At 39.9% G+C, this 72089-nt stretch overlaps 4 protein-coding genes across 4 annotated transcripts in view; 2 read left to right on the forward strand and 2 right to left on the reverse strand.

Moving 5' to 3' along the window:
- Positions 1 to 15696: 15696 nt before the first annotated feature.
- On the forward strand, positions 15697 to 23364 carry LOC310943632 (aspartate aminotransferase, cytoplasmic-like). Its single transcript, XM_083909260.1, has 9 exons — positions 15697 to 15920; positions 18278 to 18459; positions 18548 to 18671; positions 19429 to 19541; positions 19716 to 19820; positions 20326 to 20476; positions 20559 to 20724; positions 20825 to 20967; positions 22248 to 23364. Exons 1-9 carry the CDS (start codon positions 15812 to 15814, stop codon positions 22385 to 22387), a joined length of 1233 nt encoding a protein of 410 aa, XP_083765386.1. The 5' UTR covers positions 15697 to 15811; the 3' UTR covers positions 22388 to 23364.
- Positions 23365 to 26221: 2857 nt separating this feature from the next.
- On the reverse strand, positions 26222 to 35439 carry LOC310943629 (metal transporter CNNM1-like; the record flags this gene model as incomplete). The annotated part of the gene is made up of 10 exons (XM_083909257.1): positions 33944 to 35439; positions 32226 to 32369; positions 30539 to 30679; positions 30289 to 30458; positions 30118 to 30208; positions 29238 to 29383; positions 28778 to 29069; positions 27587 to 27691; positions 26791 to 26895; positions 26222 to 26301 (listed from the first exon to the last, which is right to left on the reverse strand). The coding sequence occupies exons 1-10, from the start codon at positions 35385 to 35387 to the stop codon at positions 26222 to 26224; spliced, it is 2718 nt and encodes a 905-aa protein (XP_083765383.1). The 5' UTR covers positions 35388 to 35439.
- A 1220-nt stretch (positions 35440 to 36659) lies between these two features.
- hoga1 (4-hydroxy-2-oxoglutarate aldolase 1) lies at positions 36660 to 51879 on the forward strand. The gene is made up of 8 exons (XM_083909262.1): positions 36660 to 36754; positions 36864 to 37226; positions 38241 to 38369; positions 39810 to 39937; positions 41813 to 41947; positions 45335 to 45431; positions 49524 to 49657; positions 51178 to 51879. The coding sequence occupies exons 2-8, from the start codon at positions 37025 to 37027 to the stop codon at positions 51325 to 51327; spliced, it is 975 nt and encodes a 324-aa protein (XP_083765388.1). The 5' UTR covers positions 36660 to 36754; positions 36864 to 37024; the 3' UTR covers positions 51328 to 51879.
- A 16887-nt stretch (positions 51880 to 68766) lies between these two features.
- LOC310943636 (uncharacterized protein) overlaps positions 68767 to 72089 on the reverse strand; it is a gene marked incomplete at both ends in the record, with an annotated part of 10675 nt that continues 7352 nt past the window's right edge. The window contains 2 exons of the mRNA XM_083909264.1: positions 68767 to 68930; positions 70907 to 71016. Of these exons, the coding sequence (XP_083765390.1) occupies positions 68767 to 68930; positions 70907 to 71016 (274 nt within the window). The remainder of the gene's footprint in view (positions 68931 to 70906; positions 71017 to 72089) is intronic.

Consider the following 72089-nt stretch of genomic DNA (forward strand, 5'->3'; position numbering starts at 1 on the left):
TATTCCATGTAGCATTAGCAGGTCTATAATCAGCAGAATATCCTCATATTTGATGATGTAACTGCTTTAACTCCACTTTTCATGTTCCAGTGAAATGTCAGTGTTTCTGTTAAGAGTGAGAAAAGTCAAGAAAAGAAGATTATATTGAGATTTGTTTCTATTGTTGTTCAGGTTGTTCAGATGTTAGAGAACATGACGCACTGATGCTATCTGTGTGCGCGTGTGCGTGTGTGCGTGTGCGTGCGTGTGTGCGTGCGTGTGCATGTGTGATGGTGAAGGTAACAATAGGAAACGCTACACCTCTCGTCTGCTGTCATTTGCGGCCCAGCGGAGGCGCCAGGCGGCTCTGGATGAGTGTGTGTGTGTGTGTGTGTGTGTGTGTGTCAGGTCTATTCAGCCTTTATAACACACTCATAACCCAGTGAGGGAATAAATAATAATAATAATAATAATAATAATAATAATAAAACTGCTCAATAAATAAAAAGCTCCCAAAAGGCAAAAAATATAAATAATTTATCTTTGATTGAAAAAAAAAAAAATTGTGATCCATAAATGTCACATGACGACTTGTATCTACACAATCTATTAACCTTTACTAGGTAAAATAAAAATAAAATATATTTAAAAAAATTGTTTACAGGAACAATTAGAATACATTACAAAAATAATGATTTATTTTCGTCTTTACATATTTTGTCTGATGGTGTGTGTGTGTGTTTTAAATCACGTTAATTATAACAAAAATTAATTGATATCGTGGATCGTCTAATATTATAATGTTTCCTAGAATCTTGAGATAACGTCTGTTGTTAAAAATGATTTTATTTAAATTTGGGCCTGAAAAAAAATCCTAATTTGTGTTGTTTTTAATTTGTAAGTTTTGACAAAATTTAAATGTTGTCCACGATTTGTGCCACATTGAACAGAAATGTTATGATGCACAGTTATATATTTACTGTGTTTAAATATTTGAATTATACTGTTTAATTAAAAAAAAAATCATATTTAGTTATTCTTAACATAACCTTTATTATAGACATACATGTGTGTGTATTTGAAGGCCCAGCGCGTCCGTGCGTAAAAGTTCGCGCGTCGCGGCGCCTGCGGCTTAAAGGCTACTCGTGCGCGCGTGTGCCCGCGCGTGCCCGCGTGTGTTTAGATAGCAGAGGCCTGTAGCCAGTAATAGCTCCATTAGGGCGAGTGAGAAGACACTATCTCAGTGATCCGTAACGTCTACGTCCGCCCGCCACACACACACACACACACACACACACACACACACACACACACACACACACACACACACACACACACACACACACACACACACACACACACACACACACACACACACACACACACACACACACACACAGGAGAAAAGAAAAACGTGTTAATTTTCATAATTAATCATTCTATTTGTTTCTATTCGTCCTGAAAACAGAGGAACACTAACTGACCAACATCTGTGCGTAAAAACATCTGTGCGTAAAAACATCTGTGCGTAAAATCATATGTGCGAAAAAACATCTGTGCGTAAAAACATCTGTGCGTAAAAACATCTTTGCAAAAAAACATCTGTGCGTTAAAACACCTGTGCGTAAAAACATATGTGCGAAAAAGCATATGTGCGAAAAAACATCTGTGCGTAAAAACATATGTGCGTAAAAACATATGTGCAAAACAACTGTGCGTAAAAACATATGTGCGTAAAAACATATGTGCGAAAAAACATATGTGCGTAAAAACATCTGTGCGTAAAAACATATGTGCGAAAAAACATCTGTGCGTAAAAACATCTGTGCGTAAAAACATCTGTGCGTAAAAACATATGTGCAAAACAACTGTGCGTAAAAACATATGTGCGAAAAAACATATGTGCCTAAAAACATCTGTGTGTAAAAACATATGTGCGTTAAAACATCTGTGCGTAAAAACAGGAAAAAAAGGATTTGCGTAAATGAAGTCACTGATGTAAGATTGTCATTGACATGTGTGAGGTGTTAAAGGTGTGTAAAAGGTGCCGATGATTGGTTAACCTCGTGGTTTACCTCATACCTCGCGGTTTACCTCGTGGTTTACCCTCGCGGGACTTCTGTTTCTCGTTTCCTGTCACGCGTGCCGCCAGCGCGCGCTGACAAACGAGCGACTTTTCCCGGCAGAGGAATTCCTGATTAATGTGGGAAATGAGAGGAGAGTGAAACTGGATTGTTTCTCTTTTTCATAAAGTCAGTGATCTCCACTTTCCTCTCTCTCTCTCTCTGTGATGGATGAGTGTTTTTTCATTTTATTCACTTCTCATATTGAGGAATAAACCTGAGCTGGAGGAGATGAGGAGATGAGGAGATGAGGAGGCAGGAGATGAGGAGATGAGGAGGGAAACGTGGACCCTAAAGCCTAAAGCCTCCACTTCCATTGTTATTACTGCAGAGGAAACAAGTCGTTAGAGCCTCTGCGCTGATTTATCACCCTGTTGTTTCGCCTCCAGACGATTGTTTGCGTCTCATTTGTTGAGCAGAAAACTGTGCAGATGCATCAGGTGTTGGATTTATTCACCTCTGTAAGACTCTTACATGAGGGTCACGTGTTCTTTATGAAGAATCATTCTGTCCGAGAGAAACTGGAGCGATGTCCTGGTTCCTGAGGAGAAGTCTGTCTGTCTGTGTATAAACTGGAGGGTATTAGTGCCTCAGAGGGAGGGAGGGGGGAGGGGGGGGGGGGCAGACCACTCCATCACGGCGCAGACACTGCGGATTCCCCCTCTCCTGCGCCATTAGAGCCCATTTTCTCCTCCTTTATCAGCTCTCTATCTCCCAAACAGCGTCCAGGCTGACGCTAAACAACCTGCCAGAGATTGAGCGATCAGTCAGAGAGAGAGAGCCCGGGGGCCAAGACCAGGTCTCCCCGTCACTGAGCTCACTGTGCTGCCCGCGGATCAGGCTCATGCTCTGGGTCGCGTGAGCAGGAAAAACCGCGAGTTTTTCTTCTAGATACCAGAAAAGAAAAGAAAACGATTCCTGTGCGTAAAATGGAAGAGAATGTTTGTGGAAAAGCACAGAATGACAAACAATCGTCGTAATGCACGACATTAAACCACAGCAGCTTATATTTCGACAAACTCAGTCAATGATTTCCTTAAATAAATAATAATAAAAACAAAAATCTGTTAAATCCTGGTGTAAAGATATGAAACTTTTACTGATTTAAATGTAAAGAATCTTTCACTCTCAGTAGTTCACACGTGGGTCTTTTTCATTCCTCACATTATCTGGTCATTTATGCTCCAGTCTTTTATGAAACATGAGCTGATATTGAAAGAGGAGAAAATGAACTTTAAAGAGGAAACAACCTGAAGATGTTTATGGTTAAATATTTGATCCATTAACCATCAAAAGCTTTTAAACTCCTCACTCTTGGATTTATTTATTTATTAAACTGTTTCTGTTTGTTCTGCTTCTGTCTCTGTTGTCGTTTAAAGATCCATGAGACATTAAACTCTGAGCTCTCAGTCAAATCTGCTGCACGAACTCATTCGTTCATTAAACACAGAGAAAGTTCTCATTCACGACCTCTGACTGACGGAGGCAGCAGATACTGTTATTTTATTTTAAAGAACACATTATTAATGTATAGTCCTTAGTCATTTATTTTTAAATAAATTCGAAATAAATATATATATATATTTACAAATAAATTCAACTTCAACTTAAAAATAAAAGTTCACCTGCTGCCTTAAAATGTGAGACTGACAATTCATAAATAAGTTGTTTAACTTTAAATATCCTTAATACAAAGAATACAAATACAATACAAACAACATTTTTTTTATGTCAACTCATTTTAAGTCAAGTGTTAAGTCAAGTGTAAAATGTAACAACAATTATCTCATTTGTTAAAGACAATATATTTATTTTTTTACATTTCACAACTTGTTCAATTTGTCCATTAATATCTATTAATATTACTATATATTATATATATTAGTTTATATGTTTTATGAGACACGTGTCCACTCTGCAACTTTACATTTTACTCGTGGAGTCTCGTGCGCACATAATCCGACATACAGTGACAATGGATTATGATAATTATAACATATATTATATTATTATAATATAAAAATGAGCAGCACTGTGTATTTTTGAAGACTGTGTATAATATACACAGTCTATTATTTTCGCTTCACCTCCACGCGCTTTGGTGACTTTTACGCACGGCTGGCACAGTTTATGGCACGGTTTATGGCGCGTTGACCTGCCAGTTCCCCCCGCACCTCACACCTCAGCCATAGGACGCAGAGCCCGGGCCGTCTCCGCTCCCTCCGCGGCTCTGCGGTGCAGTGTTTAGGCGGAGGAAGAGTCTGTTTCCTGGATCAGGCTAAACACGGGCCTCCGGAGCGCCGCGCTCAGCCGGGACCAGGCGGGACCAGGCGGGACCAGGCGGGACCTGGCCGCCTCTGACCGGATGGACACGGGGCAATACATCACTTTCGAGGCCCCCACAGCTGTGGAGGCTCCGGACCAGAAGCCAAGGGCCCACTGCACCGCTGCTGCTCGGCTGTTTGTCATGCGTACGCCCGCGGGATGACAGCAGCAGCAGCAGCAGCAGCAGCAGCAGCATAAGCAGCAGCAGCAGCAGCAGGGTGGAGGGTGGAGGATGTTTACAGCTGCGTCTATAGCGAAGTTTCCTGCCATTAACTTTCACTTTCAGTGCAGGTCAGACATTAACGAGACCTCCGTCTGTGAACTGAAGCCTCAGCATCAGCATCAGCTCACAGACGGACACGTGGACTCTGATTTTCATGAGAAAGCATTTTATTTTTTAATTTATATATATTTTATGATCCTGAGACGTGATTTTATCTTTATTTCGCCTCAGATACTGAATTCAGATTCAGTTTAAATCTCACACGAGCTTCTTTCAGCTGAATTTAACCCGTTAGACTTAGTTTGAGATTTATTTATTTATCATTTTTATTTTACTACTTTGATTTAGCCTTGATGATTTTATTTAACAGTACACAGTGAGGGACCAAATGAACAAAACAAAGACAAACATAATAATAATAATAATAATATCAATCATTTTAATATTTGCAAATTTAAAAATATGACTTCAATTAAATGAAGTTTGTTCAGACTAATGACAAATACATGAATTCACTATGAAATATTTCTGACAGTCATTTGTACTTTAATATAAACTGATGATCATTAGTATACATTTGATATTTGTTCATATAATAAACATGTAAAAATACTGCACTGAAATAATAGAAGAGTAAAATTATTATTTAGTTCTTAAAAGTGAACAAATGTGAGTCTTTAAAAGTGTTTCAGTAAAGTGAAGGAACTCGTGACACAGGTCGTGTTTGTGTTTGTTTTCACGCTGTTTATTGTGTTGATGGTGAAGCCTCAGGATTATCCCTGTGTGTGTGTGTGTGTGTGTGCATGTGTGTGTGTGTGCACATGTGTGTGTGTTAGGTGTTTACTTTAATATGTAAAACAGCACCTCAGGTTGTGTGTGAAGGGTGTTTTTAAGGCTGTTCTTTCTTGTATTTGTTGCCTCTTTATGACATTTCTCTGTCATAAACACTGACCTTGTCAGGACCAGAGTCCTCATGGAGACCAAAACCTGGTCCTAATGAGGCCAAACATCATAATCCGAGGAACTGGAGAAGAAAAGTTTAGAGATTATGGGAAAAGATCATTCTGTCTAAATGAACGGACGTGAGTGCAGTTGAGAAGAATATCTGTGTGTGTGTGTGTGTCAGGAGTGTGTGTGTGTCAGTCAGGTGTGTGTGTGTGTGTGTGTGTGTGTGTGTGTGTGTGTGTGTGTGTGTGTGTGTGTGTGTGTGTGTCAGGTGTTGTGCGATTGAGTTTCCTCTGAAGTGAACTTGATGCTGTAACTCAGTCCAATAATGAGTCTGTAGAACATAATAATTAGCTGTAGAGTCGTGTAATGATGATGATGATGTGTGTGTGTGTGTGTGTGTGTGTGTGTGTGTCTCATGTAAGTACAGTATTGTGTTGTCCTTCCTGTTGTTGTAGAGTCTAGTAAAATATAAGTGATATTATTTTCATTTGGCAGAAATTGAAGATAAATGATTTGTATGGTGATTAAATCACATGATTATATTTATATTTTATTTTCCACTGTCACAGGTGAATGTTATGCTCTCGCTCACATGTGCAGAACAAAGTCCCTCAGAATCAGAATCTGTTGTGGAGCTTTTCCATCACGATGTCAGTCTTTGTCACATTTAATCAACAGATTATGAATGAAACTTCACTTTTACAGAGAGTGGAAAGAGAAGAACATTTAGAAAAGTATTATCAAACTTATTATAAATGACAGTTATCATCATCATCTTCTTGTCCAGGGTGTGACATCATCTGGGATTGATTCCAGCTCTGCATGTGACTCTCAGAAAAATACAAGCCGTAGATGTTGGCAGTAAGATATTGTGTAATATATAATACATAATATATAGTAATAGTTACAGTTGTAGTATTGTAGTATTGTGAAATAAGAACAAAGAGGAGCTGATCATTGACTTCTTATGTCGTCTTTTTAGGGTTGAAAAAACAAACTGTATTATAATATTTATTTATTTTTGTGGGTCCTTGTCTTACAGAGACATCTACATATATATACATATATATACATATATTAATGCACATGTAACAACAGCCTCAAGTTAGCAAATGAGTGATTTGCCCATAAATTAGCAGAGAAAATGCAGCTTTAATTCACTCTTCACTGTATTATGGAGCTTTTCCATGATTCAATTTCTGGCTCATGTTGACTCTGCTTTTCCATCAGTTCCTGTTACCTGGTGGTGTTTTTGGTACCTGCTCTGGTGAGGATACAACACACACACACACACACACACACACACACACACACACAAGCACACACACACAATCTAAAGGTCAGAGAGAGGTCGCTGCTGTCACCAGGACAGAGATGGGAAACTATTATCGGAACAATTGTGAAGTGACTATAACTCATGTGAAAGGAAGTTGTCTTGTTGTGCGTGCGTGTGTGTGTGTGCGTGTGCGTGTGTCCTAATGACTGTAGGTCTACACACAGATCTATGTATAGATGATTTACTTTAAAACTCCCACACATGCATCCTCTCTGTCCTGAAGTACACGCAATAATGAGCCGAGACAAGAAATGATGATTGATCACTGATAGATTCTCTTTTCCCAAGCCCGTAAACACACACACACACACACACACACACACAGAGTGTGTACGTGTGTGTCCCTGTGCTCTGATGTGACCTCACAGACAGTAAACAGTGTTTCTCAGCGATGGATTCAGGCTGTTTTCTCTCTCTCCGTTTCCCTGTGGCGTCGTCGTCAAAGTGACAGTGTGTTATTGGACAGACTGTGAGGCTCCTCCATCACACGCCAACGCTGTAAATACAACGCTGGGCCACAGTCGCTGCTGTTTGTGCCTAAGAAACGGTCTCTTCCTCTAAAATGTTTGTGGACAGTAAACTCTGCACATTTAAAAGAAGAGGGGGGGGGGGGTTCAGGGTCACACACACACACATGTGCAGCTGCACTCCTGTCAGATGTTCAGCAGACTCAGGGGCGCAGCTTGCGAACAGGCAGGGCAGGCAACTGCTTGGGGCCCCCGAGCCGATAGGGGGGCCCCCCCGACACTCGGAGCCTTGCAGAACGATAACTTCACACAGGTTAACGTGAGGTGAGGCCCCTTTAGGGAGGTTTCCTCCTGAGATGTCGTTGCACATCGCCCATTGTTTTTTAACGACGGGAATGCGCCACATTTAGGCTTTTGTTAAATGGCCTAAACGTGGTTTATATCTCACACTTGAAGCCACCATTTATGTCGTCGTGATCAGAAAAAGCCTTAACCCGAGAACACCGTCGATCAAATTCAAAAACAGCATCACTAACGCCGGGCGAGATAATAAATACACCCAATAAAAAGTCATCAAAATATATCAAAACATGACATATTTGAAACTGTGTCATGTCTAACAAAATGAAAGAAAAGCATCACGAGCGGACGAATGTAAAAATGCTCCAAAATTACTGGAAAATAAGGAATTTGGGAACAAAAAAAATTAAAAAAAAAGATGAAAATTTGGTTTTCATGAAAATCACATAAATGTATTTGCTGGGGTGCGCTGGGTCGTCAGTTTCAGGTTTGACCAGAGGCGCAGTCGATAGGGGCCCCCCCGACACTCAGAGCCTGAGGGCTGTTTTTACGCCTCCCCGTCCCCCTTAAACAACAATGACATCTCAGTAGTAAACCCCCCTAAAGGGGCCCCACCTCACTTTAACCTGTGTGAAGTTATCGTTCTGCAAGAGGATTATTTACAGTGTAATGCATATCTTTTTTACTCACTTAATATATCTTTATTTTTCAGTTATTTACAGTATTTTATTGTTCTATATATTTATAATGTTTTATAATGTGGGCTCTTTACAGTATAATGTATTTTTTTACTACGTTTATATCGTTTTTTAAAAGCTATTTACAGTATTTTATTGTTCTTTACATTTATATTTTCACATACTTTTTAATTACAAGGTTTTTCCCAAAAAAATATTTTGAACTCATACATTTTTCGTTGGTGTCAGATTATTTATAACATAATGGTGATGAACGCTGGTTGGAAGGAAGGGCCCCCTGGGAATGTTTGCTTAGGGCCCCTACAGACTCTAGAACCGCCTCTGAGCAGACTTCAAGGCCTCATGATGCTGGTTCTGGTCCTAGTGCACGGTTCTCATGCTCTATAACGTCTCACTTTCTCATCTTTGGACCATTTCATCACAGAGGAATAGTTTGCATATCCACTGAAATTCACAGTATTTATTATTTCACATTTCTTATAATAACTTACATCATAACCCTTTATGTCTTGGTGTGTTTCTGTGTTTCCACGTCCAGGCTGTTGATCTAAAATGTGAAACGCACATTCTGGCTGGTTTTTATAGAAACTTTAGTTTAATCTTTAGTCTCTGAGGTTATTAAAGGTGCATTATGTAATAAATGATAAAATCCTCCTAATATGTCACAGAGACTCAGGAATAATGTTCATATAACAAACTGAACTCACCAACAACAACAGTACATTAAGTACATTAAGTAGCCTTTAAGTAAAGGTTATTCGGTTATACGTTCACTCGTGTACAGTATATACATTAATTGACTCCTTTCTGCTGACTTTCTGCAGTGATCATGTGACGTAGTGATGGAGGCTCATTTGTCCTGGTGAAGGCCTCGTGCCTGTGTCAGTTCCTCTACGGTGGCCCTGAAGGCTCAAAAATAGATAACAATGAGGCCATCAGTCAGTCGGGCACACGAGGACATGGTCAGGGATAAAGACTGAGAGGAAGTCATTTTATTTCCCCCTGATGTTAAAGTCCTCAATTCAAGATGGATGTTCCAGGCGTCACTGTTCTCTTTCCTTCTGAATATCACACAGAGAATAAAGATGGACGTAGTGACGCGTTATATCATCTATTTTCCTCTGAATGGAAACAAAATGTTTTATGGACGAGGAGCTGCAAATAGAGATTGAGCTCCATTCTATCAATCTGAGTTGATCTTGCAACCAGCAGAGTCGCCCCCTGGTGTCCAAGTTCCAATTCGCGCTATTTTTTAGTGTGTATCTGCGTCATCACCTTGTTTACGAAGCCCTGAAGGTTCAAAACAAACAGTTCAGTCACTGCTGAGAACGCTGTGTTTTATTGTAATCTCGTTTCTCAGCGAGATCTCTGAAAAAACCCGGTCCGGTTACGTAAACACTGGTTCTCCTGAACAGCAGATCCTCCTGCTCCGGGCACTAGTCCGGGCACATCCGGTTGCGTACATTGAACCGCAGAAGAAGAATAACGTCCGTTGTGGAGGTGTTTCACGAGCGACAGTGTCTTCTGACTCTGGGTCTGACTCCGGGTCAAAGGTCGTCAAAGGGACTGAGGCGGGGAGTCGTGAAGAAGCTATTTTTAAACACTGTTAAAACAATGTTTTGATAATGAGGAGCAGTGCATCCACCGCTCCAGAGGGGGGAGCTGTGCTTCTGAGAGCAGGTGTGCTGAATATGTCACTTCCGGGTATTGGAAGTGACATATTCTGTCTTCTGGGGGTGAGATTTATGTCTGAAATATCGTGGCTGAGGAGAGCTTCAGTGAGGAGAGATTTCTATCGGCTCGTTTACAGCAACTAGGAGGTTTTTGAGCATAAAACCAAGTTAATGTATGTAAGTAGACCTCCATAACTAACATATATGTGCAACAGGACCACTCTATGTGACCTTTAACAGTAAATGACAGTTTCCTATATCAGTGCTTCTGCACTATGACTTTACTGGATTAAGGTGAAGCTGCAGAAGGAGAACACACACACACACTGAGTATCATAGCGTTACCATAGTAACCCGTGCAGACGTCTGGACGCACAAATCACCTGCAGTCACAACAACAGCAGCAGCAGACGATGATCTGCCCGGAAACGTTTGATTTAATGTCAGAGTAAACATGGCGTCTGTGTGGGGGGCGTGGCTTGGCCTGCATTGGTGGTTAATGGGGCGTGGCTTGTAAGACAGACATCTGTCTCATTTCCTGCTCTGTCACATAATAATGTGTGCGCACAACAACTTGTCAACACGGTAATTTACACTGCACACTGTGTGTGTGTGTGTGTGTGTGTGTGTGTGTGTGTGTGTGTGTGTGTGTGTCTGGCTGATCTCTGACAGGAAGTGATCCGTGTTACTGCGAACACATCAACAAACACGAGCAGGGTCTGTGAGGAGGAGGAGGAGGATGATGATGATGGTGAAGGTGCCTGTGCAGGGGTCAGGGGGGTCAAAGTGGGCGGAGCCTGTTGAGTGACAGCCTGTAGCAGCAGCAGTGTGTCTGCTGTTTGTTTAACCGTGAGGGCTGAGGACAGAGATGTGATGTTAGGATGTTAGAGCTTAAAGCTGCTGTAGGTAACACATGTTTGTGTAGCTGTTAGTCAATAATGATCAATAAAAGTGAGAGAGAATCTTAAAGCAGTAACTGGAATAAACTTTGATCATCAGTACAGTGTGTGTGTGTGTGTGTGTGTGTGTGTTCTTGTACTTGCAGCATACTGAGGACCAGTGAGGGTTTTTAACCAACAAAGTGAGGTCATTTTTACAGAGTGAGGACATTTTGACCGGTCCTCACTTTTTTTGTCAAACTTTGGACCAAAAATTTCACTCAATTTTTTTTTTAAATTTTGGTCGACATAGTATAGTATGACGTTTTTGTAAATTTTGGACAAAAAAATTTGGGTAAAATGTTTATTTCAAATTTTGTACGACAGTATAAATATGATGTTTTTGTCATATCTTGAACCAAAATGTTTTGTCAAATTTTGGACCAAATTTTTTGTTTTGTCAAATTTTGGACCAAAATTTTTTTGTCAAACTTTGGACCAAAATTTTTTTGTCAAATTTTGGACCAAATTTTTTTTGTCAAATTTTGGACCAAAAATTTGAGCGAAAATTTTAGAATGACGATTTTGTAAAATTTTGGACCAAAAATTACAACAACAACAAAAAAAAATCGCAAAAGTTTGCCAGCCCTTTTTGCTCTGGGGCTTCACCTGCAGACATTTTATGGTACTGCAACCAGTAGTTCTTTATAGATGTCATTCATGAAGTAGATATTTGTAATTGTGTTGATTTATAAAGTGGAAATGCTGGTCCTCAGTATGCAGCAAGTACAAGAATGTGTGTGTGTGTGTCAGCACGTTGACATGTTGGTGTGTGGATGCATTCTTCAGGGTTTCTTCATATGTGTGTGTGTGTGTGTGTCAGAGCAGGCAGAATCTCCCACTAAGCAGCTGTCAGAGCGAGCGCTGGCTATCGTCTTCCCTGGGGGGGGGGGGGGGTTGTCCTGTCAACTCGTCCCTCTGACGACTCTCTCTTCTCTCGGCCTAGCATCGGCTAGCCCCCGGCGTGTGTGTGTGTGTGTGTGTCAGAGTGTGTGTGTGTGTGTCCTGCTCTCTCTGGGGCTCTGGTAAATCTGATAATTGCTGACCTGACAATGAAACCCCCTGACCCCACCTGCAAACACCCCCCATCACTTAGACCTCCCCTACAGTGGCTGACGTACAGTGGCTCTCTCTCTCACACACACACACACGCACACACACACACACACACACACACACACACACACACACACACACACACACACACACACACACACACACACACACACACACACACACACACACACAAAGCATAATCCCTAACCATAACCAGTTAATCTCTAACCCTAAACTGAACCTAAACACAATAATTCACATTTTAGCCCCAAACTTAATCCATGTTCCTCAGAACTGAGGTTCTGCTTCATCAGGACCAGGTTTTAGTCTCTATGATTATGGGAGATAATGTTTTTTTTATATAATTATACTGTGGGAAATGGTTTTAACCCTCTAAGGTGCGCACCAAGAAAAAAATAAAAGCATTTATTTTAATGTATTTACTTATGATAACAATAACGAGAAATTAGACCTTACAGTATTTCAGATACAGGCCTCTACCAAACGGTGGAGACGTCTGTTCATAATAAACCTGGTTTGCATAATTCATAAATGTACAACATTGAGAACAAGTCACATTAACCCGTATTGAAAAATACAAAAACTATTTCAGGAATTACATTTAAAAAAATAAAAACAATTTTTTGGAAACCATCGGGATAACATGATGATTTACCACATTTAGATTAGATAAGTTTAAAACAACAAACTCACATGAGCGCTAGTGAAAATAACACAAGGTCCACAGTGTATTGAGGTCATAGTAATATTTTATTTTTGTTTGTTTCAAATAAACCAATGTAATCTAATAATCAAATATTCACGTCCATCACTGAACTCAACACCACTGCTATATAATAATGTGCAGCTGCACAAGAGGCAGGTTTGTGTCTGATGGTCATTCAATATATATATGTATATACAGAGAAAAACACTTTAAAAGTGTCTGATATTTCTGACAAAGTACAGTTTCTGACACAGTCGACCATTAGCAGACGTTGATGAACTACCCTTTGACTCTAAAAACCTGATTTTCAGACTCTTTATGTGCAGCAGGTCGTTCTCCTCTGCTGCTCACAGACAGCTGAACACATCACAACACTGAAAAAGTCAAAGAAAAAGAAAAAGCAAAGAGCGTCTGAAGTGTGAAAGGCCTCTGTCAGGCCTGTGGGCTGCAGTCAGAGCAGCAGAGCAGCAGATCAGGAGATCAGGAGCTGAGGCCACCAAACGTCCATCATGTCGACAAATTGACTCAATCGACTCCGAGCAGCAGAGCATTAGCTTTGAAATTCAACACTGTTGATGGTTCAGCAGAGTGTTTGTGGAGAGGGAAAGGGAAGAGAGCGTGTGTGTGTGTGTGTGGGGGGGGGGGGGGTGTGTGTGTGTGTGTGTTCTTGTAGCATACTGAGGACCAGTGAGGGTTTTTAACCAACAAAGTGAGGTAATTTTTACGGAGTGAGGACATTTTGGCCGGTCCTCACTTTGTTTTCATTGAAATCACTTCCTTAGGTTGCTATAACATGCTATACTCAATTTGTCAAAAAATTTAATTTTGGACGACTTTTTCTCAAATTTTGGACGATAATTTTTAAAAAAAATTTTGGACCAAATTTTTTTTTTTAATTTTGTACCAAATTTTTTTTTTAAATTTTGTACCAAATTTTTTTTTAAAATTTTGTACCAAATTTTTTTTTTTAAATTTTGGACCAAATTTTTTTGCATCAAATTTTGGGTAAATTTTTTTGCATCAAATTTTGGGTAAATTTTTTTGCATCAAATTTTGGGTAAATTTTTTTACACCAAATTTTGGACGACATAGTATAGAATGACGTTTTTGTCAAATTTTGGACCAAAAATTTTGTTTACATTTTTTTTTCAAATGTTGGGTCAAATTTTTTTCAAAATATGGGTCAACATTTTTGTTCAAATTTTGGGTCGAATGTTTTTTTTTAATTTTGGGTCAAATGTTTTTTTGTAATTTTGGGTCAAATTTTTTTTTCAAATTTTGGAAGACATAGTATAGTATGAAGTTTTTGTCAAATTTTGGACCAACATTTTTTTGTCAAATTCTCTTTTAAATTTTGGTCGACATAGTATAGTATGACGTTTTTGTAAAATGTTGGACCAAAAATTTAAAAAATAAAATAAAATCGAAAAAGTTTTCCAGCCCTTTTTGCTCTGGGGCTCCACCTGCAGACATTTTATGGTACTGCAACCAGTAGTTCTTTGTAGATGTCATTCATGAAGTAGATATTTGTAATTGTGTTGATTTATAAAGTGGAAATGCTGGTCCTCAGTATGCAGCAAGTACAAGAATGTGTGTGTGTGTGTGTGTGTGTGTGTGTGTGTGTGTGTGTGTGTGTGTGTGTGTGTGTGTGTGTGTGTGTGTGTGTGTGTGTGTGTGTGTGTGTGTGTGTGTCACACTTCACTGACATAGAAACATGCTGCTCCACAGAGACGTGAAGCTGAGGCTGTTCATCAAACCAGACAGAGAGAAACATCTGTACATTCAGTAAAGTGAAGGAAGTGAAAGGTAAAGCACAGCACAACACTAATGTATGGGTGTGTTTTGTATCACAAAGTTAAAGACTAAGATTTGAATGGTATAGTTGAAGGTTTCGGGTCCAAATCAATGGAACTTTCAAACGTCAGCCAGTGTTAAACTGTGAAATCATGAAAGTCATCCTGACAAAGGAGAAACAAAGCACTAAACACTGACTTCATCACCTGTTCAATTAAATATCTAATTATCCAATCACAGAGCAGCAGCTCGTGATCAAAACAGGACTAGTTTGAGATAAAAAAAAAAGGCAAATAAGCAGTGGTCACTTTATTAGGCACACATGATTCTCAACGTTTGGCTGTTGTGACTCTGCACATTTGTCTGTGTGCTCACACTGACCTCTAGTGGCGGGAAACTGGTGGTGCTTCGACTTGATGGCGTTGATATTGATTAGGGCTGAACAATTAATCGAATTTTAATCAAAATCGCAATATGGCCTACTACAATTTTCAAATAGCGGGAGGCGCAATATTTGTTAAAGCCAAAATGTGTGTCAAAATATAATTTTAGATGAATAATGTTCTTGATATAAACACATCACATTCTTCAGACTGCAGGGGACGTCTTTGTTTCTCACAGATCTGCACAAATATCACACAGTAAATCATTTTAAATATGTTTTTCGAATGAGAATCATGATATCAAGACTTCCATTCCCTCTGATATCGCGAATCATATCGCTAAAATTGCAATTCCTGTTTAAATAATGGCAATTAGATATTTATTCAAAATGGTTCAGCCCTAATACTGATGATAAAACGTTTTAAAACCTCTGATTTAAGTCTAAGACATAAACAAATAATACAAACGTATACATTTAACTCCCAAACCTCAACAGAAAAACAGTAAAAAGAATACAGCACACAACACATTTACATTTACATATAATAAAATATTAGCTGTAATATAAAAATATAATATAATAATAAATAAAATGTTACAAAATAAATGAACAAAAGGTAATAATAGACTACTCTAAGAATATTTAAATATATTGTGCCACGTCACGTGTACGTGTCCTCCTATTGGTCGGATTGCTGCATGTACTTCCTGTTTTCCCGGAAGCACCGGTGTGAAGGTGAAGTCTTCTCCCTCTCCTCCCTCTCCTTCTGCCCGTTACTTGGCTCACCGTTCCCCGCACCCTCTTCTTCTTTTAAACCGCTCCGTCACTCCGCCAGAACCATGTCCGTGTTCGGCGACGTCCCACAGGCTCCTCCCGTAGCCGTGTTCAAACTGACCGCGGACTTCAGGGAGGACAGCCACCCGCAGAAGGTCAATCTGGGAGTCGGGGGTAAGAGATCGCAGCTAATGCTAATGCTAACTCTACTGTTATGACCGCGCTGTCGTGCTTCAGTGAGTCAGTGAGTCAGCCCAGTGACGCTGTAGCTGCTGCTCGTCTCTGCTTTGAAAAGCAAGTCTCACACGTGTGTTGTGTACGTGGTGTTTTTACACCATAAATAAACAGTAGCTCTTCGGTTTGACCTTCGCTACGAGCTAGCTGTGACGCCAGGGAGCGCTAGCTGAAGTTAGCTTCAGGTTTGACAGCTACACGTTTTTAATGTGTGTTTGTTTCTTGTTTCTGTGACACTTAATGGAACCAGAGTTACGTGTTTAGTCTGTGTTTTGTCCGTGTTCTTGTGTCAATAGTTTAACTGATAAATGGAGACTGTTATGTCATGATATTGTGCTATCATCGTGTCATTGAACGCACCACTCTGAGCCATGGTAACATCCCTCACTGGCTCATGTCAAGTATCTGGTCTACCTCTATTTATATACATTGAATCATTATTTTTAATGATATTTAAGAAAATGATATCACATATTCTTGAACTATTTCCCATCCTTGAGTTATTTGTGTAACTAATGTAACTGGATTTAGCTTTTGATCGTGTTATCAAAACACACACCTGATGTGGATCAAACCAGTTTGGACTGGAAATAATCAGCTGTCCTGTTTTAGAGACATTCCCACATGACATGTTGTCAAGCTGAGGATTAACTTTACAATGCTCCGTGACTGAGCTGCATTAACTTGTGACGTGGAACTGAGAAAGGAACAAGGATAATTCAACTATCGGTGCCCAACACCAGACGGAATAAAGGCTTCACAAATCAGAGACTGTGTTTATATGAATCTTCAAGGTCTGTAGGATAATCTAGTCCAGATTTGATAAGTCTAGGTACAGTGGTTTTGGATCAGGACCTGATCCAAAGTTGTCTGTATGCAGAAAAAACGCTGAAATGTGTCTTTATTGCATTTTCACAAATGGAATAAAGGTTTCACAAATCAGAGGGTGTGTTTTTATGAATCTCCAGGGTCTGTAGATTTATCTAGTCCATATTTCAGAAGTGGTTTCCTTTTCTAATGAGGTCTGGGTATAAAAGAAAAATGGTGTTTTCACAAATAAAATAAAAGTTTCACAAACACAACAGTGGATGTCATGCAAGATTAATGTCTTACCTACATGTTTTCACATCAATAAGTGACACAAAAAAACAGACATCCAGTGTACAATCAGTCGCACTGCGCATCGAGTTAATGTCCCCTTAACTTTCCCCTTAAGTGCAGAATCTGAGGCTGACTTCAGCGTTGTACAGCGAGGTCAGGAAAAAGAAACATCAGCGTCTCTTTGCCACTGTACATTTACTCCTGTACATTTATTGTTTTGACCTCACAGTAATGTCCACCCTTTTATCCGGGCGAACGGTCTTGATACTTGATACTGATGCAGCTCTGCAGTGCACAGGCTTCAGAGCTCACTGCTGCACCAGCGAGCACAGATTCTTAAGGAGTCAGATATGTGCAGAGCATATTCTCATTTAGTTCACTGTGGTTATTCAGGGTGACATTAAGAGAGCGTGTGACATCATGACACGTGACTTAAATGATGTTTTTGTCTCTGGCTTTTCCTCATTGTATGTCTGTGGTGTCATTGTTGCCAGGGTTATCAATTCTACATTCTGGCATCGCTTTTGAATATAAGAGATTAAAAACACATTTTGTCCCCTTGAATTAAAGGTCATGGGTCTAAAAACATGCATTTATTGAATAGCTTACACACATAACTAATCTGCATTATGGATATCCTAGTTAATTGTGTTTTTAAACACAGAGAAACACATCTAAGATGAAACATTCAATGTGATCGTATGAAAGCGTGTTTGCACAAAGTGAATAACTGCTAGGGATGTGAATCTTTTGGGTGGCTCACGATTCGATTCCGATTCTTAAATTGATTTAATGCATAGTTTGTTAAGGCAAATTATGGCATCAAAACAATCCAGTTTGTATAAGATAATGTGTTAATGTGATCACACAGAGGCAAACTTAGGATAAAAGTTAACATTTATTCATTCAAAACAAATAAAAACTTACTTCCTGTACAACAAAAACAACTTGCATAAATAAAAGCTCTTTTTCTCCCAGAAGTAACAAAATTTAACTGTACACAAATAACACAAACTGGTGTTTTGTGTGGTTTTTCAAAATAGAAACTTAAAAAATAGATTTTTGAAGTTTATGAATCGATTCAGAATCATGGATGATTACCCCCCCTCACCCCTAATGATTGCTATCATTTCTGTGTGGTGAGAAATCCCTGTAGCTTAGATGGTGGTTTGTTAATCTGCTTTGTGTCCCTCCAGCTTACCGTACCGACGACAGCCAGCCCTGGGTGCTGCCCGTGGTGAAGAAGGTGGAGCGGATGATCGTGGAGGACGGCAGCCTGAACCACGAGTACCTGCCCATCCTCGGCCTGCCTGAGTTCCGCTCTGCGTCCTCAAAGGTCGCTCTGGGAGAAGACAGCGCTGCCATCCAGGAGAACAGGGTGAGACGGTCGTCTCGTTATTGACCGATCACTAGATTATTATTATTTATTTGGTTCAGTTTTTCCACTGAGCTCCTTTCTCTCACAGGTTGGTGGAGTCCAGTGTCTGGGCGGCACCGGAGCGTTGAGGATTGGGGCAGAATATTTGCGCCGCTGGTACAACGGCACCAACAACACAGCGACACCGGTCTATGTGTCGGCACCGACCTGGGGTGAGTGGACACCTGTAGACTCATGGTAACACCGTACTTACCTTAGATTTAAAGCGGAACTAGACGGGAAGTTCCTATTAACGCTGTTTTTTTGGTATGTATCTGCGTCATTACCTTGTTTACGAAGCCCTGAAGGTTCTAAACAAACAGTTCAGCCACTGCTGAGAACGTTGTGTTTTATTGTAATCTCGGGCTCAAGCGAGATCTCTGAAAATCCCGTAATAGTTACGTAAACAGCGGTTCTCCTGAACAGCAGATCCTCCGGCATTAGTCCGGGCACATCAGGTTGCGTACATTGAACCGCAGAAGAAGAATAACGTCCGTTGTGGAGGTGTTTCACGAGCGACAGTGTCTTCTGACTCCGGGTCAAAGGTCGTCAAAGGGACTGCGGCGGGGAGTCGTGAAGAAGCTATTTTTAAACACTGTTAAAACAATGTTTTGATAATGAGGAGCAGTGCATCCACCGTTCCAGAGGGGGGCGCTGCGCTTCTGAGAGCGGGTGTGCTGGATAGTACTGGCCAATCACAAGACTCTGTATTCTGGGGGTGAAAGTTGTCTCTGAAATCTCACAGCAGAAAAACAGCGTCAGAAAAGAGGATTTCTATCGGCTCGTTTACAGAAACTAGGAGGTTTTTGAGCATAAAAACAAGTTAATGTATGTAAGTAGACCTCCATAACTAACATATATGAGCAACAGGACCACTCTATGTGAGCTTTAAGGTTGTAAGCGTTTGCTTTGTGTTTTCTTTCCTCGTAGAGAACCACAACGCCGTGTTTAGTGATGCTGGCTTTAAAGACATCAGGCCTTATCACTACTGGGATGCTGCTAACAGAGGCCTGGACCTCGCTGGACTCCTGGACGACCTGGAGGTGAGGAGAGAGCACAAGTTTAACATGTTTACACCTCACTAAAACTCTTGTAGTGTGTCTAATTAATGCAGATGTGACCATTTTAGATTAAAGCCACCATCAGTGAAGTCCTCTGCTTTAAATCTGTGTTGCATATTCTGTGATGTATTTCTTCTTGTTTTCCCTTGTGAACAGAAAGCTCCAGAACACTCCATCTTTGTCCTCCACGCCTGTGCTCACAACCCCACCGGCACTGACCCAACACAAGAGGAGTGGAAGAAGATCGCAGAGATTATGAAGGTTTGTCCTTTTGTCAGATTATCTGATATCTGCCCCTCTAACACGACAATGTGTGTTTTAAGTCCAAATGCTAATGATTTTATTTCTTGTCAAAAACAAATACTCACAGTTCTTTTATTGCACATACTTATGCAGGTGTTATTATTTCTATATCTAACTCATGTATTAATAGCATCACATTTAAAGCTAAGTTTGTGGCCTGATGTTCTGCAGAATCACCAGCTGTTTTTTTTACTTCATAAACCTTTAGTACCTTCCAGTTAGAACAGTTTTTTAGCCTATTAGCCTTTTAGCATGTTTACAGTCTTTTATATGTATATGTAGCCCAGATAAACATCAGTCAATGTCATCTTATTTGGTTAAAGGCGATTGACGAGGCAAAAAAAAGTGTTTCAGAAACAAATCACAGACCTAAGCTTTGAGGAAATACAGGGAAAGTGATTTATTCTCACTCTGGCTCCTGATATTCCTCTGTAATGTTGTTTAAACGTCTTTTCTTCCACAGAGGAGGAATCTGTTTGTGTTCTTTGACTCGGCCTATCAGGGCTTTGCCTCTGGCAGTCTGGAGAAAGACGCCTGGGCCATCCGCTACTTTGTCTCCGAGGGCTTTGAGCTCTTTGTTGCTCAGTCCTTCTCCAAAAACTTTGGCCTGTACAGTGAGTTCACACACACTTTCACACACACACTTCACACATTAAAAGCAGCCTCTGTGATAATCCGTCCTGCTGCTGTTGTCAGATGAGAGAGTGGGGAACCTGACGGTGGTTTCTCAGGACAGCGAGACTCTGAGCCGCATCCTCTCTCAGATGGAGAAGATTGTGAGGACGACCTGGTCCAACCCTCCGTCTCAGGGAGCGCGCATCGTCAGCAAGACCCTCAACTGCCCTGAACTCTTCGCCGAGTGGTAAATGAGCTCGTTGGCGTCGGTTTCGCTCACCTCTGGATTAGCAGATGATTCACGTTGTTGTTGTTGTTGTTGTTGTTGTTGTTGTTGTTGTCTGTAGGAAGGCCAACGTGAAGACCATGGCAGACCGGGTTCTGCTGATGAGGGGCGAGCTCAAGTCAAAGCTGCAGGCTCTGGGGACCCCGGGGACCTGGGACCACATCACGCAACAGATCGGCATGTTTAGCTTCACTGGACTGAACCGTGAGTACATTATGGGATGGTTTTGAAGTGGGGTTTATGGAGTGCTCTCTGTGCTCTCTGGTCCTCAAACTGAAGCAGTGAAATATGACTTTAGTTGCCTAATAAAATCTACTCAAGCTTAAGGTTATTTTGAGAATAAGTTGATATTGCTGTTGGGTCAGAGTAAAGGAAACGCCCACTGTTCTGCACCAAAGTCCAGATCTAGAATCAGCGATTGTCAGATACAGGAGCAGCTGCTTTACTGAAGAATGTTTTTCTTATTGAGTATTTAGTAAATTTGCAAATCATTTTCAAACACCAGTGTCACAAAATAACATATTTGAACTAGTGCTGGACGGTATACCGGTTCACACCGAATACCGCTTTATATTTTCGTTATGATATGAATTTTTAATATACCGCCGTACCGGTGTATTTGATTATACAACGTTCAGAACACTGTTCCGAGCGACGCTGTTTCAGACTGAGCCCTTTTCAATGTTGCATCTACATGGTGAGACTGAGAGGTTTGAGGTTTAAAGTTTAAAGCAGGGGTTCTCAAAGTTTTGATACCTGAGGGCTAATTTAGGAACCCAACATTGGACTGAGGGCCGTCAAAGGAAAACAAAACAGAAAAAAAAAGAAAGAAATCCCATTTGTAATAATTGTAATGACCAGATTGCAGTTGTACAGTTGGGTTAGGGTTAGGGTTAGGGTTAGGGTTAGCCCTAACCCTAACCCTAACCCTTGTACAGTTTACACTTATTGGTCTGTATCCAGTAATGTCCATATTAAATATTTAACAAGTTTAGTCGCTCCTGGATTAAAACTATCAACTGTAATTCATTGCGGGGCCGCCAGAAATGTTTCTGGCGTATGATATGAAGTTAAGGTCGGCACAAAGCAAAAGAAAAGTCGAGCCAAAGTAAGAAAAATAGCATGATATATATCTTTGGTCATACCACCCAAGACTAATTTGAACTTATAGTAGATCAACGATTCCTGTCTGGACAAATTCAAACTGAAGTTTCTGGACAGAGGAGGCAGCAAACGTACTTAAGGAATGATAGAGCTTATTGTTCAGTGGCTGTAGTTATTTCCTTGTATGTCACTTTAAGTTCTTATATCTGAGTGTTTAACGAGCCTTAATAATCTCCAGTTTCCTGTCAGAAAATGCATGCTGTCAAATGGCAAAAATGAACCATTGATCATTTCAGCAGACAACGTATCGTGTAGCGTGTAGCGTGTTGCGTGTAGCATGTGCACCTGTGCAGCAGAGTGACGTGTGTTGTGTCCTGCAGCCAAACAGGTGGAGCACATGATCAAAGAGAGGCACGTGTACCTGATGGCCAGCGGTCGCATCAACATGTGCGGCCTGACCACCAAGAACATCGACTATGTCGCTCAGTCCATCCACGAGACCGTCACCAAGGTCCAGTAAGGACCGCTGTCTCTGCCCCCCCCCCCCTCCCCCCTCACCCTGTAACCCCCCCTCCCTTCTTCACCTCTCCTCTGATTGGATGAACTGCAGCAGCGTTCTGTGCAGTTGAACCAATGAGAGCACAGATGTGTTTATGTTAAAAAGCTGTAAACCCTTGGGAGGTGCAATGACTTTAGGGAAACACTTGAAGAGTCACAGTTCGCTGTCAACAGAAACAGAAAGAATGACAATTATTAGCACTGTAGATGATTAATATATGTTAAATCTGTTTTACTGCACAAGTAGAGAGTAAGACACAGTCTGTGCTTTCTCACCTGGGACTGATGCTTCGTACGATAATAGTTCAAATCTTCAGTCAAGTCACACAAATAACTCCAGAGAAAACATCAGGACGTGATGCTGCGTCGCACAAACACTTTGTCTCGACGGATGCTAATTTCACACAAATGTTCTGATCTGAAACTAATGACGTGAATCTCACGGTTCATATTTGCGCGATTAGCGTCGTCTGATGCTAAAGCTCGTGTCCCGTTTGGTGTGAATGAACCCGTGAATGAACCCGTGGTCCTGCTCATTTCCTGCTCATTTCCTGCTCATTTCCTGCTCATTTCCTGCAGAAGCTCAGACACCAAGGAAACCTTCACACCTTCATGTCACAGACACCTGTAACAGTAGGTTCAATGAATCCGTGGCTGTTTTGTCCACTTTTAGATTTCTATCATTTCAAATCAGTCGTTTGTTTTTAAACGGTTATTATCGTCTCTGTCGTGTGACTTTTCAGAGTCACATCAACCTCGTTGAAGCTGGAAATATGACTTTGATTTCTTCATCAGTGATTACAGTCTGTTACTGTGTGTGTGTGTGTTTGTCTGTGCACTCTGCAGTGTCCTTATCATGTTACTCAAAGCTGTTGTAAAACCTACGAACCACGTGTGTGTGTGTGTGTGTTCATCCTGAAATAAATAATAAACCACACGAATCAACAAACTTTTTCTGCTCTGATTTTTTTAAGAACACTTTGTACAAAAAAACCCAATCACAGTTAACTCTTGTAATGTGTTCATATTTGTGTCACTGTGGACCAACGCTGTACTTTTGTGTTAACCCTTTAAGTTACTACTCAACCATGTGGTCGACCACACTTCAGTGTCTTTATCTCATTGAAAAATGCATAAAGCTGAACTCACTAACACTAAATGAATGTGACTTGTTCTGAATGTTGTACTTTATGAATTATGCAAACAAGGTTTATTATGAACAGACATCTCAACCGTTTGGTAGAGGCCTGTATCTGAAATACTGTAGGGTCCAATAATAATAAAATATATATATATATATATATATATATTGATATATTGATATATTGATATATTGATATACCAACAGAGGTTTAATTCAGCCCAAATATAATCAAAATAAACGGCATATATGGTCAATATTTGCCCTTTACCTTTGTTACATCACATTTATGAATAAAAGTGCTACTAGTATTATTATTATTATGTATTTATTTATGTATTTTATTATTTATTTATTTTAAGAAGCTGTAAACATGATTTAGTAGTTGACTTATAATGTATTGATTGAAGTTGGTTAAAGAGATAGTAATGGTTTTATTGAATTTGGCAGTGAGATATCCAAAGACTATTAAAAATCCTGAACTGTTCCTTTAAATCACACACACACAAACTCATAAATTCAGTTATCAGTGTTTGTTTGTAAATAAACTGGAAACATTTATCTCAAATGAAGACGTAGACGTTTAGTACTATATTTATATTTCAGAATATTTTGATGCAAAACAGCGTGACATAGTTTCATTATACTCTTATTTCACGTGTATAAAAATGACTTCTAATAATATTATATATATATATACAGTACAGACCAAAAGTTTGGACACACTTCCTCATTCAAGTAAATGGAAAGGTGTGTCCAAACTTTTGGTCTGTACTGTATATATATATAAAATATATATGTATATAATATAGTATCATTTTCATTCACAGAAGCAGAACATGTTTCCTCTCAGCGTTAATCTGATGCAGAGGAAACAAACAACAACAACTTCCTGCAGCAGCAGAGTGAGTCATCATCTTTCTTGATGCTGATTGGCTGAAGTCTCTGCTCCACTGCAGCAAAGTGACTCAGCAGTTTTTCATCTGATTCTTACCCTCAGACGCTTCCTCTGTCTCTGCTCTGTGTGTCAGCCAATGACGGGGCTCACAGAGCACCACTCCCATCACTGTGTGTGTGTGTGTGTGTGTGTGTGTGTGTGTCACCATGTGTGGGGGTGTGTGTGTGTGTGAAAATGACAAATCTGAACCACAAAACTCTTTGATATCTCATAAATTACAGAATTAAAATGCTGTAAAAATGTAAACAAAAGCTAAAAAAACCAAATCATGTTTATTTATTATTAATGGGAGCAGAATATTTTATTACTCTGCTCTAAAACAACGTTCAGCCTCTGAGATCTAATATCTTATCACACTTTAGTTTCCTCGACCATGTAAAAATCAAACAAATTACATGTGAACGTTTTAAACATTTAGTCAAACAGCAAATGATTATTGGCGTAGATCCATAAATGATAGAATATTGAACTTGTTCATTACATTTTACACCAACATCAAATTTCATCTCTGATTTGTTTCTTTATTTAATCTAGAATATGATTTGACCTTGTGTGACCCTCGACCCTCAACAGTTTTTTAATTTTAACCCCTGCTGTGATTGAGTTTGACAGCGTGGCTTTAAAAGATCTGAATTATATATATATATTTATGTATTTATACACACTGAAGGATGTGATATCACTGTTGGACGTGAGAGAGTGGTGTCGAGTCGTCTCTTATTGTCTTTCCTTCTGCTCACACTAAGTCTGAGCTGAAGCAGCATCTCCTCCTCCTCCTCCTCCTCTTCCTCTTCCTCCTCCTCCTCTTCCTCTTCCTCAGTGCTGCAGTATGTGACGGTGCAAACTGAGTCAGATGGAGGCCACGCCCCCTCTGTCCTCTCTGCACCAACACAACTGTTCTCCATCAGGAACATTTTCACAACAGGAGAAACAAAGTGAGGACAGAGTTTCAGCTGCAGCAGCTTTAACCACCTATGATTCATTAGAAGACAAAGGTCAATTCAGCGTCAACAAAAAGGCTCCAAACACCATTTTCATATAAATATAGTGTCGTGTAGAGTATGAATATGAATCCTGTGCAGAAATGAATCAGTCTGAGTTCAGTTTCCTCTTTCAGTTTATTCTGTACACTGACTTTGACAAAATGTCTCTGACTTTAAAAAGGAATTTCTAGAAAATCACTATTATATATATATATATAATAATAATTCATTAATTCTTGATTCTGGAGGTCCATTTACATCAATAACGTTGCATTAAGTCTTTTCAGTATTGCTCTCATACAAGAAAAACTCCTTTAGTTATGGCTTCAAAAGTCTTTAAAGTGTCTTCTTTAAATCTTTACATTCGTCTTTAATGGCCGCCAGCAAAGAAAATATATAATGTATATATATATATATATATATATATGTTGACATTCTTCTTAAACTCTGTAATCTTTGAAGAAAAAAGGCATAAACATAAAGAAACAAAGCACATCTTCATCCTTCTGTTTGTCAGTAAATGATTCAACTCTCACTTTGGTTCAGAACGACCTGAACGAGTACAAACTTTAAAACTCTCAGAAAACCTCGGTCTTTTATGTACAAATGTGACGACGACACTTTGTCCTCAGATAAAACTCTGAGATCTTCCTCCTCCTCTTCATCATGGTCTTCACAAACAAACATGAAGAACATCAGAGTCATGATCTTCTGTTAGGTTTGAACCAGCAGCTGCTCTGAAACGTCCTCTGGTGTTTTGTCTCCTTCACGAGACTTTTTCCTCTTCCTGTGACCTGAGGAGACGACAGTGATGCAAACGCTGTTCATTGTGTTCCTCGTAAAACTTTACGCTTCATTCATTTATTCATTCATTTTGAGTGGATTGCTGTTGTGTTTTGTTGATTTAAACCAGAAAAACTCAGCATAAAAGCCAGAATTTTGGTTACAAATGATCATTTGCAAACCAAGACCTTATACTTGAAGAATATACTTTTGTTTAGCTCCTAAATCCACATACAACAAATATGTAGAAAGGTTTTTTTTATGTTATAAGCTCGACTTTATGATAATATACAGTATATACACACACATCTGTAGAATGTAGAATAAAAAACGGAAACACTGAAGGAAGGAAACAGCAGGAGAATATAAAGTAGGCAAGTTACTTCTAATGTGCGTGTGTGTGTGTGTGTGTGTGTGTGCAGCTGAGTTTCCATATGAATTAAAGGCACACACACACACACACACACACACACACAGAGAGAATGAATGTGAGGACTCACTGAGCTTCAGCAGCAGTTTCTTGCCCAGGGTTTCCTCTGAGCCGCTCAGAGACAAACTGCTGATGAAAGGAGAACTGTGTGTTTCCATGGGAACAGAAGCCACGTCTGAGAGAGAGAGAGAGAGAGAGAGAGAGAGAGAGAGAGAGAGAGAGAGAGAGAGAGAGAGAGAGAGAGAGAGAGAGACAGACAGAGAGAGAGTCATGAATCACTGAAGAACAGCGTTTTCTCTCAGAGGAGAATTCAAATCCAAACCCGTAAAGTCAATGAAACCAACTTTTGGGAACTTTAAATATGTGAATGTGAACGTATTCCTGCTGCTAAAGAGGTTTGGTTTTGTTGGCAGGGGTGCTCTCAGTGACTCTGGGGGCCTCAGGGGCCTCATTGAGCTCTATTATGCAAATTTCCAGCCGTTTCCCCTCATGTAGATGATAGGAATGAAGGATTTTGGCATGAAATTGTTAAAAGCAGCGGGCCTCGTAACTGGACGGGTCACTAGTTTAATTCCCGCGACAAGTCAATGTGACTTTCTGTGAGATCCCACATCCCTGACATGGTTTATGTGGCTCTGAGTCCTGACTGCATCATCTCGCCTGAGGTTTCTCAGGATGAAAACTTTGAAAATCACTTCCAGTTTGTTGTTGTGTCAGATTTGAAAATCCTCTCGTGTGGAGACAGACTTTAGTGGAAGGAGCTGATAAATCAGGCCCAAAAAGGGAGGAAACTAACAAAGGAAGCTTGAAGTTGAGCGTTTGATTCCCGTCTCCACGAGTAAACCTGCCAAACGTGTTTTATTTACCGCCGTGTGCGTCCGTCTCCGCTCGGTCCTCTCTGATGTACGGGATCTCGTCCATCCTGAGGAACACGGAGTCGCTGGGACTTTTCTGGCCGTCAGATTTACTCCCTGCAGTAAACACAAACACAAACACATGCATGTGGAAGTGAAAGTAAAAAGACTCGATAACAGGGGGGTCAAACATACGGCCCGGGGGGCCAGAACTGGCACGCCAGAGGGTCTGATCCGGCCCACAGGATGAATTTGGTAAAATGTCAACGTCAAATACAATATTTTTTTAGTGCTGTCAAACGTCAACGTAAACACACGTACACAGGTACGCTGGTTATTTGTTAGCGCTGCTAAAACAGCCGGAAACAGACCGCTCCAGTTCCACTGTAGGCTAACGCTAACGGCGCTAAAAGGAGCTAATGCAGCTAACGGAGCTAACTGGTAAACGGTAGGAGCTAATGCAGCTAACGGAGCTAACTGGTAAACGGTAGGAGCTAATGGAGCTAACTGGTAAACAGTAGGAGCTAATGCAGCTAACGGAGCTAACTGGTAAACGGTAGGAGCTAATGCAGCTAACGGAGCTAGCTGGTAAACGGTAGGAGCTAATGCAGCTAACGGAGCTAACTGCTAAACGGTAGGAGCTAATGCAGCTAACGGAGCTAGCTGGTAAACGGTAGGAGCTAATGCAGCTAACGGAGCTAACTGGTAAACGGTAGGAGCTAATGCAGCTAACGGAGCTAACTGCTAAACGGTAGGAGCTAATGCAGCTAACGGAGCTAACTGCTAAACGGTAGGAGCTAATGCAGCTAACGGAGCTAACTGGTAAACGGTAGGAGCTAATGCAGCTAACGGAGCTAACTGGACTCCGGTGCCGAGGCACGTAAACATAACGTCGCGCTCGTCTTTTTCCGGTCAGTCGTCGTGGAAACGCGTCACGCGTTAACGTGCGTCAACCTTTTGCACATCGCTAATATTTTTCACTTCCAGACTAAATGTCTGTGCCTTCATAGATCCAGTGTTATCACAGTGACATTTAGGTAAATTTAGGCATAATATTGTTGAAATTGCACGTATATTTCTCAAGAAATGTCATGTTTTGTAAAAAGATACTTTCACAAAAATTCTTCACAAAGTTCTTGTCGTTCATAAAGTTATTATGCTGTTATTTTACTGGTCCGTCCCACTAGAGTGGAGGACACTTACGGACAATGCGGTTCTTCTCGTTGAGCAGCGACGTGCTGTGCAGGACGCTGGACTGTGGTCCTTGGGTTCTGGCCGATCCGGGTCGACTGTGCTCTCTGGGCGGAGGCATCAACGTGGTGGAGGTGGCTGTGTGTGGAGGCGGGGGGGGCATCAGCGTGGCCCCGTGCTCCGCGATCGGAGGCTCCGGGTTGGGGGTGTTTCCCTCGGACGGACGAGCGTCGGCGTCGGGTGTTTGAGGAGAGCTGTCCATCCTGGTCGCTGTCACCGCGTTCTGATAGTGACTGCGAGTGATCTGACGCAGAGAGAGAGAGGTAAATACATCTGAATGCAGAGATAATACATTCAACTCTTAAATGTACACGTTTTCATTGATGCTTCAGATAAAATGAACTCCTGAAGCAGAGAAACCAAACAAGTTATTTGAGATTATTGTAGCCTGAGATGATGATGACGTCTGTACCTTGATGACCTGCAGGTGTGTGAGTTGTCTGACAGAATAATCTGGCAGGTAGACGTTCCCCCCTCCGTTCAGCTGACCCATGCTCCCTCCGTACAACATGGACTCAGATCGGTCCAGACCACTGCTGCGAGACGGGGATCTGTGCACTGATTTAGAGAAGAAGAATATTCTGTAAGTTCAATGAGCCTGGAAGTTGCAGACTTTTTAGCTGAATTTAATTGATTAACATCGTGTTGGTTGTATCTTGCATGTGTTTGCAGCAGTGGTGCTTTAAACCTACAGTTATTACCACTTAATCAGAGTTAGGCTCGTGTGAAGGTACCGTTGGATTAGTGAATATAGATCGATATCGAACTCTTGAAACGCACTCTTGGAAGTCAGTGCAGTGAGGAGCGGCGGGGATTAAGTGGAGCAGCTATGCAAAAGTTAAAAAAGAGAAGAGAGAAGCTAATAATTAGCTGTTTAGCGCAATTGTTTTGTTGCTTTTGGGTTTGTGCAGGTCCATCAGCACATGAGGTCAAGATGCTGAAAAGACACCGAACACTCAGTGTTTTTATTCCTGAGGAGCAGGAACTCAGTCCACAGGAGTCTGGGAAGCATCCTGGAGTACAGGACGTGGAGGTAAATGTAGAAAGATTCAACCTATAAAGAGAGTTGAATTTATAATCCCAGTGTCCAGAGACCTAATCTGCTCATAATCCAACCCCAGATGCCGGGAAATGCAAATGTGTGTGTTGTCAGCTTCAGTTTAATTAAGCAAAAGCTAATTGAGTGAATCTCACTTTTGTGTCAGAAATGGACAGGACTGGATAAAGAGGGGGGGGGGGGGTGTATCTTTGGCTGCAGATGTAAACCATGGTGTTCCTCTCTCTCTCTGTACCTGTGGGCATGATGGCAGGAACTCCAAAGTAGGAGAACGCTCCGTTCTCAAACTTCAGCGCTTCTTTACCGAACTCCACCTCCACTCGACCCTGAGGGAACAAGAGTGTGTGAGCATCAGCAGCATCAGCATCAGCATCAGCATCAGCATCAGTGAACTCAGATACTGTACCTGCAGCACCAGGATGAAGTGCTCCACCGGTTTGTTGCGTTGGAACAGGAAGTGCTGCTGCGCTCGCTTGTTCCTCTCGTCGAACTTGAGCTCCTGGACCACGCTGGGGTGTTTGATCAGCCTCAGCAGGATCTTCTCTGAGATGTGAGCAGGTTTGAAGGGTTCCACCTCTGACGGAGAGAGGACACAGAAGCAGAGATGTTCATCTTTAATAACGTGGTTCCTCCCTGACAGGACTGAGGTCTGTTACCTGTGGACAGGAACCTGTGAGTGGCCAGAAGAAGCTGAGGAGAAATCTTCACTTTCATCTCGTTCTCTGACAGTTTGAAGATGGAGAAATCCTGCTGCTTCCTCTCATGGTGAGAAACACGGCGCTTTGTTCTATTGTCAGCTGATAACACACACACACACACACACAGTGAGACACATCTATCTATAAAGCAAGTTACGTCTGTCTGTGACAGACATCTCGCTGACCGTTAGTCAGATTGCCCTAAGACTTTGGATATGGGTTGAGCCTGACCCAATGGTGTGCATCCTTGATTTTAAAATTTTTTGGAGCAATTTTAATTTTCACTGATTTATCATGCTGCACCAGGCAGACAGCGGCTCATCAGCAAAAAAAAAAAGTTTCTTGGAATGACTTGAAATTCACCATCATAATAGTCGGCATCGCCCTGAACAAGGATCTGTTGAAAATATTTGCAAACCTCTTAAGGAATAATTTTAATGATTTTTTGAAAATCCGAAAATTATCCATTTGCCCTGATGCACTTTGACAGTGAGCTGACTTTCTTCAAAAAAACTAAAAGTATCTCGGAATGACTTGAAATTCACCATCATAATAGTCGACATCGCCCTGAATAAGGATCTGTTGAAAATATTTGCAAATCTCTCTAGGAAAAATTTTAATGAATTTTTGAAAATCTGAAAAAAATCCATTTGCCCTGATGCACTTTGACAGTGAGCTGACTTTCTTCTCAAAAAATTTTTTTTTTCGGAATGACTTGAAATTTACCATCATAATAGTCGGCATCGCCCTGAACAAGGATCTGTTGAGAATATTTGCAAATCTCTTAAGAAATATTTTTAAAGAATTTTTGAAAATCATGAAATTATCCATTTGCCCTGATGCACTTTGACAGTGAGTTGACTTTCTTCTCGAAAACAAAAAGTATCTCCGAATTACTTGAAATTCACCATCATAATAGTCTTCCTCGCCCTGAACAAGGATCTGTTGAAAATATTTGCATATCTCTTAAGGAATAATTTTAATGAATTTTTGAAAATCATGAAATGATCCATTTGCCCTGATGCACTTTGACAGTGAACTGACTTTCTTCAAAAAAACAAAAAGTATCTCGGAATGACTTGAAATTTACCATCATAATAGTCGACATCGCCCTGAACAAGGATCAGTTGAAAATATTTGCAAATCTCTTAAGGAATAATTTTAATGAATTTTTGAAAATCTGAAAAAAATCCATTTGCCCTGATGCACTTTGACAGTGAACTGACTTTCTTCTCAAAAAAATTTTTTTTTCGGAATGACTTGAAATTTACCATCATAATAGTCGGCATCGCCCTGAACAAGGATCAGTTGAAAATATTTGCAAATCTCTTAAGAAATATTTTTAATGAATTTTTGAAAATCATGAAATTATCCATTTGCCCTGATGCACTTTGACAGTGAGCTGACTTTCTTCTCAAAAAAAAAAAGTATCTCGGAATGACTTGAAATTCACCATCATAATAGTCGACATCGCTATGAACAAGGATCAGTTGAAAATATTCGCAAATCTCTTAAGGAATAATTTTAATGATTTTTTGAAAAAATAAATATCTTCTTCAGCTCCCTCTATAGGAATACATAGTTCCTACAGACACTGCACTAGTTCCTGTCACTTGTGTTAAACCATGTACAGACAGACACCTACTGTAGAGGTCAGTCTCGTCCAGGATCTCTGACTTGATGATTTCCTCGATGACGTCCTCCAGCGTGACGATGCCCGTCACCTCGTAGAACGGATCGCCTTCGCCCTCGTTGTTCACGCGCTGCACGACGGCGAGGTGAGACTTTCCTGGAGGTCAAAGGTCGAGAAGGAAACACTTTTTTAAACAACAACAACAACAGCAACATCTCACTCATCAGTTCGTCTCAGAGCCATCACACATAGAGACAAAACATAAACACTTCATTTACTGTCAACAATTATTAATCTCTGCATGTTTTTAGACAGTGAGGAAACACGGGATCTGAACCTCTGACCTTCCTGCTATGAGGTAACAACGCTCACCACTGCACCCCTGTTTCCACCTGTTGGAAATCTGAATTTTGGAAAGAGTATTTTTACTTTGTAAAATAACTCCATTATTTACTATATTTACTATTTGCAAACTGGAACTAAATGTGTTCTTAATTCATCCAAACCTATAAAGAAATTAAATCTTAAAACTATATGTTGTCAAAGCTGCTGCTGCTGTGGAGAATCCTTGTTCTTAGGTCTTCACTGCTGCTCAGCTGTTAGCTGTTAGCTTTCTCTGAGTCTCTCTACGCTCACTGCCTGCCAAATACTGAGACACATTCATTTGCATTCACCTAAGTGGGTCAGTCTCAAACGTACACATAATGTTCTCTTCAGTCCTTCTGTTTCCCTCTGTTCCATCACAGTGGGAAAAAAAAAGGAAAAAGACAAAAAACAGCTGAATGTGCAGCAGGGAGAGCTGTGATTGGACGAGGAGAACCCCACCCCTTTAACAGCAGCTGACTGCATACACACAAGTGAGAGGAGGGAAAACACTGATGCTGCTGCTGCAACACTGCAGCAACACACACACACACACACACACACAAACACACACACCAATGTCACTGTAAACGTGCACTAAATGACCTCAGCATTAGCATCTGCAGCAGCCTTTAAACCAGGGTCGTGATAGTGACGTCATATAATATAATAATAATAATATATATATTATTCTGCAGCCAGAGCACAGAGTCATGAGAAATGACTCCAAACACTCTTTATTGTATATTTATTTTAAATGTAATTAGGCTTCAGTGAATGACTCTGTCGGTCACATCTGTGTCAATAAAGATGAGAAGAAACTCGATGAAGACGTTTAGATTTAGATGCAAATAGAATAAGTTGATCAAAGACAACAAATATAAATAAATATTGAAGTCTCTAACTCACACTTATAGACAGATGTTACTGCATCAGAGAACACAAACGTCCTGCATCTCCTCACAGAACCAGGAGAGAATTCAAAATGTGAAGATGTGACTGTGGCTGCAGGATACTGAGGACACATGAGCTACTTTAGCAGAACTTTGTGTTTGCACCTGGACAATTTCAGGAAAAACATCCAGACTTCAGGTGTGAAAGCAGTCTGAGGCCTAAAGTGCTGGGTCAGACCTCCATCATCAGTGATGTCTGTATCTGTGCTGGACTCTGAACTGATCTGACCTTGGAAACCTGCTGAAGGTTCTATGAAGAGGTCACTTCTAACTCAGTGAAGAAGACGAGGACAAACCTCTGTAAAAGACAGTGAGATCAAGTCTAAACCTGAACACTGTGCAGACCTCAGTGTCTCAGTGTTTATGTGCAGCTGCTCTGACTCTGACTCTGACTCTGACTCTGACTCTTCTCACCTTTCTTGAACTCCTCGAGCATGGCGTCCAGTTTGGTGTCGTTGAAGACGCAGTGCAGCGGGTGTTTGTAGAACTGCGTGATGGTCTTCAGCGGGGTGCAGTCGTCCGGGTCCACGAACGCCAGGTCCTTGACGAACAGGATGTCCACGATGTTGGAGCGCTCGTTCTCGAACACGGGGATGCGCGTGTATCCGCTCTGCATGATCTCGGACATGGTGTTGAAGTCCAGCACCGCGTCCGAGGCCAGCATGAAGCAGTCGGTGAGCGGCGTCAGGACGTCCTCCACGGTCTTGGTGCGCAGCTCCAGCGCCCCCTGGATGATGTTGAGCTCCTCTTTGACCAGGTCGTGGTACGGGTCCGTCACGCGCAGCATCTCCAGGAGTTTCTCCCTGGTGTAGAAGTTGGAGATCTCCTGGTTGAGGATGAGGTCCAGCAGTTTGCTGATGGGGTATGAGATGGGGAAGGAGAGCACCATCAGCAGCCGCGTCACCCAGATGGTTTTGGAGGCGATGGCGAGGCCGTGACGCGACGCCACCGAGTGCGGCAGAATCTCCCCGATGAAGAAGATGCCGAAGGCGCAGATGACCGTGGAGACCCAGGTCATGCCCAGGATCTGACACATCCACACGGCGAGCGACGCGTTGATGATGGCGGTGCCCAGCAGCAACGTGCACAGCACGTAGTTCCCGTGGCGACGCACGGACTCGATTTTCCGCGCGTAATTTTGCTCCTTGTCGGTGCCGCTGTTCTGCAGAACCTGCAGCTCCACCGGGTCCAGGGCCAAGAGGCTCAGGTTCAGGCCGCTGAACAACGCCGAGAGCCCGAGCAGCAGGACCGAGACCAGGACCTGCAGCCACAGCTCCGGCACCGCTGAGCGCTCCACCACGGCCACCCAGAAGTCCCGGGTCCGGTAGTGTTCCCACTTGGACCCGTCAAAGGCGCACATGGAGTAGTGCTTGATCTTCTCTCCTCGTCGCAGGTCCTTCGCCAGCAGCTCCACCAGCACCGAGTTCTGGCTCGATGCGGACTTGAAAGAGCCCAGAACCTCGATGTCCGAGGTCCTCGCGGTCTTGTCCATGCACATGTTCCTCTTCGGGTGAACTTGTCCTTCTCTGCCGGGACTCGGCTCCTCGATGAAGGCGATCCACGGCGCGGCGTTGTTGGCGCGCGCCCCCGAGGTGCGGTTGAGCCGCTGCGGTGACGTGGAGTAATAAACCCGCAGCATGAAGCGCGTCCCCTCCGTGGCTTTCAGCACCCCGTCCTCCACGGACAGCTCCGCCCCGGTCTCCTCCGGACGAAAGCCGAGCAGAGCGCGCGCGGGGGCGGGAAGCAGCGAGGAGGAGGCGGCCAGGGAGAGCAGCAGCAGCCGGGGAGCGGAGAGAGGAGCCCCGCGGGGGAGCGGCGCTCCGCCGCTGGACCGCGCGGCCGCATCCTCCGCAGCCATGATGCGGTGTGAGAGGCTCAGTCAGTCCGGGGGGGCCCGGGTCACGTGGCGCTGCTGCGCGGTTCCGGTCCATGTGGGCGGAGGAGGAGGGGAGTGATTCTCCGTGACCGTCGGTGACTGTGATCGCAACGGAGGGAGAGGCGCGCGCCACAGCGCAGTGACGTCACTTTGTAATAATAACCTGAGAATCAGTTTAATCTGCATAAACTTCACAGTGAAGTCACGTGACTGAGTCAAACTATGAGACATTTAACTTCTGCAGAAACAACATTAAAATATAAATGAATGAAGACGAAAGTCAATGCAAACAGTTCTGATTTTAGTTTAAATTAAATGAATAAGATGAAATGATCATTAGATACAAAGAGCAGACTAAAGGTTTGTCTCAGGGTAATCATAATATATGTATATATATATATATATATATATATATATATATATATATATATATATATATAAATGTTTATATTTTAACATTCATACATTCTTTAAGAAGCATTTACTAAAAACAAAAAGTAACTAAACATTTAATAATGTTATTCAGATTAACCTTATTAATTTAAACATCATTATTATTAACAGTTAACATTATGTTAACTGTATCAAATAATTATGACTAATAATTAACTAATAACAATAATAATAATATATTTCATATACGTTATATTTATTTTAACACATATTTTACTCATACAATTTACAATAACAGGCATCACTGATAAAGGTAAAGTAGGATATTGCTGTTGTTGTCATGGTAACTGGAGTTATTTTGTATTGTATTGAGTACTGCAGACAATAAGTTAATATAAGTTAATTAATTAAAGCATAAGAGTAAAGTATTTATTTGACTCTCTGTGTTAATAACAGTGTTTGAGATCATATTAACGTTAGTTTTTGTTGAAAATGTGACTTTTCTGTTGTTCAAACTTTTTCAAAGGAAAAACATGTGTGTTTGTAAAATGGTGAGTGCAGTGTGTCAATGTGTCCACATGATGGCAGCAGAGTACAGGCTATCACAGGCTGTTTGTTAGAGGGACCAGCATGCTTTGCTTTCTGATGGAAGTCACGTGCTTTGTTTGTCCTCACTCTGCAGACTGTGAATATGGTATCGAATATTTATATTATTATTATGATTTGAATCATAAAGCTGTTAAATAATTCATTTATATATAATATATAATCTTTTATTTTATTTATTTATTTATTTATTTCAGAAACCATTCTGGATTAACTCGATCCTGGAGTTGTGGCAGATGACGTCAGAGAGTTTACTTTCTCTCAAGTTACTTGTGAAACTTGCTTGTGTTTGACGGTCCCTGCACGAGCTTCAGCTTCTTGTAACGTGGTGACTGACATCTGTTGCTTTGGTGAGTTTGTGTCCGGTGTGTGTGTGTGTGTGTGTGTGTGTGTGTGCGTCACGTGAACGCGCATTCAAGTGTAACGCGTCCTGACAAAAGTGCTGGTGAATATTTACAGGAGCGGATCAGTGATTAACTGGACTGGACTGAAGCTGCGCGCACACACACACACACACACACACACACACACACAAACACACACACACACACACACACACACACACACACACACACACACACACACACACACACACACACACACACACAGTCCACTTCACCATGCAGCTCAGCGCACACATGTGGAGACGCGCGAGGCCCCTGCTGAGCAGCTGGACCCGGGTCCAGAGCCTCAGTACCGGACCCAGACTGGACCTGAGCGGGATCTACCCGCCCATCGCGACCCCGTTCACCGCCAGCGAGGACGTGGACTACCGCCGCCTGGAGGAGAACCTGCAGAAGTACAACCAGATCCCGTTTAAAGGTCAGAACCGAAGCTCAAAGTCAGAGTTTAGTTCCGGTCACGTGCGTCACATGTTGCGTCATGTTGAGCAGATTAAGCTCTCGTTACTCTGTAACTTTAACTGTAACTAGGGAAGAAAACAACGAAAAATCAACTCTGAGCTGATGTCTGCGCCCTCTAGTGACAGTTTAATGGTACTGCTATTGTATTTCTGTGAACTCCACGTTGATGTACAGATCCAGGGCCGGTCCAAGCCTCCATGGGGCCCTAAGCAAAATGTGATTTTGGGGCCCTCTGTTACTGCCAATAATAATGATTATTGATTATTCACACACCTACTTTACTAAAGCTATTCTACTTATTCTACTCTGTTACAAATACAAATACACTTGTAAAACTAAATGTGAGAACTTTTTGTTCTGACACCAGATTTGCAATTAATTTCAATTAATATTTGGCAAAATCAGCAACTCCCCCTACTGGTGACACAGAGAATCAATACATAAAACAGTTTATAGATAAAATATTAAGATATTAAGGTCTGAAATCTAAAAATGTGCACAGTCTTTGGGGCGGGATTCAAAATACACTCCTGTAATACAAATATTTGACCTTTATATGTAAATAATGTCATTGTGGATCTGAAATGTTCTTTTTGAATGACAGATATGTGTAATACATATACAGTCTAGCTATTAAATGTTAAAACGGCACACTTTTTAGATATCTTTAATGTAGTTTTTACTAGTACAATCAAAGTCGTAGATATCTTGAAATAACATTTCCATGAGTAAGAATGTTATTGCGGATATCTTAACTTTCTGACTATAGGAGAAATGCTATTATGGCTAAAATGTAATTACAGAGGAGTGTGGTTCGATTAAAGGTTAAAACAGCCATAGTCTGTTGTGTTATTTGTAGTTTTATATGTATTTCTGTTTGCTTGCTTGTTTGTTGTATACATTCTAAAACACAATAAAAAACTTGTGAAAATGATGCATCAGCACAGTATCTGAAGTATCTGTTGTGCTGCAGGTCTGGTGGTGCAGGGATCCAACGGCGAGTATCCGTATCTGAGCGAGGACGAGCGCGTGGAGGTGGTGAGGACGGTCAGACGCTCGCTGCTGCCTCACAAACTGCTGATGGCTGGATCAGGCTGTGAATGTAGGTCAGGGGACACGCGGGGTCTTAAAAAGTCTTAAAAAGTCTTAAATCAAATAATTTGAATTTAAGGCCTTAAAATGTCTAAAATTCTCTTAAAATCTCCTAAAAGGTGTTAAATACAATTTTGAAAGGTCTTAAAAAATCTATTAACGTTCAAACTTCAGTCTCGCTTTGAAATGTTTAGATTTTTGAGGATGCGATAACAGAACTACAACATGGAACTAAAGTGGGTCACCTGTGCTGCCCGGGGAGAATTTATCGAGCACCACTAGCTAGTGTGCTGTGAGCGCCATAATTGATGTGAAATGGGTCTTAAATTTTATTCATTATGGTCTAAAAAGTCTTAAAAAGTCTTACATTTGACTCATGAAACCTGTCCCTGTCTCCCTCTTGTATAACACATATCTGGCCTTGGCTACAAACGTCAATATCTTATCTTTGCAGCCTGGGTCGTGTGCACAGGTTTGTCATTAGGGTCCTATGTTCCCCTGTCACATACAAAGTGGGGAACATAGGACTTTTTTTGGGAAAATCGGGGAACATAGGTACGGTCCCGTACGACCCCAGACTCACATGCTGGACCTTAGCAATGTTTTGCATCTGTGACATTTATGTCCTGATGTATATTTATTATGAATTGCAGATAAATTAAGTTAAAATGTGTGTTTCTCAGTAATAAGGCACCTAAAAAGCTGTGCAGTTAAAATATCTAACGTTCCATTAAGAACTCTGTCAAAACACTTGCTAAAATACACATTTCTTCCTGTCACAACATCTCGTGAAAACCTCCGGCGTTAGATTAAATTTAAAAATGTTAAATGTTTTAGAGTAAAAGCCATTAAAATGACACAAAGAGCCGCTGACAGGTGGAAGTAAAATATTATCACAGCAGGTGATTAAACCTGAACTCAGGTTTTAAGTGGATTCTAAAATATTATGTCGACACAAAAGAGTCTGAGTTTATGCAGAAAAATCTCTGATTTACAGCAAACTCACACTCGGAAAAAGTGGTAAATGATTCACGACATGATCACCTACAGAGAGACAGCAGCAGTACTCTGTCAGTCCTCATGGGGGCGACACAAGTCCAGCACTGGAAATGTAACATATTATAGAATTCTTTTTATTTTAAATTCCAGGTAGAGATTTGTGTCTTTGTTACTGGTGAAGAAACCAAAACTAACAACATTTCTCTCATTCTTTTCTCATTTTTGCTTATTTTTCTGCCAAGGTTGTTTTTTTTATCTTATGCAGAAGAAGAAAAGAAAAGGTTTAGAACGATGATGGTGAACATGTAGAAGACCTTGTGCATCTGTATGTGAAGGTTTACATAAATGTGATTTAAAAATCAAATAAAGACAAGTATGGAACGGAGTAAACACTTTTGAGAAATGAAAAATGAAGTGTTTGTGAATGTTTGTCCATCTTTTGTCCGCTCAGCCACTAAAGCCACGCTGCAGCTCACAGAGAAGATGGCAGCAGTCGGCGCTGACGTCGTCCTCGTGGTCACGCCCTGTTTCTATAAAGGCAAAATGGACGCTCAGGCGCTGATCCAGCACTTTACCAAGGTAACGCCAGCACTGAGACTCACTTTAACGACCGTAAAAGTCTCACTTAAACATCTGTAAAAGTCTAAATTTAACATCTTTCAAAGTCTCTCTTTAAAGTCTGTAAAAGTCTCACTTAAACATCTGTAAAAGTCTAAATTTAACATCTTTCAAAGTCTCTCTTTAAAGTCTGTAAAAGTCTCACTTAAACATCTGTAAAAGTCTAAATTTAACATCTTTCAAAGTCTCTCTTTAAAGTCTGTAAAAGTCTCACTTAAACATCTGTAAAAGTCTAAATTTAACATCTTTCAAAGTCTCTCTTTAAAGTCTGTAAATGTCTCACTTAAACATCTGTAAAAGTCTAAATTTAACATCTTTCAAAGTCTCTCTTTAACGTCTGTAAAAGTCTCACTTTGACATATTTAAAAAGTCTCTCTTTAACGTCTGTAAAAGTCTCTCTTTAACGTCTGTAAAAGTCTCTCTTTAACGTCTGTAAAAGTCTAAATTTAACGTCTGTAAAAGTCTCACTTTGACGTATTTAAAAGTCTTACTTTAACGTCTGTAAAAGTCTCACTTTAACGTCTGTAAAAGTCTCACTTTAACGTCTGTAAAAGTCTCACTTTGACGGGTCTGTATATGTTGATTCTAAAATGCTAAATATTCTAAACTCCAGCGCATGAGAGCTAGTGACAGTGATGCAGGGTCCACAGTGTGTTGAGCTAGCATGATGCATTCAAAGGCCCTGGTAAATTTCATTTACTTCTGTTGGATCTGCAGCTTCAAGATGCATTCAAGAAACCTTGTAAAGTTCATCACCTCTGCACATGTACATGGTGTCCACTAGAGGCGTACTGTATGTCGTATGTATATATATATATATTTATATATATATATATATATAAATTTATATGTATATATATGTGTGTGTGTATATGTTTTACATTACTATTTTTCAAATGATGTGATAATATTATTATTAGTATTTTATTGAAAGAATCAGACTCAGAAATGATTAACTTTGCTCTTTCACAATTAAAATAACACTCAGTAAAGAAAACAAGGAATAAGACGAAGAGGACACAGATCATATATACTGTATTTGTATATATATACAGTATATATATATATATATATGCTTTAGTATGAAATACAAACATTGTGAGGAAATAGTGCTCAGAAAGAGACGTGACCTTTTACGTTCTTTGACGATAAATTGGTTTGAATGTAAAGTTTGTGCAGAGACAGGATTCATGTGAACTGAAGTAGAAAAGGTTAAAATGTATTTATGCTGTAAAACACACAGAGTTTATTCTGCATTTATTATTTATTATTCTTTCTATAAGCTGCAGAGATTTACTGCACATGGATTATTTATATTATTTTTAATAATTTTAATGACCAGATTGCAGTTCTACAGTTTAGCGTAAAGTAATATAAGCGTTAATATAATGTAATTTAAGCATTAATGTAATAACGCTTTATAATTTACTGTGTAATTACCCAGTATTTTGGCCATTGTTCTTACCTTCTAATTACAGGTTAATACCAAGTAACACATTTATGTTACCATATATTTACTGGGTAAATAGCTAGTAATTGGGGGCTGTAGCTACCTGCTTATTACCAGCTTATAACACAATAATACACTAAAATTCACCATATAGAAACCAGGTAAATACCCAGTATTTTTGTTTACACTTATTGGTCTGTATCCAGTAATGTCCAATAAACATTTAACAAGCTTAGTCGCTCCTGGATTAAAACTATCAACTGTAATTCACTGCGGGGCCGCCAGAAATGTTTCTGCGGGCCGACATTGGCCCCCGGGCCGCACTTTGAGAAACAACGCTACAGAGTGAACCCGCTGACCTCCATGTCCTCTCTGTGGTCGTCCAGGTCGCAGACAGCAGTCCAGTTCCTGTGGTTCTCTACAGCGTTCCTGCTAACACTGGTCTGGAGCTTCCTCTGGACGCCGTCGTTCGTCTCTCTCAGCATCCGAACATCGTGGGTCTGAAGGACAGTGGAGGAGACGTAAGAACATCACTAACTAAACATCTTTGTTTCTCTGCGTCGGCACAACTTCACTCTCCAAAGTCAGGAGGATTATTTATATCACTGTGTTTGCACATGTTTGTTATTCTGGTTTTACTTCACGTTTAATTCACACCACAGAGCCAAGACTTAGACAGTGAGAGAGTGGGAGCTGGTGAAGAACCTAAAGATGCACTAAATATATACATATAAATATATATAAACACAGGCTTGTTGGAAAGAGAAGCAGAGTTTTCTCTTGTCCAGCTCTTTTCTTCTTCTTCTTCTTCTTCTTTGTGTCTGTGTGGGAAGAGCATGAGAGAAGCTGCAAACACATTTCTGATTCGGGAAAATAAGACGTTTGTCCACTCGCCGGGAGACGGCGGCGTGGGCGAGGGTTCGAGCGCCGAGTCAACCGCTCAATTTGTAGGCGTGAAGAAGCCACGCAGGAAAACCAGGGGTGACTTTGGGGTCAATTTGAGCAAGGCAGACGAGCTGCAGAGAGATTATTCAAATCGTGGATCAGACAGATTACTGTGGAACTGTAATGTCTGACTGGGGTTTATATTTATATATATATTTATATTTATATTAGTGAATATCGCTGTTTGAGACAATTTATTAAAAGTCACCAAATGCAAAAATCAGTGTTGTTGCCCTGTGATAGGAGCAAAAAATAATATCTATGTGTTTTTAGGAGATTTTGACAATAAAGTAAAATAAAGAATTCTAAAATATATCAACGATAATTGGACAATAAACAAAAATCCATCCAAAAACACCTTAATGTGAACAGAGTTTATTATTATTATTATTTCATTATAACTCAACATTCAGCTGTTTTCACTTCACTCACATTTTTAAAATTGATTACGCCAAGAAGTGGAAGGTGATATTTTCACCACTTCACCTCTAGAGGTCAGCACACACATTGATTTGTCAGAATAGTTGTACACAATCCAATTAACCCAGGGGTCTCAAACTCGCGACCCTGGGGGCCACATGCGGCCCTCCAGTGGATATCCTGCGACCCTGCACTTATTTTGAAATGATTAAATTCAACGTTTAATTCTATAAAAGCTTGTTTGGAGTTTTAATTAGTTTTTTGACATAATGTTTTTGTTATTTACGGATTGGTTTTGCGTCATAAGTGTGTTTTTTTTGTAGTGAACTTTATATCAAAACAAACACTTTTACTTTAAATGGATTTTCATTTCTAAATTGTTTTATAGTCTTTTTTCCACCTGACTAGAAGTTCACTGGCCCTCAGGTCATTTTGACTTTGAGGCCCCTGATTTAACCTAATTGATGTGGAACAATGGTCATTGACACTTTACTCCAGTCAGGATTTGAACCAACAACCCTGTGGTTAGAAGCCAAACTCCCTTTCACCTCCTCGTCTGTTGTTTCTCGTCGGTGACGAACAGAAGTTCCCGGTGAATCTGTCCGTTATCAGACTTTTGTTAAAGAATCAAAGAGGATTTTCTTCTGAAAACCAACAAACAGTGAAGACGATGGAGATGTTTGTGTTTGTGTTTGTGTTTGTGTTTGTGTTTGTGTTTGTGTTTGTGTTTGTGTTTGTGATGACGGAAGAATCTGCAGCAGTTTGATCGCCGTGTGCAGCCGATGATTAGCAGAGTGACGGATGTGACACAGATGTGGGAGTGGAGAGTTTGTGAATAAATAAATGATGTTGTTGTTGACACTCAGTTACAGTGTAACACAGGTTCAAATCCAGGTCGAGACGAGATGTTTCCCCGTCGTCTTATATATGATGACTTTGTTGTAAGAGTTAATATCTTTTAAAGTGACCCTGATCCACTCTGACCACAGTAAACATCACATCCATCCATGTTCACTGCTTTGTCTTCAGTGGAAAACTCACCCACTGTCATTAAACTGTGATGTTTTATTATATTTATTATACACCAGGAAATCTAAAATATATGCTAAATATACATTTTTTTTACCAAGATCTGTGGGAAAAATAATAATATAATTGAAATTAAAAATGAAATAGGGAAAAATATCTCAATATATTTATATATATATGTTTATATTATATATATAATATTTGTTATTATACTATATTATTATATAGTATATATATATATATATATATAGTTTAAATAAAAAATGAAATAGGGAAACATATTTCTCAATTAAAATGATTATATATATGTGTGTGTGTATTCATATATGTATGTAAATAAAATAATAAGAAAAAATATTTTTCAATCAAAATAATATCTATTAAAATAATAATAATATAATTGAAATTCGAAATTTAATACAGAAATAAAATATTTAAATGTCTCAATTGCACAAATCCAGAGAAACCATTTATAGTGTTTTAAAGGTGTGATGAGAAAATAAAAATAATTCCTAACACAAACCATTATCATTATCTTTGACTTCATAACCAATTATAAATTCATATAGTTTTTTTTTTCTTTTCCCATATATACTCATTTAATGTATGTGTGGGTGTTTTTATTATTATTATAATAATGATAATAAAGCAGTTTTCTAATGAATAGAAAACACGTGTGCAGAGTTTCTGCTTCTGCCGTTGATTCTCTGTCGTCTTTGCAGTCGCACATTAGTTCACGGCTAATTTCAGTAATGACACTTAAAACAGCAGCTAGTGAGAGTGAGAGTGAGAGTGAGAGTGAGTGTCGTCCTGCTGCACTCACTCTCACTCTCACTCTCACTCTCACTCTCACTCTCACTCTGGTCTGAAGAACCTGAGCAGCAGGAGTTCAGTCAAAGCTCCTCCGTCCTGATTGACTGATCAATTACAGCCCGACGTGTTTGAAATGACTGATACGCAGAGAAGTGAGTGACAGCCGTGTTTAAAAATAGCCTCTGAGAGCTTTTTCCCTGTGGAGTTTCTCAGCCTCGTCGTCGTCGTCTTCGTCGTCGTCGTCGTCGTCTTCGCTGCCTTTGAACATTTCAGGTTTATTTGGATTCTGCGATTCTTCGTCTATCCTGGTTTGACAAAAGCGAATTAAAAGAATCCAAACAAAACGAGCGGCTCATAAATGATGCATGAGCTCGTCCCTCCTCCTCTTTTCAAGTCCAGGCCTCTGTTTTATCTCACTTGGGATTTGACTTCCTCTTCCTCTTCTTCCTCTTCTTCTTCCTCTTCTTCCTCTTCCTCTTTCATTCAGGACGTTGAGCGAATCCCTCCTAAAAAAACCTGAAGATCCTCCACTCGTCTCAATTTGAGCGATTTGTTTACCGTGTGCGACCGTTTCCCCCCGGGATTATAATTCTACAGCACAGATTAATCCTGACAGCAGCAGAAGCGATGATGATGATGATGATGATGATGATGATGATGATGATATTTTACCTTCTTCTCTGTGTTTCTTCCCTCCTCAGATCACACGTATCGCTCTGATTGTTCATAAAACCAAAGGACAGGATTTCCAGCTGCTGGCCGGCTCTGCAGGATTCCTCATGGCTGCGTATTCTGTCGGTAAGACCATGAAAACTCCACTCGAGCTCTTTTAGTTCATCCAAAAACACACGACTTTGTTGTCTTTTTCCACTGTTGCATTGTGGGTCACTTCCTGTCATTGTTCCGTCCAAATGTTCTGATTGATTTCCAGTCTTACACTCGGCTCATGAGGCAGAGGTGGAAAGTAACGACATACTTTTACTCAAGTTACTGTATTGAATACTTTTTTTTGTGTATTTTGTATTTTTTAAGTACAATTTAAAATCAGGATTTTGTATTTTACTTGAGTACGTATTGACTCAAGTATTGTACTTAGTTACTTTATAAATCCTATCCTCTCCAAAATAGTTTTGTTTTTCTGACCTTGTCATATTTCTACTAACCTCACACCCCACACAAAGTAACTAACTAACTTTTACTTAAAGTACATGTTCAAACAAACTACTTTTACTTCTACTTGAGTAATGTTTCATCAAAGTATTGGTACTTTTACTCGAGTACAATATTTTAGTACTTTTTCCACCTCTGCACGTGGCTTCTGTTCATTCAGCTGAAACAAATCAATGAAAGCGTGTGTGGATTATTTGGGATTTATCAGAATAAGATCTAGATAAAGATCTGCTGAACTCAAGAAGAAGGCGGCCATTTTGGATTGAAACGCTGACGTCTCTCACACTCGTCCGCTTCACTTTTTTATTGTGATCGACTTCTCCGTTGGTCGTTTCAGTCTGAACAAGATGACGACGAAGAGTTTAACGAAGGCTTCACTTAATGTCTCACAGTTCTGGATCCTTCAGTGAAGCATGAAGCAGAGTTATTTCCTCCTGAAAACAGAGGTCTTGAAAAAGTCTTAAATCCAATCATATGAATTTAAGGCCTCAAAATGTCTAAAATTTTCCTAAAATCTCATAAAAGGTTTCTGTTTTTGAGGATGCGATGACAACAATAACTACAACACGGAACTAAAGTAGTCAAACTGTGCTGTCCGGGGACAATTTATCCAGCACCACTAGCTAGTGGGCTGCGCGCACGCCGCGGTGTGCTTAGCTTAGCTTAGCTTAGCTTAGCTTAGCTTAGCTTAGCTTAGTTTAGCAGCGGAGAAAACTTAACGAAAGCCCACAGCTAAGAAGAATGATTTGTGGCTCCAATTTTCCTTCATGTCTTTTTTTTCCAGTACGGATTTGAAATGGGTCTTAAATTGTGTTCATTATGGTCTTAAAAAAGTCTTAAAAAGTCTTGTTTGACTTGTTGAAACCTGCAGAGACCCTGAGACCCTAAATACTGTTTTAAATTCATAAATACTGTAAACTAAACTTGTCAGAAGTTAAATCAAGATAAATCATTGTATCTCTGCTCTAAATGATGTCGCTCTGAATCGATGACGACTTGAAAGTCGTGATTAAAAACCATCAAATCCTCCTTTAACTGTCGTAATAGATCGAGTGAGAGATTTGGCCCCCTGGTGGACATTCAGCTGCTTATTCTTGACCTTTACGTCTTTCTGTTTCCTGCATCAGAAAGTGATTTTTTTTTATAAAGTCATTGAAGCGTCTGAGATTTAAGAAACACTCTTTATCAAATAGCAGAGATTAAAATCTACTTTTCAGGGCTGATATTTGTAACAACCCTCTGAACTCACAGCGTCACAGTTTCTGCAGAGGTTCTGGGATTAGATCAGATGGGGATTAGGATGTACGTCGTCCATGTGATGAAGCTCAGGAAGCTAATGAGTCTGTTCTCCCACCGTCAGCTCACTCACTCTGTTACAAGACGCTAATGTATAAACTGTACGTATGGAAAAGGCTTCATCTCTGTTTTCATCAGAGTTTCTGTTCATGTTTTATGTTCAGAGTCCTCACAGGGACAGGTGTGTGAGCCTGTGTGTGTGTGTGTGTGTGTGTGTGTGAGCCTGTGTGTGTGAGCCTGTGTGTGAGTCTGTGTGTGTGTGTGTGGATGATTGATAAGATAATGTGCTGAAGGGTTGACGTCCAGATTCGTGCCATCAACCTCCCCTGCAATGATGCTGAAGGGGGCGGTGCCTCCGCCTGTCAATCATCAGTCTCATGATAAACAAACAAAACTCTGCAGTCGTCTTCTCCTGGACTCTACCATCTTCTTCTTCTTCTTCTTCTTCTTCTTCTTCTTCTTCTTCTTTTTCTTCTCCTCGGTGTTTTCGCTTCACCGCGCGTCTTTTCAGGAACTGTCATTGAGGCGCGGCGAGGAGGCGGAGCCTGTGTCAGCCGCTGAAAACACCCGTGAGACAGAAACACCATCATCATCATCATCATCATCAGCCTCCGTCTACGTCTGCATCACAAACTCAAGGCCACAGACTCACAATGAAAGGCCATGATGTTGTGTTGCTTAGGAAAGTGTCTGTCGCTCTAAGTGTGAGTGAGTGCATATACTTTCCCAAGCAACAAGATATATATATATATGTATATATATATATATAAATGTATATATGTCTAGATAAAGATGTGCTTGTGCTGCTCCTCACTGACAGTTCCATCATCACGTTCGTTTGAAGGATGATTTTCTCGAATCACTCGTTCGTCGTCTTTCAGATCACAGATCAAACTTCTGTCCGTCGCCTTTTTCTCCGTTTGTCGCTCGAATTCTAAAAGGAAACGAATGAAAAATGCTCCGATGTCTCAGAGTAAACTGAAGAGCTGCAGCTACACGCTAATGTTTGAGCGTGAGCTGCAGGTGGTGAACGCTCAGAATTGTGATCATCAGTCGCTCACACTGACATTTACCTGCAGGAGTTTCTGCAGAACACAGATGTTTGTTTGTCGTTTCAGCCTCAGTTATTTACACAGAAATTCAGCAAACAAACGACTAAACAACAGCAGAAGATTCATTTCGAGGCTCGATTCAAATCTTAAAACTGAGCTCAGACTCTCAGACGCTCTGTGGTGTCGTAGCTAATGTTGCTAATCTGGCTAAAGCGATGGAGAAGTCTCGTCTGCCGCTATTGTTGATCAGACTAGAGAATGAGCTTCATTTAAACAATCTAATATTGTTCAGTCTGCAGACACGAGCCTTTATTTATCTTATTTCAGACTTTATTAACCTCCGTCTGAGTTTGTTTGTCTGTTATTGACCAACATAACTCGAAAAATCACAGGCGGATTTGGATGACATTTTCAGGAAACGTCCATAATGAGACCAGGAACAAGTGGATAAATGTTGACCTTGATCCATAGACGTTTTCACTGGCTACAGACAGGGATGTGAATCTTTGATTCAAACGATTCTCCATTCAAAAACTGATTCAGTGCATAGTGTGTTAACTCTAGAACACTATTGTCAGGTGGTTTTCACCCGAGCAAATACATGTATGTGATTTTCATGAAAACCATGTTTTCATCTTCATTATTTATTTTTTTATTTTTTTAATATTTTGTTCCCAAATTCCTAATTTTCCAGTAATTTAGGAACACTGTTTAAAATAAAAGAACTGACTCAAATCTGTCATGTTTTGATATATTTTGATGATGAAGTACTTTTTATTGGTTGTATTTATTATCTCGTTAAACGTAAGTGATGGTGTTTTGAACTTGAGCGATAGTGTTCTAGTGTTAAGGCAAATGATGACATCACAACAATCCAGTTTGTATAAGATAATGTGATCACACAAAGACAAACTTAAGACAAAAGTTAACATTTATTCATTCAAAACAAATAAAAACTTACTTCCTGTACAAAAAAAGTAACTTGAATAAATAAAAGCTTAGACTAACTGCCTTTTTCTCCCAGAAGTTACAAAAATAAACTGTACACAATAGATAGAAATTAAAAAAAAAAAAAATATATATATATATTCTTTCTTTTCCCAAAAAACGATTTTTTAAAGTTTTTGAATCGATTCAGAATCGTGGATGATTAGAATCACGATTCCTATGTGAATCCATTTTTTTTCCCTCACCCCTAGTTACAACAGCTACCTTGGTGGAGGTCTGCGCTCTCCGAGTGCTTTTCTAGTTCACCGATGTGATCACAGATGTCGACATATGTGACTTAAAAACAAGTCACTGACTAACTGTTACTGTACAATGAATAAACAGACTAAAAGCATGTGTTTCAGTGTGTTCTGTGCTGTTTCAGGTGCGGTGGGCGGAGTCTGTGCTCTGGCCAACGTCCTGGGTCAGGATGTGTGTGAGCTGCAGCGTCTGTGTGAGTCAGGTCTCTGGGACCAAGCCAGAGTTCTGCAGCAGCGTCTGATCGAGCCCAACGCCGCCGTGAGTACCATCTGCTGCACCACCAACGCTTTTATACTCTATATATACTCTGTGTACATACATATATATACATATATAATACTGACGAGCCTCTCTGTCTCTGGGGCTTTCACACTTTTTAAGAGACAGAAACTGAACCTGAAACACGTTCAGAGATTTTAATGAAACCTCAGCGGGACGAGAAAACACACAGTTAAACACACTCTGATGTGAAAGAAAGGAACATTATATATAGATGTATGGCTTTGTTATGACAATGTAGGAATATAACGTGATCTGTTTTTATTATTTATTCTCGCTGCATGAACAGAAACAGCTCAAAGTGGCTGCCGGTTAATCTCAAAAAGTCAATTTTGTTTAGAATAAAAAGCTTCAAGAAGAAACTAAAGGATGTTTTAGGAAGAAGAAGAAGAAGAAGAGGAAGAAGAGGAAGAGGAACAGGAAGAGAAAGTCTAACTCAACAGTGTTTTCTCTAATCCAGAGTTCATTTAAAGACTCACATTTGTGCTCTTTCTCTTTTTAAGTCGTTCTTCTTCTTCTTCCTCATTTTTCCTTCAGCATTTGAGTTTATTTTTCTCACGAGCACGAGACGAGGATCTTCAACAGCATCTCTGAATATTAGACTTTCTGCATTTGTCATTTTCAAAGATTCCTCTGAAGTCATGAGAGGGTGTTTTTTAACTCAGTGATTTCACCGACAGCAGCTTGAATGTCTGCATATGTGTGTGTGTGTGTGTGTGTGTGTGTGTGTGTGTGTGTGTGTGTTCTTGTACTTGCAGCATACTGAGGACCAGTGAGGGTTTTTAACCAACAAAGTGAGGTCATTTTTACGGAGTGAGGACATTTTGTCCGGTCCTCACTTTGTTTTCATTCAAATCACTTCCTTAGGTTGTAAACATGTTATACTCTGTTTTTAACAGGGGTCCTCAATTTGGTACAAAAACCCGTTTTCCAGCCCTGGTGTTTCACACTCGTTTTGCTCTGGGGCTCCACCTGCAGACATGTTATGGTACTGCACCCAGTAGTTCTTTATCGATGTCATTCATGAAGTAGATATTTGTAATTGTGTTGATTTATAAAGTGGAAATGCTGGTCCTCAGTATGCAGCAAGTACAAGAGAGAGTGTGTGTGTGTGTGTGTGTGTGTGTGTGTGTGTGTGTGTGTGTGTGTGTGTGTGTGTTTGTGCTGCATCATCAACAGGTGTTTATTTAGCTAAACCTATCGAAGAATATGTTCACATTTCTCTTCTCTTCTGAGTTTTTGTTGTTTACTTTCTTTCTATTGACTTAACGTCTTGTTTTCGCTCCTGTTTTGCTGTAATATCAGGTGTCACAGCTGAGTATTGATCACTAAAATGACTGAACCTATCGTACATCACACACCTTGTGATGTTATTTTCATCTGCAGCTGCAAAGCTTCACGGTTTAGAGTAAAAATATTGAAACTTCCCATAAATCACACACACACACACACACACACACACAGCTGTATGGAGACTGAGTGGATCTCTGTGTTGCTAGGTAACCAGGAAGCTGGGAGTCCCTGCCCTGAAGCAGGCGATGGAGTGGTTCGGCTTCCACGGCGGCGCCTGTCGATCGCCTCTGCAGCCGCTCACAGACGCTCAAACGCAGCAGCTGAGGCGCGACTTCACCTCCAACGGCTGGCTGTGAGTGTGTGTGTGAGTGTTAGAGTGTGTTAGAGTGTGTGTTAGAGTGTGTTAGTGTGTATTAGAGTGTGTTAGAGTGTGTGAGTCTGAGCCAGTCACATGGGACCAGGGAATTAAAGGCTGATTCATTCATTCATTTGATTCTTGTCACTCAACAAAACTTAATGTGGAATCAATAAAATATGAAACGTGAAAAACATGATCCACAAAAATCATTTATATATATTTATATATATAGATACATGTGCACCAGCATCAAACTGGGGGAATAAAAATGACATATACACATATATATATATGTACTGTTAAATAAATATAAGTACAGGAGATACTGGACTGTGTATACGTTAGGGATGTGAATCTTTGGGTGACTCACTATTAGATTCAAAATCTATTCTCAATTCAAAAGATTCTCGATTCAAAAATTGATACAATGCATAGTGTGTTAAGGCAAATTATGGCATCAAAACAGTACAGTTTGTATAAGATTAATTCATTCAAAACAAATAAAAACTTACTGTAGAAAAAATGAACTTGCATAAATAAAACCTTTTTCACCCAGAAGTTACAAAAATAAACTGTACACAAATAACACATGTTTTGTGTGGTTTTTCTAAATAGAAACTTTAAAAAAACATTTTTTTCAAAAATCGATTTGTGAAGTTTATGAATCGATTCAGAATCGTGGATGATTAGAATCCTGATTCCTATGTGAATCCATTTTCCCCTCACCCCTAATATAAATAGTCTTATATAATAGCGTTACTAAAGCCACTGATCTAAAGTTGGCCTGAGGCTTCTTCACAGTCCTGAATATATTATTATTAACATATAATCATTAGAGAAATCCTGACATGTTCTTCTATAATGTTGGTGACAGATCTGCTTTGTGAGCCTTTATTTTCTCCTTTGGTTCATCCATTCGTCACAATGTATCTGGAGAATGAGCTGCTCACAGTGTGGAGGTCAAAGGTCAAAGGTCACTGTGAGGTCAATTCTGTCCCCGTATCATAAAGACTGCAGGGAATTTCATGAAACATAGAAACATGGAAACATAGAAACATAGACGCCTCAGTGACTGAGCTGATTATAGTTTGTGTTCAGAAGCTCAAAAGTCACAAATGTGAGGTTGTTTTTTAGGCCATAACTCAAGAAGTTATACTATATTATATATATTATATATCATTAAAAAAGTATTTTAGTTTTTAAAAACCTTCCCAGCTTTTCTGGAAATGGGATTTACATATTTGTCTCATCATCATCATTATTCTTATCTTCCACCCTCAGGTGTTTTCTGATTTAAACAGAAAACTCCTGAACAAACAGAAAAAAAAACCCTGCTCATATTTAAGCAGCGCTAATAATTTAAAACCATCTTTGTTTATATTTAAAATAAGCTGCAGTTACATTTTCATGTAAACGACCAGAGCTGGAGCTCTTTGATGTGAAGGTGTTTAAAGCAGGAATTAGTTCAGTAATTAAAGCTGAGCTGAGCAGGTCGTCATGGCAATGAGAGCCTTCAGCTTTTTCCACCTTGCTTTTATCTTCATATATATCACATATACACACAGTATATATATATACATATATATATATATGTATATATATATGGTCCTGCAATGTACCTGTGACCTGACGCCGTACACTTTGTGTTTGGTGTATTATTTCTTCTTTGCTTCCTGGAAATAAATAATCTTATACTGTCTGTGTACACAATGATAAAATATATACACTTGTATACACACACACACCCCCACACACACAGACACATTCTTGTACTTGCTGCATACTGAGGACCAGCATTTCCACTTTATAAATCAACACAATTACAAATATCTACTTCATGAATGACATCTACAAAGAACTACTGGTTGCAGTACCATTTTTTCTTTTTCATTTTTGGTCCAAAATTTTACAAAAACGTCATACTATACTATGTCCAAAATTTGAAAAAAATTTGACACAAAATTTTTGGTCCAAAATTTGAAAAAAGAAATTTGACCAAAAAAATTTGACCCAAAATTCGACAAAAACGTCATACCATACTATGTCATCCAGAATTTGAAAAAAAAAATGTACCCAAAATTTTTGGTCCAAAATTTGACAAAAACGTCGTTCTATAATATGTCGTCCAAAATTTGAAAACAAATTAGAAAAAAAAAATTTGGTCCAAAATTTGAAAAAAAAAATTTGGTCCAAAATTTGAAAAAAAATTGGGTCCAAAATTTGAAAAAAAAAATTGGTCCAAAATTTAAAAAAAATTTTTTACCCAAAATTTGATAAAAACGTCATACTATAATATGTCGTCCAAAATTTGAAAACAAATTTGAAAAAAAAATTTGGTCCAAAATTTGACTAAAAAGTCATAATTAGTCCAAAATTAGTTTTTTTTTTTTCTTGACAAATTGAGTATAGCATGTTATAGCAACCTAAGGAAGTGATTTCAATGAAAACAAAGTGAGGACCGGCCAAAATGTCCTCACTCTGTAAAAATGACCTCACTTTGTTGGTTAAAAACCCTCACTGGTCCTCAGTATGCCGCAAGTACAAGAACACACACACACACACGCACACACACACACACACACACACACACACACACACACACACACACACACACACACACACACACTTTTAAATGACTGAAGTTGTGTATTCAATCATCCATATGATGTAAAAGTGTTGTTACCTTGTTAATGTAAAACTATGTGAGATTAAAAAATGATTTGAATTCCACCAGAACTTTGTTCTAAAGAACTCTCAGCAGCTCGACGTCTCCTGATCTCGTCTCCTCGTCGTATGAGTTTGGAGAAATTCTTCACAATTCATTCAAACTTAAAAAAAAACATCTAAAAAAGAAAACTTCACACTCAAGGATTTCAAACTGTGTGAAACACATTCCTCTCATTCAGCTGAGCCTCTTTTAAAGGTTAGTGACGGCACTTTAGTTTATTTTGAAAAAACACGTCTTCAGACTGAGTCTAAACTCTCTTTCTTTTCAACAGACGAGGTGATGACACATACTCTGAAGTTTTCTGACCACTTCAGATTTTACATCTTTTTGTTAACAGCTGGTATCAACGCTAGGTCTGAAGAACTGAAGAAGAACCGAGGAAGAACTGAAGAATCTCAATCAAATGTAAACGTCTTTCCTTCCAAATCACAGTGGAAACAATGTACAGAATCAATTAATCAATGTTTGTGATTTCCTGGGTTTTTTCTTCTATCTTTGTCTGAGTTGCAGTTACTGTGAGCGTCCACACGGCGGAGACACGTCACACTGTGCCACACTGGTGTCAAGGGCGTCTCTTTGATCTCACTGAGAGGGTCTTCCTGTGTGTGTGTGTGTGTGTGTGTGTGTGTGTGTGTGTGTGTGTGTGTCTGGGGGGGTGATCAAGTGACTCGTCAGCTAAATCTTCCCTCAGAGCTGCAGCGTCAGGAAGAGGAGGAAGAGGAGGAGGAGGGTTCCTGTCTCCACCTGCACCTCATCACCTCATCATCCCTCACACCTGACATTTGGCTCCTCCTCCTCCTCCTCCTCTTCCTCCTCTTCCTCCCCCACAGTCCTCAGGCATGTAGTGACCTCTGTGTAGTGTAGCATGTAATGTCCAGTCTCTCTCTCTGATTCTGGCATCGCCCCAGATTATAACATTCCCAGATTCCTGCTCTTCCCTCCTCACAGACCTCCTCCTCCTCCTCCTCACAGACCTCCTCCTCCTCCTCCTCCTCCTCCTCACAGACCTCCTCCTCCTCCTCCTCCTCCTCACAGACCTCCTCCTCTTCCTCCTCCTCCTCATGCTTCAGCTTCACTTCTGGTCTCTGGACAATAAAAAAACAACAAAAAAAGCAGATATGAACCTTTTCATTGTTTCGTCGTCTGCTGTGATGATGATGATGACGTCTCTCTTTAATTATTGCTGATGTTTCCCTGATGAGCAGAATGTTAAACACAAACACATGTATTATGTATTTCTCTTTGAGTTCTTTAATCATTATTTTATAACTTAACTTTAGAGTTTGTGAAACATGTACGAGGACACTAACGTCTGTCATTTGTCCAAATCTTCTTTAAAAGTCATCATTAGAAATGAAAGTGTTTCTTCACTTCCACAGAGTGAAAGAAGTTTGATCACAAACATTAATATTTGCATATTCACTAAAGCAGTGATGTTGGTGGACTTTGGTCCTCAGTGAAGTGGATAAGTCTGTGTGTGTGTGTGTGTGTGTGTGTGTGTGTGTGTGTGTGTGTTTATGGCTCAGTGTTTCAAAGCAGAAATATCAGGTTTCTAAATGTTATCGTTTGAAACAGTTTAACAGAAGTTTATGTGTTTCCTGTCTGGATTAACATAACTCTAAATTTCTAAATAATGTAAATATCTAGTCTATACTCTATATATTCTGGAAATTGTCTATACATTCTTCTCTATTTACTTGTTTTATATAGTCTTAGTGTTAATATCTTTTTATTTTATTATTTCTTCTCCTTATCTTTAATGTCTTGCTGCTGTAACGCTGTAAATTTCCCCACTGTGGGACAAATAAAGGATTCTATGATCTCATCTTATCTGCTCGTCCAATCCAGGAAGCAAAGAGATCTGTGTTTCAATCCAACTTTATTTATAAAGCGCAAACAACAGCTGAAACAAAGTGCTGCACGTCAGAGATAAAGAAATAAAAGAAATAAAACATACAAACGTGTGACCTAATAAAACAATAAAAATACTGTAGAAAATATAAAAGTATAAAAGTATTTGTGATCACTGATCATTTTTTGTCCGTTCTTCACACAATAACTCAAATAAGTAAATGCTTCTGTGTTTAAAGTCAAAGCTCAAGGACGCAGTGACCTCGTGTTTTTAATAAATGTGATCTTTATATTTAATAAAAGGTCAAAAACTCTAAGAACCTTGAGCAGATTCTCTCTCTTTATCTGTGAAGAAGATAAAACCTCCTGTTCCAGATAAAAGCAGCTGATAATTCAGTGTTCAGGTCAAAGATTGGTCAAAAAGCTGCGACTGGAGATAAAAATAGAAACCAAAAAGTCACAGTTTTCAAAGTGAGACTTCAAACGCACGGATTTCCAATCGGCGAGCGACGACCTGATTAACAGCTGCTGAAAATGTGTGGTAGATCTAAAGTAAAGCAGAAGTGAGCAGCGACGTGACCTAGATCCTGCTTCACATAGAGAGGAAAAACAACGCTTTTAAATCATTAAATGATTAAAAACGCCCAGTCCACGCACATGATAATTGCTCTCTTTAATTAGCATAAGAAACATGAGACTGTTGAATGTTAGGTAGTGTGTGTGTGTGTGTGTGTGTGTGTGTGTGTGTGTGTGTGTGTGTGTGTGTGTGTGTGTGTGTTTGGCTCAGACTATTATGGGATGGCCTACATCACAGGTATGAATAAAGAATGGAAAATTAAGTATTGGATTGTTTATTTAATCAAAAAATTGTGAAGAAAATGGGAATTTCTTTTTCTTTTACGACGACAGGGGTGTCAAACATACGGCCCGGGGTCCATAACTGGCCCGCCAGGGGGTCCAGTCCAGCCCACAGGGTAATATTGTTAAAATGTTAAAATGTCAACGTCAAATACAATATTTTTTTAGTGCTGTCAAACGTTAATGCGTCAACGGTGTTTTACCGGCGTCAACGTTAATGCACGACGCGTTTCCATGACGACTGACTGGAAAAATACGCGCATGACGTCATGTTTGCGTGACTCCGGATTGTTAAAATTACGCTAAACTTTAAAAACAGAGACACACATACGCAGCACACAGGTAGGCTAATGTTATTTGTTAGCGCTGCTCTTTTCCTTTAATAAACAGACCGCTCCAGTTCCACTGTAGGCTAACGCTAATGGCGCTAAAAGGAGCTAATGCAGCTAACGGAGCTAACTGGTGAACGGTGCCTGGACTCTGGTGTCGCGGCACGTAAACATGACGTCATCTACGTGGCCTTCACATCTCCAGTGTTATGACATTGTGACATTTAGGTAAATTTAGGCAGAATATTGTTGAAATTGCACGTATATTTCTCAAGAAATGTCATGTTTTGTAAAAACAAAATTCTTCATAAAGTTCTTGTTGTTCATAGATTATTATGCTGTTATTTTACTGGTCCACTTGAGATCAAACTGTGTTGTGTGTGAGTTTGACAGCTTTACGATTGTAGAAACTTCAAAATAAAAGCACACACGATGGTAACTTGTTTGATTTTATTTTCTAATTTACTGACACAGGTTCCAGACGTGGCCTCAGGTCTGTATCATGCTCAGTTCTAACCTGTAGAGAAGCAGCAGGAGTGTTTTCTCTCTCTCACATCACTTGATTAACTTTACGCTGAAAGGCTGTAATAGAATTATTAATCAATAACACAAAAACACTTCTTGCCTACTGTACTTTTATTCCCTTAGGGACTTTAAGGTTGGATGTAGCTACTGCAGCTACTGCAGCTACTGCCCACCATCTAACCGTTGACCCTGGCGACCCCTGACCTGCCAAAGGTCAAAGGTCGTGAAAAACTTGCCGCTGAACTGGACCAAAACAAAAGTCCTCGGTTCATCGTGGATTCAGAGCGTCTTAAAAATCACTAACAGATACGCGCTGAGGTTGGTTTTTCCCACGCACAGTTTTCACTTTTTCTTCTCTGGACACCTTTGAGTGTGCGTCGGTCCACCTACACGCTGACCTGAGGCAGAGGCCGGGCGTCAACTTCAAACACCGACCAGCAGCATCACAGACGAGCTGCAGGATTCTGCAGGAATCATCTCAGCTCTGCACAGGCTCCACATCGTCCTCAGCATCAAAGTCGCCTTCTTTTTTTTTTCCTCCTTTTTCGGGAATGTTGAATATGTAGATCATGTCTTCACTTCCCTCGGCACACTTCCATCCCTCCCTCCCTCCCTCTCTTCCTCTGTGAGCTGATCTTGAGTGTTATTCCTCCTTACGCTCGTATCTCCATCCCTCTTGTCCTCTTTTAATCTGCTTCTTCACCCTCCTCCTCCTCCTCCTCCTCCTCCTCCTCCTCCTCCTCCTCCTCCTCTTCGCCTGCAGCACCTGAAGGCATCGGCATGTTGAAATTCTAAAATATAACCATAAAATTAATGTGTCCTGGTGTTAAAATCAAGACGTGCGGTGATGACTCGCCTGAGGGGAAACCGTAATAAAGACTTGACTTAATAATCGAGGAGGATTTTTAATCATAGCTTCAAAATCGAGCAGCGAAGCCCAAATCACGATTATCCTGTCGCTCTTTGTTCGCCATTCAGATCACTTTGAAATCAGTTTTCCCTGGATGTGAATCATGCATTTAACTCTCATTACTTTCAATTTAACGTAATAATAATAATCATAATAATATATATATATATATATATATATGTGGTAACGCTTTAGATCAGAGAACATACTGTATATTTACCATTATCTAGGTGCTTACTAACATGCATATAAGTAGCATAATCGTGCTACTTTATTATTAAATATTAATCACATATTAATATCTTATTTAGGAAAAATATTAATTTGTGTCGTAATAGAGATAAAATAAGGTTATACGTGCTTAATGAGTAATAATAAGGGTTAGTATGCTACTTATATATCATGGTGAATATGTGTTCCCTACTCTAAAGTGTGATATATGTACATATACTGTATATATATATATATATATATATATATATATAAAAACATGTTTTTTCCATTAATTCTGTTTCCACTCCAGGTTTAAGAGCGTCACGCTTGTGCTAACGTTCAGGTCACACTAGATAATTGACACTTCGAGCCTATAGAAGCTGATTTTTTTGAATAATAATAATAATAATAATAAAAAAAACCTGCAAACGTGTTTTTCCAATAAAGTAATAATTGTAAACAATTGTAATGTATATATCTGGTCATTATAGAAGGAGTAAAACACGGCCTCTCCCTCCTCCTGTGTGAGCTGCAGCCGCTCACAGAGACATTTTTATTTCGTAGATGAATACACCTACGTGTTTTATACCTCCCCCAACACACTCATGCATGTTTATACACACACACACACACACACACACACACATGGAAACTCCCAAATGTGCCGTTGTGAGCAGTGGGAACCCAGAGCAAATTAAAACCAGGCAAAAATCCAGCTGGGCGTCTGTTTTCTTTGCTGTTTTTTTAATTTGCCCGTTTCTTATTTGGCAGCAGTTGCCCACAGTTGCAGCGGGTGCTGCGTCTGCAGCGGCAGGCCTGCTCTCTTATCAGTATGCCGTGTGCATTTCCTCTCCAAACATGACCAAAGCTTTTGGGAGCCGTGAAGCCTCGCTGATAAGATAACAGACAAAAGACCTTCTCTCTCTCTCTTTAAGGAACGCGTGAAATAAGAAAATAGGAAATCCCTCCCCCGGGGGAAAGAGACGGAAAAGAAAAGCAGGACGAAAAATCATCATGTGCTCGGAAAATGAAATTTAAACAACACCCAGATATGAAGCAAAAGGTGAAGAGACGGGATTTGTGTTTTTTTGTGTGAACAAAAGGAAACACACACACACACACACACGTATATATAGCTGCCACTTCTGATGTGTGAGGTGAAGATGATCTGCAGAGCATATTTAAATACTTTGCCATGGCAACAGGCTCCATGATTAGGGCCAAACAGGCAAAACTGCTGCAGCACTCGGGATTGAGATGATACAAATTAAGGGAACTCTGGACGGTTTCCAAGGAGACCGAATAGGCGCAGAGGTTAAAGTCCAACCTAAACACACCTTAAAGCTATTTTAGTGACAGCAGAACACAGAGGGAGTGGGTGGGGGGAGGGCTGGAGGACGGGGGGTGGTGTGTGTGTGTGTGTGTGTGGGGGGGTGGGGGGGTGGGGGGGGGTTTGCTTTCTAACTGCCTCGCTCCACAAATAATCACTACACCTGCCAAGATGTGTGATCAGGGTTCAAAATCCTGTGTGTCTGTGTGTGTATGTGTGTGTGGTGAATTCATTGTTCTGCAGTAAAAGAAGAAGAAGAAGAAGAGGAGGTCCACTTCATGTGGTTTTTCATGTGTGTGTCGTTTATTTTATATCACACAAATACAGCCTTTATTTTTAAATTTTTCATCATTTTGCAACAAATTCCTAAGAAAACAGTAACAAAGTAACAAGGTTACGGCTCATTGTGACGTCATGTTTAAAGGTAACTTTAATAAAGTGTGTGTTTTAAATGTTAAGGCTCTTTTATGCTCAGTGTGTTAATCGTATTGTGATTGAGTGATGAATTGGTCTTAAAAATCTGTGTTAAAACAGGTCTATGCTGCTTTAAGGCGTGCGTTGACCATAAACTACATTTCCCACAATGCACGGCGATCGCGTTACCCGCAAAGTGAAGGCATCACCATTGCGGACTATAATGCATCATATTTGTAACTTGAATCCGTAATAAATACAGAAAGTTATTTATCAATATGTTACAGAGTAGTTATCTTTATTTTACATTATATTTGGTTACATTTAGTTACATTTATTGTGTATGACAGTAACATCTGACCCTTTGAGGGGTAACATTGTGGCCCTCAGTGAAAATGACTTTGACACCCCTGTTCTACAGGAATGAATGGAACGTTCCTTTTGTTCTCCTCGTGTTTGTCATGTGTTTATTTTGGAAAGACTTTGAACTCAACAATGACATCGACAGAAGAGTTGTGTGTTTTTAAAGGTGTCACCATGGAGACAAAGCCCCATGTGATGCAGATGTGAGTTGTCCCATCACTCAGATTTAGCTTTTAAACAAACACAAATCATTCTTCTTCTTCTTCTTGGGGTTTTTCCTCTGCCTCCATCTTCTCATCATCCTTCACAACATCTATGAAGCTTCTCTGTGCTTGTCCTCTTTTCCTCCATCATCATCATCCTTTGTCCGATATAATCACTCCACTTCGTCCTCTCGTACTTTTTCTCCAGTTTCTAATCCTGTCCATCATGGTCACTCCCAACCAAAATCTCAGCCTCTTCATGTCCAGAGCCTCAGTTCCACTGACTGATCTCATGGATTATTTTAACTGAAATAAGAAAAACTGAAGTTCATATGAAGCCGTTCTTCTCTGAGGCCCCTCCTCCTCCTCCTCCACACTATCTTCACCATGTATGCGTGATAAAAGGTTTTAATGTTTTCTTCCTCAAGGCAAATCTAGTAAGTGGGTCACAGTAGAAGAAGTAGTTTGTGTACAGTGTTGTTCTGCTGAGGTTCTGTGGTGATAAAGACAGTGGATTCATGGTTTCTCTTCACTCGTATCAAAGAAATCCACTTGTGAAAAACCTTTGTTTTTGTCTGAAGTTGAACCCACAGCAGAGAGGAAACAGCGTCACGTGTGTGTGAGTGGTCAAGACGCAGAGCCGGACAGTAACGCAGTACATTTACTTAAGTACAGTACTTCACTACACTTTTGAGGGATATGTACTTTACTCTAGTATCATTTTTGGGGAGTACACGTGACTTTACTCAAGTGAAAATATTGTACTCTTTACTCCATAACCGTGAGTACACGTTACTTCTTGTACTCCATGGTCAGACTTAGTTAAGAGACGAAACCATGGACCAAACCATGGATGAAGACGCATCAGGTCCATCCTGAGAATGTACCAACTCGTGGCCGCACCTCACCAGACTATTTCAATTTTCTGAACAAGTTAATGATCGTGTTCTCATCACCGCCAGTGATTTTACACATTTATGTAAACTGAGCATTAAAAAGACTTTCAATTCCTTTTACATTCTTCAAGGTATTAACGTTAACATTTATCATAACTCTGTATAGGAAGTTTTCATACGTAAATGTAAGAACTGTAATGCAATATTTAGAGAATGCACTCTTGTACTCTTGATACTCAAGTAAAATTTAGCAAGGGGTATGTGTACTTTTACTCAAGTAATGAAGCTGTGTACTCTGTCCAACTCACATACTTGTGTATATGTGACCCACCAGCACCAAGAAAATTAATGAATTAATTCATTAATTTAGTTATTTTTACAAAATGAGGGATTTTCTTTTTTTTCTTCAAAATTACACAAGTTGAAGTTTTTAAATGCTCTAAATCACAGTATTGTAGCTGTTTAAACCATAAACTTTGTAATTGAATTGGGGTTGTTTAGGCTGTGGTGACGTCACAGAGGAAACACGTGACTTCTTAAGGTTCAGCTGCGGGGGGCGGGGCCTCGCTGTTCCTGTTCCAGCTGCTTCAGAAGAAGAAGAAGCTGCGTGTTTTCACGGTGAATAAAGATGGATAAAGTAAGAACACACCACAGAAGAAGTACATCTAAATCTAAATGTCGCGGTTACAGCGAACATCTTTGGCTGTGCTTGTTCTTCACGAAGACAGAGGCTTCTGGTCACTTCTGTTATGCTAGCAACACGTAGCATTTAAGCTAGCGGACTTTATGCTAACGCGTTAGCATTAGGAGTTTGACTTGATGGTGGAAAACTTTCTCCAGAGTTTATGGAAAACATTGATGGATTATTTATCTGCCGGAAGAGAGCAGGACATGAGGATAATGGAGGAACAGGCACAGGAGTTACATCTGTATGATGACGTCATGACGCCAGCACCTGAACCTCTCATTAACCTTCTATCTTCTTCAGGGGTGAGTTTTCATTAATGTCCTTAATCTTCTTATGTTATTGTTCATTCAAAGTCACATACAGGGATCAAAACATGTAATTTTTCATACTGGACGCTGTCTTTTAATAATCCACTGTGCTTGTTATGTGCTGTGTTGTGTGGCTACATTGTTAGCTAGCTCAGTGTTGTTATTTTTAAAACGTGACGCACGTTAAAACTTATGTTAGATCAGATGATCGTATTATAAGCTGTAATGTGAGCATATGATATTAATGAATAACAAACCGACCTGAATAATGTGTGAATGACACAGATTTGACTGTGATGCTAATGATTCAGCAACTAGCTGAGAGTTAGTTAATCCTTATAGTTAATAGTTAATCCTTCTAACTCTGAAGTATATTACCTTTCTTGTTTTTAATTTTTTATGAAATATATATTCATATTTAATTGTATTTTTCTATGAGAACCCCCTGGGACCTCTTAATAGAACCCTCGGGGTCCTTAGACCTGTTATTGATAACCATTGTTCAAACTACTACAATAGTTCATGTACTGTGGGCTACTTGTTCCTGGTTTTTCTATGGCTGGACACATTATGATGATGACATTGTGTCAGTGGCAGTCTTTTATGTGTCTCATATGGATTATCTGGATTATCTGTATTATTTGTATTACTTGTTTAAATTCAAAAAATAGTATATATTTAAAAAAAACTTCACACATCTGTATGTGATCAGATCACACACAGGATGAATGTTAACACCAGTCTGAACGTGGTCGGTCATCTTTGGCACTACAATACTTTGTGTTCCTAATAATAGGTTTTCAGTCATGTGATGATGCCACATTTTTATTTCATAATCAATGTGTTGCTGAATCCTGGGAGGTTAGTCTGCTGGATAATCCACGTTTGAAGGAGCCTTTGGATTAGGACACAGTTTTATATTCATAGTAACTAGTATCACACTGCCATTCTTCTTCTTTTTTTTCTTCATTTAGACACAAAAACTGACACAAGTGACACTTGAGAGACAATAAAACAGTCACACAGTGTATTTAAAGTATTCAAAGCACAGTAGAAGGAGGTTGTTGTTCAGGCACTCGATGTCGTTGTCGACCAACAGGTACAGAGCCGCACAATGCTCCTCTTTTCACAACACTGGGGATTATTCTAATGGGTTTGTTTTTTTCCGTACATGTGTGTGTGTGTGTGTGTGTGTGTGTTTGAAGTAAGTAACACAATTACAGTTTCCATTGGCACAGACTCAGGTTTTGACATGCAACGAGAAAAAAACCCCAAAACCTTACATTCTACAAGAGAAAAACAACACCAACAACACCAACAGGTGGATAATAATAAACAGTCATGGAGCCGAGATAAAGAAGACAGTAAAACTTGTTGTTGTTTAGTTAAACACTGAAAAGGCATTTAGTCTCCTCTTATAGTCTGAATTCACCTATAAGACGGAATTCACACCTGATTTAATACGTTTTTATAGTAATGACAGTAATAGTATGGCTGCTATTTCACGCAAAGATAGTTAGGATTATTAACAGTCTGTAACTAAAGTAAATCACTGACAGCAGCTTTATAATAAACTCATGTGTGAATTCTGGTTCCAGGTGGATTCGGACTCCTTGGTTGTGGAGACTCTTCACAGTGAGACATCAGATAAGTCATCGTGGGTGAAAACTACACGTTAATATCAAACGGCAACTCTTCAAGTTGAGATTTTAAGGTGCATTTTAAAGGGTTTCAGCGATCAGACTCCTGTGAAGGAACATGAGACTGTTCCATCATAAATACCACAGACAGGTCAGTGAAGCACACTTTGAAATAAAACGATATATGCATCTATATATATACACGTGCATATATATATATATACAAGTCAAAGAAAACACCAGCTCACCTCAAGGCAACAGTTAAGTGCATTTAACAGTGTCGCTGTTTGGATCCCAGAGCCAATTAAAAGGTGTGAGATGCCTTCATCAGTCTGTCACATTTACTGCAGATGTCACTGTTCAGAGTGTTCAGTGAGGGCGACGTCAGCCCTGAACCACAGCCCAAATTAATCTGACTCTGAGATCATCACATATAACTGACAATTAACTCTATTTCCCATTTAATGCCTGACACCCCCACAGCACGACCACACACACACACACACACATGCACACACGCACACATGAACACACCCACTTCACGCAGACACACACTGATTCCCAGCAGGCACACGCGTGAACTATGTGTTAGATAGAGCTTTGTTAAGTTCACAACATTGATGCTTTCACTTTTTTTTCCTTATTATTCCTTGTGTGTGTGTGTGTGTGTGTGTGTGTGTGTGTGTGTGTTTCTTTTGTGATTTATACACAAACATTTAACACTGATGAAAAATCGTGGAGAAACAAAGTGCAGACGAACAGCTGCAGAGACGTAATAGTTTCCTCTAATTATAATCATTAGTCCATGGACTCTATTTGGATTTCCTGCATTTTGTTTTATTAAAATTGTTCCAACTCATTATCCTGATTTATTTTTAATTTTCTGAGATTTGTTAGAGTTTTCCTTTGTGATTTTCTTTTTTTTCTTCCGATTTTATTGTAAATACTTTCATAAACAGGATTATTCTGAAACTAGTATTATTATTATTTTAGCAGAATTATATTTACATTCACCTGAATTGATTTAAATTTCCAATTATGTGAATTTGACTTTCATTAAATTGTTTTCTTCTAATTTGAATGGAATGAAAAAGATAATAAATAATCATATCTTTTTTTCCATAATTTTCTCTAATGATATTGAAAAGCGCCGTTTAATTGTCATTGTTATTTTTTTTTTTTACTTAAAACCGCTTTGGTAAAAATTACAAATGAGTTGAAAAGATTGAGTTTAGTATTTGAAAAAACAAACCAAACACCTGCATTTATGTTTGATAGTAAAGCCTTTTTTAAATAGTTTAGAGAGTAAGTGTTGATCAGCTGATCATCGTCGCTTTGACCCACAAAGACAGAAGCAGTTGAGCGTCTCATGCTGCACACAGACTCTTGCTTTCAGGCAGAAATTGCACATTATTATCAAATTGCACCTCCAGAACAGAAATTGCAATCATTACTGTGGCATGCAGGGCACTTCCATTCTCCTCTGCTGATTATGCCCCCCCTCACTCACTCTCCTCCACCTCCACCTCCACCTCCTCTCTGATTGTTGAGCCTCTGACCCAGGATCAGCCTCAGCCTGTGGGCACTGTGTGGTCGGCACTGAGGAGGATGTTCCTGCTGATTTGGGATCAGACTGAGCTGTAACGGCACTGAGTGAGGAAGAAATAAACGCTCAATAACTAAGAGTAAACAGTTGATATGTTGGCGCACCAACATGAGGTCAGACATGTGAACATCTAATGTGAATTTGACAGGAAGTCAGGAAACGCCAGGAAGTTCTGAGTTCTGGTGATTTAAAGGTCAAAGGCTTGATTTCATCATAGTTCTCCACAGTGATATATAAAAATGTAATGTAGTGCAATAATAATAATCGCAAACGCACAAGTAGATGCTAACGTGCAGCGTTCCACTTGAAAGCGTGCAACGGCGTGAGTTTGCAGTGGAGGTTCATCAGTGTTGAGAGGGGGCGGGGCATTTAGTGATGGCTGCACTGTGGTTGGTTGGCTGGTTGTTCACTGGTTAGCACTAGCCTTAGCCTTAGCCCCAGATGAGCAGTCACATTTCATGGTTGCAGAAAGACCCTTGTTCCGACTGGGTCACGAACCCCGGGCGTCTTACTGCAGGGCAGGAGTGCTAACCGCTGCACCGACCGCGTGGCCCTCATTCATTAATGATCAGGCAGAATATTTACCTACACTCATGGCGCCATATAAACGTGTTTATGATGCGATGAGTCCATTTCAACGCTCCCCTCATATCGTATTCACAGCATCGTAAGTGGAACGTTTCTGAAAGCTTTGATAATGATGATTTGTTCCGTTTGTATTCAGAGCTGGGAATTTCTCAGCTCCCTGAACGAGGATTTTCCAACTTTACCGCCCTGACATAGGATTCATACAAACATAGTACATACTGTTCAATTCTCATGCTGTAACACATAGAGCGTTGTTATCAACTAGCATTGCTAACAATGGTTAGCCCCAGGCTACGTTTGCTTCCTTGGTTTTTCCGACTTCTCTCTGGAGCGCGGTGAACTCCGAGGTGACTTCACTTCCTGTTCCATGTTCCGATGTAAACGGTGAAATTAATACTGATTAAGTTTCCCTGATTGGCCTTAGCCCGGCTAGCTAACATTAGCTACTGTTTTCTTGCAACAGTGTTCTCACACCAACCATTTGAATGTCATTTCCAATACTTGATGACTTCATGATTGCCATTTGAAGGCACTGTAATCTCCTATAATCTGGTGACCTGTGTGTGTTCACATCTATCAGAGCAAAGACGTCTCGCTCACTTCTGGTCATTTGCTGTATTTTCTCAGCTGTAAGACAAAGGAAGAATCTGATTTACATGTTTATATATGCGGCGTGTCATTCAGTCTGCATGGACTAAAGTAAATATGTAATTTAAATACATTTAGCCCAGTTTAAACTCAGGTATTCTGACATTCTCTGACATGAAAATCACCACATCAGCAGCGTTCACTAGAAAATGGAATCCACAGTTGTCAGGTGAGCTGACCCTGAAGCAGATTTAGCACCAGTGTTTTGACTGAACAGTAAATCTGTGTTTGGCTGAATTTGATCCTGAATCAGAGGCTTTGTCATCAGAGGCAGAGATAACACAAAGATGCTGGAGAAGATGCTGTTTTCTACGAGATTATACTGCAGCGTTTTCTTTGAGGTTGAAGAAATGATACTCACACACTCACTCATCCCAACATTCACTCTCACACCATTTTACAAATAATACAAAAAGAAAAATAAATACACTACTGTTCAAAAGTTTGGGCTCACTTAGAAATGTCCTTTAGAGCTGAAACGATTAATCGATTACTAAAATAATCGGTAACTATTTTGATAATTGATAATCGGTTTGAAGCTTTTTTCATTATTAAAACAAGATTTCTGATTGTTTTAGCTTCTTAAATGTGAATATTTTCTTAATTTCTTTGCTCCACATAACAAAGAAATCATTAAAACTGAATCATTTTGGTTTGTGGACAAAACAAGACGTTCCAGAACATTTACAGGTCATTTCCAGCTTTGACAAACACTGATCAACGTTTTTTTAACATTTTATGAACCAAACGATTCATCGATTAATCGAGAAAATAATCGACAGATTAATCAACTACGAAAATAATCGTTAGTTGCAGCTCTAATGTCCTTATTTTTTGAAGGAAAAGCACTTTTCTTCAATGAATCTAACATTAAACAAACCATAAACACATTCTATACATTGTTCATGTGGTAAACCCGTCTGGTTTTTGATGGAATATGTACATAGGTGTATAAAGGCCCATTTCCAGTGTTCTAATGATACACTGGGTTTGTTAATGGTGTTAGAAGGCTATTGGATGATGAGAAAACCCTTGTGCAATGATGTTAGCACGGCTGAAAACAGTTATTTTGAATAAAAATCATTATTTCTAATCTTTTCAATGTCTCGATTATATTTTCTATTCATTTTGCAACTCTTTTGATGAATAAAAGTCTGACTTTTAATGGAAAACACAACAAACATTGTATAGGTGAGAGCCCAAACCTTTGAACAGTAGAGTAGATGATTAATGAAAGATAATGTAGGAATAGTTTTTGACCGTTGTTCATTCCAACAGGAGTTTGATGGGAGGTGGATCAGCGTGGGGTCACGGAGGGGTCACTGAGGGTCACTGAGGGTCACATGGCCAGAGCTCTGGCCTTGGCGGCAGCTGCCTGTGCCCTCTGTACGACTCCCTGACTGTTCTCTCTCCTCATCAGCTGGCTGCTCTCAAACAGACCTTCATGGCTGCTGCTGCTGCTGCCTCCAGCACCGAGGCCTCCGTCTGTAGACGTCAGCGCTCCTGCAACAGACGGACGAACAGACCATCACGACACGTAAACAGGAGCTACAGGTACATCAGTATATAAGTGAAGTAGAGACAAGACTGGGATTTTAGGACTAGGATTATAAATAACTGTTATTTTCAAAATGTTAATCAGTTTGTCCAAAACCATCGAAATGAAAATATTCACATCAAAGAAGTTGATTATTCAAACTCAACAACTCAAACCTAACGTTTATGCATTTTTAACGTACAGTTCACGTACAGTCAGAGGCATTTCCTGATTAGAGTTTTTTTGCAAAGATTATGTTTGAGGCATTTTTAATCATTTATTATAAAGGACAGATTGGCAGCAAAGTCTGAGGCATTTAAATGAGATTTGATGCATATTCTTTGTGATTTGACTAAATAACATTTTTCCAAGCTTTATTTTCTGAACGGTAAAATTATATTGTTATTGTTATTATTGTATATATTATTCCGCAATTTTGGAGCAAGAATTTCCTTTGTGATAAATAAAGATCTATCTGATCTTATCCATAAATATAGATGATGGCATCTGTTCCTGATTTTCAAACAGCAAAACAACAAATCATAATTTGACCTATATACGCAAAATAAAATTGCTGTAGAGGAGTAAACGACCTGGTGATGTTTAACGCTCCTCTGCTTCTACATTTTCTCGACAAAGGAGAACAAACACTTGATAAGAAATCAGGCTGTCGAAAATCAAAAATTTGTGAGTCGAGGCGTTCACACTTTGTTGCTGGAGCTCTTGTTTGTGTCGTATAAGCAGTGACTTAAGGTTAACTGGTTCTTCAACTGAAGTTAATGTTTAAACTTTAAATAAAGACGCCGCCGCTCCCTGCATCTGCTCTGATTTCAGGTTGTCAGATGTGAGGAAAGGAAGGAATCTTTATGTTCCATCTCTATTTTTAAAAGTACAAAATTACCCAGTTGTCAAGGTGACACATTGTTCCAGCGTCGCCACCCAGCAGTGCTCAAATAAAAAGAGTGTTGATTACCTCCTCAGACGGAGGAAGCTTCACTTAGTCAATTAACACATTCACTGTTTAATATAATTAAAAAGTATTTAAAATACCTGGTATCAGAACAAAGAACACAGGGGACCGTGGTGGAAAAAAAAAAAAAATCTTAATTTGATTACAGTGACATCAATTTAAAATAAATGTAAAAGGTACGAAATCTCAGGAGTGAAGAACTTTAATGTCCTTATGGTACAAAAGCCTTTAACATTGTATCTTTAATGTCAGGGAGGATGATCTCTGCATAATCACAAAGTCTTTGTTTCTATGTTTGTGACGCAAAAATCCTCACAAATATATACTGTATATGTATATATATATACTGTAAGTGAGTGAGTGTATGGAGAGAGGAGGGAGAGATTTAGCTGACTGTGGTCTGACACTTGAAGTCAACAGGTTGCACCTGGAAAATCTCCTTAATCTTCATATTTTGTTGTGTTGTGATGAGTCACCAGGTGACCACGTGTTCTCCTATAGTTTTTACTCATCTTCTTCCCATTTGCAGCTCTTTATCTCAGATTAGGCAGCAGTAAAACATTATATACTGTATATATACTGTATATATGTTTTCGCTGGATTTTCCAACAATTGATTAAATTTTGGCCGTGATCCATAGACGCTATCACTATTTTTATCGCTATTTTATAGACGCTGTTTCTTTAACCTCGTCTTCTGCTCGCTCTCCACTTTTGGATTTGTTTGCATGTTGCTCCTGAGTTGTTTGAACCATGTAGACGTTCATCGTCTTCAAATGATTTTGTCTCGATGATAAAAATCCTGAAAGCTCCTCTGAGCAAAAGTCATTAGACACCATTTCTCATAGAAAGCTACATCATGCTTGTTTTGTGTTGCTCTGCGTACGTCATCACTGTCATTGGTTTGTTTTGAGGATTTTTAAAGAGCTTTTGAGTCTCTGACTCTCTGCTCTGAAAGGTCTGATTGTCTTACCGTAGCCGTCCACACATCCGCTTTTAAACTCGCCTTCAAACTTCATCCCATCGAAGCGAGTGAAGACTCCGACACCGTGGAACTTCCCCTGAACAAAGTCACCTTCGTACCTAAAAAGGTGAAGAAGAAAAACACAAAGTGTCAGGTCAGAGAGAAGAAATCTGACATTCCTCCGTCGCTCTACACGACCAGGAATCGTTTGTTTTGAACAACGATGAAGGTTCAACAAAAACTGTCCTTGAATGTTTGGAATTTCAGACACGAAAGTCACTGATGTCTTCAGCTATTTCCTCCTTTGACACTTTGTCACATCACGCAGGCTTTGTGAAGGATTGTCCTCGCATTATTGACGACAGCAGACAGCACGAGTTAATGGAAACGAGGAAGAAGAAGAATCTCTGACAGCAAATCACAGCATCACTGACTCCAGAGAGGATGAAGTCACTCGAGCACGGTGATGGAGTTCAGCGACGCTCTGAGATCAATCTAGAATCAGACTCTTTATGGACTTTTGAACTCAAATCTTAATCTGTGAGTCCAAATGGACATTTGTGGTTAATTCACAGTGAGCTTTTATTGTGATAATTCTCAGTTCCAATATCCACCTGCTGCTGACGCATGGAAATGAATCAGGTTTGATGTCTATGAAAATAAAGCAGACGGTTCAGTACATCACACTCGTGTCTTTTTATCTACAACAACCATCATTGTGCCAGATGTAAAGATTGACCTTCTTAATACGTAATTACATTCATAAAAACATGAGGTCACATTTGAAGATTCCTTGATCTTGAGAGGTTTTCTTTTGCGAGGACACGACGACGTTGACCTTCGACCCCCAGACTATAATGAATTAATCCTTGCGTTCATCCTTGAGTTTTTGCTAAATTGAAAGATTCTTGAAATGCTGGGTTCACGGGAATCAGACGTGGAGTTTGGACGTCTTTTGTTCATTTTTAATCACAAACTCTGATATAGTGGCAAACCACAGAAGCAGAAAATGTTCTTTGCTGTAACTCAGAGACCGTTTAACACCTTAAATAATGTGTTCTTGTGTCTCCGTAGCCCTTGAAGAATGTTTTATTCCTTCTGTCTCTGAGTAACTGTGCAACAAACGTCCTCGAAGAGGCAACACTTTTGTGCACTTGAATCTTCAGCAGACAAAGACGAGCAGATGAAAGGC

The sequence above is a fragment of the Microchirus variegatus genome, assembly GCF_963457635.1.
Source record: "Microchirus variegatus genome assembly, chromosome: 23".
In the NCBI taxonomy this organism is placed as follows: domain Eukaryota; kingdom Metazoa; phylum Chordata; class Actinopteri; order Pleuronectiformes; family Soleidae; genus Microchirus; species Microchirus variegatus.

Coding starts and splice junctions, on each gene's coding strand:
- LOC310943632 (XM_083909260.1), top strand. CDS start 15,812: ATGTCCGTGTTCGGCGACGTCCCACAGGCTCCTCCCGTAGCCGTGTTC. Junction 18,672..19,428: donor TGTGTCGGCACCGACCTGGG/GTGAGTGGACAC, acceptor CTTTCCTCGTAG/AGAACCACAACGCCGTGTTT. Junction 19,821..20,325: donor AGATCGCAGAGATTATGAAG/GTTTGTCCTTTT, acceptor TTTCTTCCACAG/AGGAGGAATCTGTTTGTGTT.
- hoga1 (XM_083909262.1), top strand. CDS start 37,025: ATGCAGCTCAGCGCACACATGTGGAGACGCGCGAGGCCCCTGCTGAGC. Junction 38,370..39,809: donor GGCTGGATCAGGCTGTGAAT/GTAGGTCAGGGG, acceptor TTGTCCGCTCAG/CCACTAAAGCCACGCTGCAG. Junction 49,658..51,177: donor TGATCGAGCCCAACGCCGCC/GTGAGTACCATC, acceptor CTGTGTTGCTAG/GTAACCAGGAAGCTGGGAGT.